The sequence below is a fragment of the Henckelia pumila genome, chromosome 3 (assembly GCF_033568475.1).
Source record: "Henckelia pumila isolate YLH828 chromosome 3, ASM3356847v2, whole genome shotgun sequence".
In the NCBI taxonomy this organism is placed as follows: Eukaryota; Viridiplantae; Streptophyta; class Magnoliopsida; order Lamiales; family Gesneriaceae; genus Henckelia; species Henckelia pumila.
The window spans coordinates 69,940,724-70,012,812 of NC_133122.1; the positions used below are offsets into that span (position 1 = coordinate 69,940,724).

The 72,089-nt window shown below is 35.9% G+C and overlaps 2 protein-coding genes and 1 non-coding gene across 4 annotated transcripts; all 3 read left to right on the forward strand.

Moving 5' to 3' along the window:
• The first annotated feature begins 11,930 nt into the window (after positions 1-11,930).
• LOC140893957 (small nucleolar RNA R71) lies at positions 11,931-12,036 on the forward strand. Its single transcript, XR_012153515.1, has one exon. It is a non-coding gene; the product is annotated as a small nucleolar RNA R71 (small nucleolar RNA).
• An 8,382-nt stretch (positions 12,037-20,418) lies between these two features.
• On the forward strand, positions 20,419-27,117 carry LOC140886083 (alpha-galactosidase 3). 2 transcript variants are annotated; one of them, XM_073292585.1, is made up of 15 exons: positions 20,419-20,721; positions 21,183-21,241; positions 21,596-21,652; positions 21,725-21,759; positions 22,075-22,178; positions 22,320-22,392; positions 23,222-23,280; positions 23,348-23,413; positions 23,537-23,620; positions 24,332-24,396; positions 24,486-24,568; positions 24,902-24,992; positions 25,157-25,215; positions 26,218-26,358; positions 26,709-27,117. In XM_073292585.1, exons 1-15 carry the CDS (start codon positions 20,510-20,512, stop codon positions 26,814-26,816), a joined length of 1,296 nt encoding a protein of 431 aa, XP_073148686.1. In that variant the 5' UTR covers positions 20,419-20,509; the 3' UTR covers positions 26,817-27,117. The 2 variants fall into 2 exon arrangements, with proteins under 2 accessions (XP_073148686.1, XP_073148687.1); XM_073292586.1 differs by having other exon boundaries at positions 20,561-20,721; positions 21,164-21,241.
• A 7,205-nt stretch (positions 27,118-34,322) lies between these two features.
• Positions 34,323-34,676, forward strand: LOC140888979 (uncharacterized). Its single transcript, XM_073296674.1, has one exon. The coding sequence runs from the start codon at positions 34,323-34,325 to the stop codon at positions 34,674-34,676; it is 354 nt and encodes a 117-aa protein (XP_073152775.1).
• The last annotated feature ends 37,413 nt before the right edge of the window (positions 34,677-72,089 follow it).

A 72,089-nucleotide genomic window follows, 5' to 3' on the forward strand; every position in this document is an offset into this window, starting at 1 on the left:
AACTTGTAAAATGAATCAGTTTGAATAAAAGATGTTTATTCAGTATTTTACTGCATTCAGTACTTAAGATTGTTCAAGGACGAAATATCTTAAGTAGGGGGAGAATGTAGTAGCCCGGTTCTATTTTACAAGATTAAGTGATTAAACATGCTAGAAAATGACATATAATTTTAAAAGTGTCAAAACATTTTTAAGGAGTCCTTATTTGGTAAAAATAAATGGAAAATCAGATCCGGAACGTCCGAAAATGGTAGGGTAGGTCCCGGGGGTCCAAAAATGAGTTCAGAAGGACCAAAACAGTTCGGAGCATACGGACCAGTTCGGGCCCTCCGAACCACTTCGGGCCATCCGAACCCAGTTCGGCCATCCAAACTCAGCAGAGCCCAGGTGTCAAAATGGCTCGGACAAGTGGCAGTTCGGACCATCCGAACCCAGTTCGTACCGTCCGAACTCTGCCTATAAATAAGGGTTCGAATTCCTCATTTTGAAGTGCAATTTTTCCTCTTCTCTCCCGGTAATCGCTCTATTTAAGGGCTTCGGGACTCTTTCTTTAAGAGTTGGAGTAGGAAATAGTATATTTTTATAGCGGACAGTGTCTGCAGTAGCAGCCAGGTGGCGGAGCTCTGGCGAGGCGTCCAGGGGTCGTAGCTAGGCTATGCCCAGACTCTGGGGCATGCGTCATCAGCGGGCTGACGACGGACGCAGGTATAGCTCTGACTCCTTATAGTAAATAGGGAGTATGTTATAGTCTAGTTAAAACTTTTAGAATAAAGTGATAATGCATGGATACTTTGCATTGTAGTGTGGACTGTAGGCTTGGACATAGTGCTGGTCTAGCTTGCCTAGTTTATGAGGTACGAAAGTATTATTCGAGATATCCAGATTGAGTATGCATTTATTATGTGTCTGCATGGATTATGTGATTGCATGTTTTATATGCCTTTATATATACAGCATGTCACGACTATATGTTGCATACATGAGCATTTTGAGCCTGTATCCTTGCGATATCCGGTATTTGGATATTTATTCTGTCAGTAGATGGTTGGACACAGAGACATGTGTTAGGTCACCAAAATCAGTTGGAAACGAATCTCGTGTTAGGTCACTGATATTTGGTTGGACACGTGTACTTGTATTAGGTCACCATCAGGGCTTCTGAGTATGTCGGTCACCTCCTGTAGCGACGGCTCAGCGTGGCACATACCAGGACCTAAGTTTGTTCTTGATCAGATATTCTTGACCTCGTGTCTTGGTACACAATTCACTTGCATACATGCACATATAATACCGTATACTCATACTCTCGTACTGAGCTTATCATGCTCACGTCCCGTACTTTGTTGTATCTAGTCACCCTATTCCATAGGGCAGGTTTGCGGCTGAATGAGGCAGATGGTTTCAGAAGAGCTTAGGCAATTGATGACTGATCGGCTAAATCGGTATGATTAAAAATCAACTGTCAAGCGTACCAGGTCAAGTTATAATATAGTGGACAATGGTCCAGATGTCGAACCCACAGGGACTGTATAAATATGAGTACCAAAATATATTTATTCCTACTTAATCTAGACCAATGGAGAATAGCCATTTCAGATTTTTAACTGATAATTAAAAATTTCAATTAAAATAAACTTAATTAAAACGCAACTGGGAATTTTGGATTAAATCAAATATGAGAAAAGTTCGATCAAGGACTCGCGTAGGTACCAGACAATTCATGTAACAAGCAGTTGATCTAAGACATCAGACTTAATCTTAATTCACGGGAATTTCTCTAATTTGTTCGAAGGTCTATTTCTAGAACAATCAAACCTATTCAAATATTGATGAAATATTCGTAATTCTAATAAAATTTGAATGCATGAATAACTGTGTAAATTCAGTAAACACATAAACCGCATAATGAAACCGAATTCTATTTCTAGTCAGTTTTACACTATGTTGAATATCAAAGTGATCAAAACCGAAACCTCCTCTGTCGAATTGGAATCAATTAACATGCAAGCAAATAACTGGCCAGGAAATTCACAAGACCAATATAAATTCAATAAACAATAAAATCAAATCAAGTCTGAAAATCTCGAATAAACAAATCAAGTTTTATACATAAATTGTCTGGTCCAAACACGTGGCCTTGATCAAAAAATAAAACTACTCAATAAATAAATTCATGATCAAACAAGGTTTTTAATCATGAAAAGTAAAAATAAAATAAAAGAAAAGAAGAAGAAATCTTCTCCCAAGACTGGTAGCAGTAACCGCCTTGCGTCTGAAATTCTGAAATCTAGAACCCTTATTTTTCTGATAAAAGATCTATTTATACGTCCAAAATATGTAAAAGATAATATCCTTTCCGAGCAAGAATTTTCCAAAAATAAAACTCTGGTTGCGCGGCTCGCTCAAGAAAGCACACGTCTCGCTCGAGCGAGAAACTCTCTGGCCCGAAGATTTAAATTCCCGTATCGCTCGCTCGAGCAAGCACAATGTCTCGCTCGAGCGAGACATGTTCTGTCTCAAAAAAAAATTAATTCCCACACAGACTTACGCGATTGCTCCTACCTTGCACTAACGCGCATCATCAACTCCCAATAGCACTTGAAAAGCGCTAATCTCACTCTTCCATGCGCGTTTTCACTCTTCCTAGCGCCAAACTCAAGTGCAATCGCGCAAAAAAACTCACCAACAGCGCAACTTTCAACCTGCTCCGAGCGACAAAGTTGAAAAATTCATATCTTGAGTTCTAGCCGTCGGATCGACCTGAAATTTGGACAGCAGCTTTAAACATCTTGAACTTCATTCTGAACGATGAAGATCGGATTTGGATCTATCTAAAATTAAATTTGATTTTTTGACCAAAGCTTCTCCGTAATTCACTCTTCAACAATTCATTTTCCTACAAAATTAACCGGGAGAGTGAAATACACACACATGCACTAAAACACATAAACACACATAAAAACAATATGAATATACACAAAATAAATATAAAAATAACACAAACTAATGCATACAAAATGCACTCATCAATGACCAGCAAGGATATCTATCTAGGCTTTTGTATCTGTTACATTTGGGTTAATTCATTTGGACATTCGATTTGGTTGTATCTTTATTTGGGGATTTTATTTATGCTTTTCCGCTGTTAATTCTGATGATTTATTATTTAAGTTAAATGCATGCTTAAACTTCTGATTAGTAGGTGATCACGGTGCGGGTCACTACATATTCTGTCGGTTCAGTATTTTGGTTAATTTTTGCAGTTACTCTGATTATTGTTATTGCATGCTTAATTAGTCTCTGATTAATGGGCGATCCGGGTAGGGTCACTATATTTATGGTATCAGAGCATGCAATTAGGTTCTTTGGGAAATAGTTCAGGTATTTTTGGGTTAAATTGAGTTATCTTTGTAGAGTGATGGCTGGATTAGATGACGATAGCAACATCAGGCGTTGGGATAACAAGGTGCATAGACTTTTCCAAGATCGTCATCATCAGGATTATCGTCAGAGACTTGAATTATGTGGATTTCGGCAAGATTAGACCGGAAATGATGATCAAGTATGGGACTCGAGGTGTATTAGAGGATTGGTTAGAGCGCTTGGGATGCAGTTGTTCATCCGGCTTTGACTAAGGAGGGCATCTCTGAAGATTCTCCACAAGAAGTTGGAGAGATTGTCATGAAGATTTTGCCTCATCTACCAGATAATGTACCCCACAATATTGGAAGGATTCGGTAGATTGATAAGATCTTTTTAGTTCTTGTGAGGAAGAGGATATGATAGCAGTCTACATGGGCTCTTGACTGAGACAAATGAAAACCTCACGTTCAAGATCAGTAAATACCAAGATGTGTACGACCGTTGAGTTGTATAGGGTATCTTAGACACAATGTAAGATTTCTGAATTTAATCAGACTGTAAGTATTTTATTGAGATTTGTTGTAATAAGTACTTCTGTCATAAGCATTTGAATCATATGTATTAATGATTCCAGACACTTGATGTATCAGTTATTGTTATCGATGTACATCTTTTCGTGTAATTTGATTTGGGTTTAGTTGTTTGTTTTATTACTTGGAAAGGTAATAAGGATTGTTCAGAACCTAGATTAGTGGTTCAAGTATTTTGATCTTTGGGATTCCCCTGATTTAATTCCAGTGTTTGATTGATGGTTATTCATTATGGTGACTTAGAGGTTTGTGCTAGGGATGATGTGTTTCATTAGGGGCATGAATCATACCATTTTATTATATAATTTGACCTGAGAAGTTTCTTTAGATCAGTTAATTTAATTTTTGACTTTGTTGCCAAGTGATGATGGGTTTCATTAGGGCACAGTGATGGATTATACCAAGTACTATGAAATGTAAGGATTTATGACTAGACAGAGAGGAGGCGCGACCCTATGCCAGTATTATTCTGGGAGCCAATCGTGCTTCAGGGTGTGGTGTACAGGGAAGGCTATCTCAGTCTGGTGGTTATGCAACAGTCACAGAAGGGTATAATTATAAAGACAATCGGATACAATTGTAAGGATATTAGTATCGTTATCATCTGACTTCGTCAGAGATACAGACTAAGATTTTCTGTTGTCAGAACAATTTTTGGAAAGGATATTCCTTGACAAGTATAAATTCAGTATTGAGATTTTATTAGATGGATTCTGTCGAATAGATATAGTAGATCCAGTGATAGTTTTCATCTGACTTCGTCAGTGCAACGTCCCAAACTCCTTTGGAACGTTACTGAACATACATTCTTAAAAGCGTTGCGGAAAAATTTGCGGAAAATAAAAATCTCTTTCATAAAATAAAAATATTTAAAGGTGCATCAATAAAAACATGAATAAAATCTTTGCGGTAATGCCAACGTGGCCATCAAAAGAAAATACTGAAACAAGCATCGACATCGTCGTTACCTGCACCATTCAAGTATAGTGAGTCTAAAGACTCAACAAGAACATGCATAAAAAGATCTTATTTAAACTTGAGATGAGAAAATAATAGTACAAAATTCTTCATGCAAATACATGACATGAACATGACTTAACGTAACCATAACATAAAATTTTTGGGGGTGATGAAATATGTGTATCTATGGTAACCGTCATAAGAGCACATCATAAGTTCCCGTGATCACGGTCGTTGTACAACAAGCATATGACTTTTGCCCTTAAACTTTCATTTTTTGGACTGCCGCTCCATAACTCATCCCGAAATGTATACCCTATATAACCATCCTGTGAGCCATAGTTGGATAGCCGCTCCAGAGCTCATCCCGAAGTGCATACCCTGTGTAATCACCACAAAATGCATACAATATCAAAATATTTTCCTGCATCCTTCATATCATCATACCTCTCATACGTTTCATAACTTCATCATTTCATGCTCTTAAACTTCGTGATAAACATCATGCAACAAAAACTGATGCAAGAACTCATTCATGCATAACATACTTCAAAACATTTCATGATAAAATATCTTTCATGAGGAAAATCACATAAACATGCAATACATAGTTTAACCGTTTCACGTGAGTCATTCCGTCCATACCGGGCATTGAAAACTTGAAAATTTTTCATTAAAATTCTTAAAAATACTTAAAATACATTAAAATATCATAAACATAATTTTTAGTACCCAAAATCCAACGTTTAAAAGGGTCAGGACCGACCCAACAGTGCAGGGGCGCCAGTCTGCGCTCCTGCGGCGGAAACCAATCTATAGATATGTATAATAAATGTATACTTTATAATATATATATATATATATACACACACACATATATATATTATATTAAATAAATATACCAATATATAGGCTTTTGATCTCCTAGACAATCACTGTGGGAAAGCACGTGAACACCAGCTGAAGTGACATTCATTTATTGGTTGTATAAGATGTCACGTCAGCCGATGTTCACGTAATTATCCACGATGATTTCCAGTTCGATTGCGAACTGGTCACGGATCTGGTCCGAAATAATATCAAAAACCATTTTTTTGGTCAAACTGCTAAGAATCAGTCAAACCCGATCAAGAATCGATCGGACCGGCTTTGAACCGATGAACCGATTCAAAATCGGTTCGACCGGTTCATCTATTAAATTTTTTAAAAAATAATTTTTTTATTAAAATTTTTTATGTAGTAGCCCGGTTTCATTTTATAAGATTAAGTGATTTTAAACATGTTAAAAAATGACATATAATTTTAAAAGTGTCAAAAAATGTTTATTGAGTCCTTATTTGGTGAAAATAAGTGGAAAATCAGATCCGGAACGTCCGAAAATGGTGGGGTAGGTCCCGGGGGTCCAAAAATAACTTCGGAAGGACCAAAACAGTTCGGAGCTCACGGACCACTTTGGGCCCTCCGAACCAATTTGGGCCCTCCGAACCACTTCGGGCCGTCCGAACCTGAGTTTGGACCGTTCGAACTCCGCAGGGTCCAGGTGTCTAAGTGGCTCGGACAAGTGGCAGTTCGGAGCCTCCGAACCCAGTTCGGGCCGTCCGAACTCCCGCCAGATTGAGGTGCCAAAAATGCACTCTACACGTGGAAATCATGCCCGGTTCGGAGCCTCCGAACCCAGTTCGGACCGTCCGAACCCAGGCCTATAAAAAGGGTTCCGAGGCTCTCATTTTGAATGTCACTTTTCCTCTCCTCTCCCGGTAATTGCTCTATTTTAAGGGCTTCAAGACTCTTTCTTTAAGAGTTGGAGTAGGAAATAGTATATTTTTATAGCGGACAGTGTCCGCAGTAGCAGCCAAGCGGCGGAGCTCTGGCGAGGCGTCCAGGGGTCGTAGCTAGGCTATGCCCAGGCTCTGGGAATGCGTCATCAGCGGGCTGACGACGGACGAAGGTATGGCTTTGGTTCCCTATAATAAATAGGGAGTAGGCTATAGTTTAATTAAGGCTTTTAGAGCCTAGTAGGTGATGTTTGGCATGCTAGATAATGCATGGTTATTTATGTTGTAGTGCTGCATGGTAGGCTTGGACCTAGAGGGGAAGCTTCTAGGATCTTTCTTAGTAAGGTACAGAAGTATTATTCGAGATATCCAGATTGAGTATGCATGTATTATGTGTTTGCATGGATTATGTGATTGCATGTTTTATATGCCTTTATATACAGCATGTCACGACTGTATGTTGCATACATGAGCATATTGAGCCTTTACCTTAGAGGTATCCTGTAGTAGGGCACTCACCCTACGAGTTTGTGGATGGTTGGATACATAAGTCTAGTGTTAGGTCACCTTTATGGTTGGACACATGTACTAGTATCAAGTCACTATTATCCACTGGGTATATGAGCCACCTCCTGATGCGACGGCGCAGCGTGCTATAGACCCTGGGCCTGGTCTATGAGCTTGTTTCTTAACGTGAGTGTCTTGGTACCCAGTTCATTTGCATTCATGCAAATATAATAATGTATACTCATACTCTCGTACTGAGCATGTTATGCTCACATCCGGTTAAGATTATTTTATTGATTAATTGCATGCTTAAGTTTTGATTAGTAGGTGATCACGACGCTGGTCACTACATTTATGGTATCAGAGCATGCAATAAGATTCTTTGGGACATAGTATTGATTTTGGGTTATCCTTTGTAGGATTGCAAGTTGGATTCAATATCGATTGCAGTATCAGGAATTGGAATAACAGGATGTCTAGGTTTTTCCAAGATCGTCATTGTCAAGGTTGGCAACAGATGATCGTATTATGTGGATCCCAGCAGGATCGTTTAATTATCAATTCTTCTAGTTTATTAGCCAAGAATCCCTATTATTTTCTACTACCTCTCTCGAGTGTCAAGCAGAAATTCGTATTCAATAGCAAACTCAATATCTCTATCTAAGTTCAACTATTAAATCCGGTAAATGGCACGAGAATTCTTCTAAAGACTTCTATGGAGTTATATGTCTCTCGAACAATATAAACACCAAAGATGTATTTTCCTATGTTGTATTCAAAATCTCCTCTCTCGAGTGATAGATTCTAAATAAAATATCATTCAATATATGGCCAGTAAATTGAAAGAATAAAAATCAGGAAAACACAAATAAAATGTGCGAAGAAATTTAAATATATAAATCAAAATATCTCAATCATGGTTTCCAGTCAAGCTACGTCTACCTCTAGACTAAGAAATTAGTTCATAATAAATTCAAATATCAAACAAAACATGTTCTTCAAATAATCCATCAAACTAGAAAAATAAAGTTCAAAAGAAAAATAGAACGAAGTAAAATTAAGATTTTTCGTCGCCGGATGTCGTCGTCTTCCGTCTTCGTACAAAGTTCTTGAGCTCTTGTGCACTTCAAAACTCTCAATAGCCGTCTCTATGCTCTGAATCCTCTCTAAACCCTCGTCTCTCCAGAATAAGTCATAAAATCCCTTTTAAAACTCGATTAAAGACTTTCCATATTTTTGGAGACTGCGCAGCGCTGGAGCGCTAATTATTCGACGATGGGGCGCTCAAGTTTCGTATTTTATTTTTCAATGACGGACGTCTAGCGCTGGAGCGCTCAAAAGAAGGCGCTAGGGCACTTAAGACATGAAATTACTGGAGTTGGAGCACTAGGAATATGGCGCTGGGGCGCTACTTGTTCTTCCATTTCACCATCTGCGCAGAATTTTTGTAAAAATCATAACTCGAGTTCTGCCGTCGGATCGAGCTGAAATTTTGACAGCAACTTTAAATTATCCTAATCTTCAATTGGAACAGTGGAGATCGGATTTGGAGGTCTGTAACATTCCCAGTAATTTTCTGAAGTTTGTTGTCCCGTAATTCAGCTTTCTGCGTCTTCTTGCTACTTTTCTTCAAATCCTTGCAACTCACAAAAACAACAACAAATACGTATAAAATCCACTCCATACATAACAAAATCCAAGTCAAATCATATATAAATTAAGTGCATAAAATGAACTTATCACATTCCCCCAAACTTATACTTTTGCTAGTCCCGAGAAAAATAATAATGAGCAATATAGTCGACCTCCGAATTTATATATTCCAAGATTCAATACAGATGTCGGTTAATTTTCTCAAGAGTTCTCGTGTGTGTGTGATTTGCCAATCTCCTCTACCCACCTAACTTTCGGTAAAATCTTGCAATCCGTAAGCTTCATAAAATCATTAAATCCGCCCTCAAGTTTCAAAATACTCTCAACCAAGTTCAACTTTTACTCACACAGATCAACAGGACTTTTTCGGTTAACATTAGTCTCAACTATAATCGGCAGGAGATAAACATCTATATGTATATCAATGTAAACAAGGACTCAGAATTCAAAGCAAAGGAAATTGAATATTTTCAATTTGTGCAGGATTATGAGTAGCTAAAATTTTTTATTTGCATTGCCAGACATTAGTCTTGGCTTTCTTCAACTCCATACATCTCCATCTTTATGCCTTGTATTTGGACTAGAATTTCAATCCATTTTTTTTCAAGGCCTCTCCTCACCTTACTTTCTCCGTCATTACTTTTCTTTGAACTTTTTAGCTACTCAATTTGTTTTGGATTTTTCATGAATATAGAATGGCTAAAAAAAAACTCAATAGATTAAAAAAAAAACGCCTAAATCACTTCTGTGTTCATAAAAATCTATCTCAGTTTCAAGAAAAAATCACAAGAGTTAAGAATCAATTCCTCTAATACACATCACAAATCCACATAATTTTTCTCTAATTGCTAGGAGTATCGAAAATCATGGCATTCGTGCATAAATGTGAGAACTCAACATTAAATATAGCTAACATGAACTATTTCAGCGAAAAAAAAAATTTATTTTCATCATAGGCCAACACAATTACAACATCATGCCTTCAACTCCAACTAACTCATAAAAAATTTCAGATTTTCACAATTTTTAAACATCCCCCCAAACTTAAATTGTGCATTGTCCTCAATGTACAGTATTCATTAAAAATAAGGGACACATACCTTAGGCACCAAGCATCAGTACTCGGCACCATCTTAATCACTCAAAACTCTTTATCAGGGGTGGCTCCTAAACTCTTTCATCTCCATACTTTTTCACCTACACAATTCAAAATCATTATTAATGTCTAGTTTCCTCATGATAAAAATAAAAACAAAAACAACTAAAAGAAAATAAAAAACGCATAAAAACTAGCTTGGGTTGCCTCCCAAGAAGCGCTTAGTTTATAGTCCATATCCCGACTGTATTCCAATTCTAGCCCGGTTCCGCTTTGTTGAGGGTCTTTCCTTTCGCTTTCACTCTCAAAATATATTCAACAACCTTTTTAAACTTTGATTTCTTCTTCGTTTTCTTCTTCTTCTTTGGCACCTTCGGATTATTCTTCTTTGAATCTACCTCATGAACATGTTTGGGATGGCCATCCAGCTTCACAACTCGCTCAATCATGCATAATTCCTCGATGGGTGGATTACTTGATTTCTTGAATATGTTAAAAATAACTCTTTCGCCGTCCACACCCATCGACAACTCACCATTCTTCACCTCAATCTTGGCATCAGCAGTGGCCAAGAAAGGTCTCCACAATATTAGTGGCATATTTGCATCCTCCTCCATATCTAGCACAACAAAATCCGCCGGAAAAATAAATTTATTTATTTTTACCAAAACATCTTCAATGATTCCAAGCGGATATGTGATAGATCTATCAGCTAGCTGCAATGCGATTATTGTGGGCTTCACCTCGCCAAGTCCTAAGCTCCTGAAAATAGAAAAAAACATCAGATTAATGCTAGATCCTAGATCGCAAAGTGCATTATTAAAATAAGAAGAACCAATAGTGCAAGGAATAGTAAAACTCTCTGGATCCTTCAGCTTTTGTGGCATCTTGTTTTTGAGCACAGCACTACATTCTTCAGTTAAGCTCACCACCTCATTCTCTTGCAGCCTCCTTTTCTTGGACATCACGTCTTTAATAAGCTTCGCATAATTCGGCATTTGTGCCAAAGTATCAGCAAAAGAGATGTTGATATGTATCTTCTTGAAAATCTCCAAGAATTTTTAGAACTGCTCGTCCACTGCCTTCTTTTTGAACCTTTGAGGGTATGGAAGAGGAGGTTTGTACATCGGTTTCTGCTCAAGTTCAGGCTCCTTCTCCTCGACTTTCTTCTCTTCAACTGCAACTTTTTCAGACGTCTTGCTCTCAGATTTGCCTTCTTTAGTATCCACCTGCTTCCCATTCCTCAACTCTATGTCCTTACACTGTTCTATGGGATTCACTTCAGTATTGCTTGGGAATTGACCGCTGTTGTTGTCTTTCAGTGTGTTCGCCAACTGCCCAATGCTAGTCTCCATAGACTGCAGTACAACACTCATGTTGACCACATGCGTCTCTAAGCTGTCAAGGCGAGTCTCAGTCCTCGCCATCCTCTTGCTCGATTCCTGCACAAAAGCATTAACAACATCCTCCAAAGGATGCTTACCCTCACCCTTATTTGTATTGTATCCCGGAGGAGGATTCAACACATTATTATTATTTGCATATGAAAAATTCTCATGATTACGCAAACTAGGATGATATTGATTGGGTACAGGATTACCTCGATAGTTGTTGTAATTTCTATTGTTCACATATTGAGCTTGCTCCACACTCTCAAATCTATCAGCAAAATTTACGGTAGTCGCCAGCGATGCTGTCTTAATAGAAACTTGATTGTCTTTGGTCAATGCAGCCAATTGTGTAGAAATAGTAGTCATCTGAGCAGTCAAAGCAGTGAACGCATCAACCTCATGAATTCCAGCAGGCTTCCTTATCGCAGATCTCTCACTTGGCCACTGATAACTGTTAATAGTTATCTGTTCAAGCATTTCATATGCATCCATAGGAAATTTAGAGAATATCGAACCACCACCAGCAACATCCACAGAAATACGAGTTGGCCCATTCAAACCATTGTAGAATAATTCGATCTGTTTTCAATCTGGAAAATTATGGTTCGAACACTTCCTAAGCAATTCCTTGTAACGCTCCCAAGCTTCATACAATAACTCATGATCTTGCTGTTTGAAAGTTGTGATCTCAATTTTCAGCTGGGCAGACTTGGCAGGTGGAAAGTACTTAGCCAGAAATTTAGATGACATGTCTTTCCATGTAGTGATGCTCCCAAGAGATAATGACTGCAACCAACTACGAGCATTGTCCCTAAGAGAGAACGGGAACAATCGTAGTTTGATGGTGTCTTCAGTAACACCATGAATTTTCACTGTGTCAGCAATCTCCATAAAAGTGCGCAGATGCAAGTTCGGATCTTCAGTAGCTGCACCCCTGAACTGATTCTGCTGCACCATATTAATCAGAGCTGGCTTCAACTCAAAATTATTTGCCGTGATGTTCTGCCGAGCTATCCCAGAATAATGATTATTGATCACCGGTCGAAAGTGATCTCTGATAGGCACCGGAGCATTATTGACAGCTATTTCCCTTTCTTCAGTCATTTGTTGCAACTCTTCTCTTCTAGCTTTTCTCAAAGCTTTAGCAGTTTTCTCGATTTTCGGATCAAAGAGCAGTGAGTCGAAACTTTGAATTTTTCGCATAAACTACATAGACAGAAAAATTTTTTAAATTAGAACCAACAAAATAAAATAAAATGATATAAATCAAAATGAAGACTAATTAGCACAATTTAATATAAATCAAATAAAATTCAATCCCCGGCAACGACGCCAAAAACTTGTTGCGTGTTTTTTGCTTGCAAGCGCACGATGTCAAGTTATAATATAGGAATTAAGTCCAAGTCAATCCCATGGAGAATGAATAAATGATATTATATCAAATATTTGTAACTAATAAAATCCTAATCCTATGTAGAGCTACGAAATTGGTTTGATTTTTATAAAACTAAAATTTGCAAGAAATAAAATTAAATAACCACAAATTCACGAGATGAAAGTTCAATATGCGATGAATGCTAGAGGTTCGACTTAACTTGACTGTCCACCATAATTTATTTCTAATGATCGTTTAATTATCAATTCTTCTAGTTTATTATCCAAGAATCCCTATTATTTTCTACTACCTCTCTCGAGTGTCAAGCAAAAATTCGTATTCAATAGCAAACTCAATATCTCTATCTAAGTTCAACTATTAAATCCGGTAAATGACACGAGAATTCTTCTAAAGACTTCTATGGAGTTATATGCCTCTCGAATAATATAAACACCAAAGATGTATTTTCCTATGTCGTATTCAAAATCTCCTCTCTCGAGTGATAGATTCTAAATAAAATATCATTCAATCTATGGCCAGTAAATTGAAAGCATTAAAATCAGGAAAACGCAAATAAAATGTGCGAAGAAATTTAAATATATAAATCAAAATATCTCAATCATAGTTTTCAGTCAAGCTACGTCTACCTCTAGACTAAGAAATTAGTTCATAATAAATTCAAAGATCAAACAAAACATGTTCTTCAAACAATCCATCAAACTAGAAAAATAGAGTTTAAAAGAAAACTATAACGAAGTAAAATTAAGCTTTTCTATCGCCGGATGTCGCCGTCTTCCGTCTTCGTACAGAGTTCTTTAGCTCTTGTGCACTTCAAAACTCTCAATAGCCATCTCTATGCTCTGAATCCTCTCTAAACCCTCGTCTCTCCAGAATAATTCATAAAATCCCTTTTAAAACTCGATTAAAGACTTTCCATATTTTTGGAGACTGCGCAGCGCTGGAGCGCTAATTATTCTGCGTTGGGGCACTCAAGTTTTGTATTTTATTTTTCAATGACGGACGTCTAGCACTGGAGTGCTCAAAAGAAGGCGCTGGGGCGCTTAAGACATGAAATTACTGGAGCTGGAGCGCTAGGAATATGGCACTGGGGCGCTACTTGTTCTTCCATTTCACCATCTGTGCAGCATTTTTGTAAAAATCATAACTGGAGTTCTAGCCGTCGGATCGAGCTGAAATTTTGACAGCAACTTTAAATTATCCTAATCTTCATTTGGAACAGTGGATATTGGATTTGGAGGTCTGTAACATTCCGAGTAATTTTCTGAAGTTTGCTGTCCCGTAATTCGGCTTTCCGTCTCTTCTCGATACTTTTCTTCCAATCCTTGCATTTAACACAAACAACAAAAAATACGCATAAAATCCACTCGATACATCAAAAAATCCAAGTAAAATAATATGCAAATTAAGTGCATAAAATGCACTTATCAATTTCCTCTGGAAGTTTCCATACTTCAGAGATTGTTTGGAGGCCTTGGTGCTCCAGGGACTATATAGGGAAGGTTACTCAGTCTGGAAATTTGGCAACAGTCACAACAGAGTATGACTTTGGATAGGACAGATACCAGGTGTGGTATCAAGGTTTAGTTATCGTCTGTTTGAGATAAAGATGTTCCGTTGTCAAAACAGTCTTGGATTGGATTTTTTCTTGACAAGTAATTGTTCTGAGTAGATAAGTTTTGATCTTGATTTGTGATTTGAGGATATAATCCAGGAGATTATTTGAATTGATATTCAACAGGATTTAATTATCAGATGCTTGCAGACTCGGAATTTGAGTTGTGTCTCTACAGAGAATTTTCCTTGACCAATGATTTTGGTCTAGATAGGAATGTTGCATAATATCAGAGACTCAGGGATGAGTTATGCCAGGGTGCTCTTGACTGTCGGGTTTTGAGATGGTATAGTAAGTGCGACCTTATGCCGGTGTACTCTGGAAGGATTCTTTTGTTCCAGTTTGGCATTATAGGAAGACTTACCTCAGTCTCGTTTTATGTACAATCATAGCAATGGGTATAACTATCAGGAGAATATCCAAGATTTATTTGAGTCTTCTGAAATTATACTTGGTACTGGATTAGTTCCAAGGGATTTGAGTTATCTTCTGACTCATCAGAGATACAGACTTTGGTTTCCGTGGACAGAATAGTCCTGGAAAGGATTCCTAAACAAGTGAATATTCTGAACGGGTAGTTCTCGCATGTGATACTGGGGGAGAACCACGAGGTTTTACCAGTATTTTCTGATTCTATCAGAGGTATAATTAGTGATCATGATTTTTATTACAAGATGAATAGGAAATTCTAAGTGATGAGTTTACTTAGGTAAGTTTCCCTGTAAGAATTGGAATTTTATTGAAGGGTTATCAAGAAAAGATGAGTTTTATCAGGACACTGGGATGACTTATACTGAGAGACGTAAACTATGATCATTGTGACAGTTACGTTAAAGTATAATTTGGTGTCAGTTTGATAACCTTGAGAAGATACTAGATTCCATGACAGATGTCATGAGCCTGTTAAGTTACAGCATGGATACAACAATATAAGAATTCACTTGGATAGTGGAAAGATGAGCACTTAGGTATTCATGTGTGTGTTTTGAAATGGTTAGTTAAACTGGTGCAAGTTTTGTGCCCAGTGATTATTTGCAACTATTTGTCTGAGGTAGGTACAGATGTTATAACCCCGTGATGGGGGAGCTAAAAAATTCTTTTGCATAAAGAACGACTGGAATTGTTCACTTTTTGGTAGACTGATAAGATGATTACAGTACTCAGATATTCAGTTCTCGAGAATGATTTGCAGTAATTCTGGGAATTCAGTGTCAGAAATTGATCTAGCAAGCGTTTGAATTTTAATGAATACTAACAGGATATCATCAAATGTTTAGACATGGAAAAATGATAGCAGCTGAGATCTAAGGTTATCAGATCCAGGATATCATCAAATGTTTAGACATGGAAAAATGATAGCAGCTGAGATCTAAGGTTATCAGATCCAGCGGGATTGTTATCACAAATTTTCCGGGATGTCTATTGGATGCGTTAGGTCATTTATAAGTCTGATTCAATGAGATTGAATCAGGGGTTAGTTAGATTGTTTTGATTTAAGGACTTTGCCAAAGAATGATGAAACAATTTTGTTCATCTAATAGCGTAAGTCATAATTCAACAAGGAATTGTTATCCGTGGCAGGATAATCAGTATTCTCATTTTCAGATGTTATCTCAAGTTATGATATAGATGTCATTATATTAGTACTAGATATTGCACTGATCGAATTTTGAGTCAATAAGAATATTTGTATTGATATTTCCAAGAAGAGAACCTGAGGGGTTCAGGAAATCAAGAATTGTGGACAACGACATTGTCACATGTGTTATGACAAGCATTAGTAATAAAATATGAGAATTCTTTCGGTGTACAAAGATTTGCATACGAGATTCTTTCTGGTGGAAAGGAATGAAGAAAAGCGTGTATCAGTATGTTTCTAGATATTTGGTGTATCATTAGGTCAAGGCAGAACACCAACGACCTGGAAGATTGCTTCACAGTTTATCCATTCCTGAGTAGAAATGGGAGTTAATCACGATGGAATTCGTGACCCATTTATCGGTGAGCTCGAGAAATTGTGATGCTATCTGGGTTGTGGTGGACCGACTCACCAAGTCAGCACATTTCATTCCTTATAATCGGGACTACATTTTTGACAGGATGACACGGTTGTACATCCAGGAGATTGTTCGATTGCATGGAGTGCCTGTGAGCATAGTCAGTGATCGAGATCCAATGTTTACCTCCAGGTTTTGGGGGATTCTTCAGCGCACTATGGGTACTACTCTTAATACAACATATCACCCAGAGACTGACGGACAGTCAGAGCGCACGATCCGTACTCTTGAAGACATGTTGCGAGCATGTTCTATGGATTTTGATCCAGCATGGCAAGATCAGTTGCCAATGATTGAGTTCGCGTACAACAACGGTTACCATCGCAGTATTGGGATGACTCTGTTTGAGGTGTTGTATGGGCGACGGTGTTGTACTCCACTGTTCTGGGAAGAAGTGGGGGAGCGACAGATAGAGGAACCAGAGTTAGTCCAATAGACTGTTGATATTGTTGGGAAAATCAAGAAGAGAATTAAGATTGCGCAGGATCGACAGTCTAGCTATGAGAATGTCAAGCACAGACCTTTGCAGTTTGAAATGGGTGAGGAAGTATTCCTGAAAGTCTCACCATTTCGCAGGATTTTGAGATTCGGTCTCAAGGGTAAGCTATCTCCTAGGTACATTGGTCCATTTAAGATCTGGAAAGTGTTGGAGATCTGGCTTACAGGTTAGCGTTACCGCCGTATTTGTCAAGTATTCACGATGTGTTCCATGTTTCACTGTTATGATGGTATGTGACAGATGAGTCTCATATCTTACAGTCGTCTGAAGTACAGTTGGATACAGATTTGACATATGTAGAGAGACCTTTGCGTGTCATAGGTCATAAGGATAAGGTGTTATGCAACAAAACTATTTCTCTTGTTCTAGTTCAGTGGCAGTGCCGAGGCACTGAGGAGGCCACTGGGGAACTTGAAAGTCGTATGAGTACGGACTATCCAGAGTTGTTTTGAGAATGTTGTATTTTCAGTCATATCTTGTAAAATTTTAAGTTTGAATAAAAGATGTTTATTCAGTATTTTACTGCATTCAGTACTTAAGATTGCTCGAGGACGAAATATCTTAAGTAGGGGGAGAATGTAGTAGCCCGATTCCATTTTACAAGATTAAGTGATTTTAAACATGTTAAAAAAATGACATATAATTTTAAAAGTGTCAAAACATGTTTAAGGAGTCCTTATTTTGTGAAAATAAGTGGAAAATCATATTCGGAACGTCCGAAAATGGTGGGGTAGGTCCCGGGGGTCCAAAAATGACTTCGGAAGGACCAAAACAGTTCGGAGCTCACGGACCACTTCGGGCCCTCCGAACCCGAGTTTGGACCGTCCGAACTCCGCAGGGTCCAGGTGTCTAAGTGGCTCGGACAAGTGGCAGTTCGGAGCCTCCGAACCCAGTTCGGGCCGTCCGAACTCCCGCCAGATTGAGGTGTCAAAAATGCACTCTACACGTGGAAATCATGTCCGGTTCTGACCGTCCGAACCCAGTTCGGACCGTCCGAACCCAGGACTATAAAAAGGGGTCCGAGGCTCTCATTTTGAATGTCACTTTTCCTCTCCTCTCCCGGTAATGGCTCTATTTTAAGGGCTTCGGGTCTCTTTCTTTAAGAGTTGGAGTAGGAAATAGTATATTTTTATAGCGGACAGTGTCCGCAGTAGCAGCCAGGCGGCGGAGCTCTGGCGAGGCGTCCAGGGGTCGTAGCTAGGCTATGCCCAGGCTTTGGGGCATGCGTCATCAGCGGACTGACGACGGACGAAGGTATGGCTTTGGTTCCCTATAATAAATAGGGAGTAGGCTATAGTTTAATTAAGGCTTTTAGAGACTAGTAGGTGATGCTTGGCATGCTAGGTAATGCATGGTTATTTATGTTGTAGTGCTGCATGGTAGGCTTGGACCTAGAGGGGAAGCTTCTAGGATCTGCCTTAGTAAGGTACGGAAGTATTATTCGAGATATCCACATTGAGTATGCATGTATTATGTGTTTGCATGGATTATGTGATTGTATGTTTTATATGTCTTTATATACAATATGTCATGACTGTATGTTGCATGCATAAGCATATTGAGCCTTTACCTTAGAGGTATCATGTAATAGGGCGCTCACCCTACGAGTTTTTCGATGGTTGGATACATAAGTCTAGTGTTAGGTCACCTTTATGGTTGGACACATGTACTAGTATCAGGTTACCATTATCCACTGGGTATATGAGCCACCTCCTGATGCGACGGCGCAGCGTGCTATATACCCTGGGCCCGGTCTATGAGCTTGTTTCTTGACCTGAGTGTCTTGGTACCCAGTTCATTTGCATTCATGCGCATATATTAATGTATATTCATACTCTCGTACTAAGCATGTTAGGCTCACTTCCAGTTATTTTTTGTTGGCTGGATGCCCTATTCCATGGGGGAGTTGCAGATAGTTCTCCCGGGGACAGGGAGGTTAGGTGGTGACCAAGGCTAGATATCAGGGTTGACCACTAGGTTTTTCCTACCTGGTATTATTTTATTTTAAGATTCCGCAGTTACTCTGATTAAGATTATTTTATTGATTAATTGCATGCTTAAGTTCTGATTAGTAGGTGATTACGGCGCTGGTCACTACATTTTATTTTTAAAAAAATTAATTATTTCTCATAACCCGTAAAAAATTATTTCATATATTTATAATTTATAAATTTTTGATAATATATATGATTATTTGATTTTTAACTTTTAAAATTATATTTATAATATTTGAGCTTATTTTGATTTATTTGCTTATAAAATATTTTAAAATTTAAAATAAGGATAATAGTCAAAATGGTCCCGTAAATTTGCTAATTTTGTGTTTTTGTCTTGTAATTTAGATTATGTTAAGGTTTTAGTTATTTTTCCTTTGAGTATTGACGTGATACCGAATACATCATCATTTCTCAGTGTCACGTAAGAATTTTGAGTTGCCACATCAGTATTTTTCCGATATCACGTCAACACTCCATGAAAAAAGACAAAACCAAAAGATAACTTATAGTACCAAAATTCAAAATTGAATACTTACGAGACAAAAAACAAAATGAACAAACTTACATGACCATTTTGGCTATATTCCCTCTAAAATATATCAATTACTATATTATATTATTATTTATACAATATAATAATATTATGATTCGATCGTTCGATTGAATCGTCCGAACGGTTGGACCGTTTTTTAAAGATTTATCGGTTACATTACCGATCTGGTTATGAAAACATTGATATACACACATAATATATAAATATAGGCATATATATTATACATATTTCGTATAATATGTATGTATGCATGTATATATGTATATAGATATATTTATATATTATAATATAAATAATTAATAATTTGTTTAAGTTTTTTTAATTAAATGTATAACGCAATAATTGGTGATGTTCTCATCTTTCAGAAATTTAACAACCCATGTTATTGGACCATGTATCTTCATGAGAGTTGTGGATCATGAAAGATGGAACACACATCTATTACCATTAAGTACTTACTAAATAAATACATGATGACAGAGTAACATGTAAACCACGTTAGTGATATAAATAATATTAAACAAATAATGTGTGACAAACTCATCGAGAAAGTATTGATACAAAAATTGAATCCATGACTCATGTGGGATGGGGTCCTTTTCGGAGTCAACCCTTTTTAAAGAATTGAATTCATGACTATTAATCAAATGTTCACTTACTCTATTAATTCATACATATCAAAGAGTTAAAGTATTTCTCATTAATGATTGCTTTGCATTTATACTATTGAGGATCTCCTCCTATAGATTCCGTAAAAAAAATTTTAAGAATAAAATATCAATTACCATGTATAGTTATTTTTATATATATATATTTGATTAAAAAAAACGGGCTCACGTTTACTCGATTGAATTATATAACTCTCACCGGTATTATAATAAAACACCGTTTCAAAATTTCCAATATAAAAGCATGAAAGGGGTATTTGTGAAAATACAAATAGTGGAAGGGGAATAATCAAATTACTCTCGCTTCTCGGGTAAAGGATAAAGTCGATGGTCTGCTTGTCGACAATATTACACAGAGACGGAAAAAGCTAAGAAATCCACCGTGTTCATCAATGGCGAGAGATGATACGATCAATTTTCTAAGGAGATTTACGCTTACACCAATTATATATGTATATGTTGTTTCATTGGCAGTAGATGCCGGAGTGCGACCTCTTCACCCTTATTTGAATGGTGAAGAAAAACCCATCAGCAATATTTTTGACACTTCAAAATATGGAATATTTCAGCTGAGCAATGGCTTGGGGAAAACTCCTCAGATGGGGTATCAAGATCATCCCTTTACATATTTTTCTTATTTTTTTTGAAGTATGTAGGATTTTTATTTTCATTTAATTCTTTTGATTGTTTGTGAGTTTTTTTTTTTTTTTTCACTTTTTGGTGAAAGGCTTGAAAAGGAAGAAAATTGTTGTGTTTACTTGTAAAACAAGTAGTATGGTTGGGCTTTTCTTTTTGCATTTGGGTTGTTAATTTTTAAATCTTTTATGTATGTTCTTTTCTGGGTTTGAATTTAATATTGGTATTTCGGGTAGTATAGACTTTTACTTGTGAATTTGGATGATTGATTTTTGCTGGCTGCTGCTTATGTGTTTCAGTTGCAGTTGAGAGTTGTAAGACTTCCCTTTGATCGGAACTAGCTTGAGTTTTAGGTTTTTGCTGCTGTGTGTAGTGTTTGATGTTTCGTTTATTGTTGATTTGAATATTAGATTATATCTTTTGGGGCAGATGGAATAGCTGGAATTTCTTTGCATGTGATATCAATGAAAAAGTTATCAAAGAAACAGGTATTCCTATTGCTTTGTTGTAATTGATCTGCTAAATTGCGAAATTTAGGATCCTTGTTTCTTAATGCCACTTATAAATCATCTTTTACATATGCATGGTTTATGAAATTTGAACTCAAAATTTAATGATCTTCGTGTTTTATAATGAATGAATGAGCATTGCAAAGTGACTGCTGTTTGTTTTAAGAAAGCTAAAATTTATCTTATATTGGTGGATTGTTCGTCCATTCTGGGAATTTTTAACATTTGCCTATTCTTTTTCGGAATTTAACTGCTCTTTTTTATTTTCCTATTTATAGTTCAGTCCTCTGGGGTTCCTGAAAGATTTGACTTTTTCATTGTGCTTGTTCACAGCTGATGCTCTTATTTCTACTGGTTTGGCGAAGTTAGGATATATCTATGTCAATATAGGTACAAATGACAGCTCTCTTGATTTATTTCATGAATTGGTATGTTCTTGATGCTCAATATCATGAAATGCAGATGATTGCTGGTCTGTGCTGTCACGGGATTCCAAGGTGAATGAGTATCGCTGCTGCTATCTTTTTGAAGATGATTTCCAGTCTGGAAATATATGCAATTGATTTAGTATACCGCAGGAAACATTTTTCTCTTCTTTTCCCTGCACCAAAGCTCGTCTTATAGATGTCTTCTGTATTCCGGATTCTACATGTGAAAAGTTGTTGAAAGTGTATATATCTTTATGCCCAAAAAAGAAAGACAGAGATAAATTATCCCAAAACTGTTTGATATTTATCTCAAAACCATAAATCTTGTTGTAAATGGTTAGCACGTTAAGCTCAATCACACTGAAATCTGGTTTTACTGTGCAGGGTCATCTTGTTCCTGATCCTGAAACATTTCCATCAGGAATTAAAGCTCTTGCTGATTATGTGCATTCTAAGGGGCTGAAGCTGGGTATCTACTCAGATGCAGGGTAGGAAAAAATCTTTAGCATCTGATCAGGACAACACGATTAAGAAAACACAAATTATACATATTCAAGATAAAGTGATAAATACAAGCGTTTCTGGTATCTTTGGTTTTTCTCAGTGATTCTTGAATTGAATTTCATCAGGGCTTTCACTTGTCAAGTACGACCTGGATCCATTTTTCATGAATCCGATGATGCAAAACTTTTTGCGTCTTGGGTGAGCTGATGTTTCTTTTTCTTTCTTTCTTTTTTTTTTCCCTGTTTTGTTTTTCTTTTTTTAAATCTCTTCTTTCTCACGATTTATCGTTGTGTTATCATTATTAAAATACGCTATGTTTTTTAAGAGAATGTGATTTCCTGTGATTACTTGTGGTTTATTTTGCAATAAACTCGTTATGTCCCCAAATTAAAAAAAAACTACCCAGTCAACACTTCAAGTTCGTGGACCTTGTAGGGTTTTTGGAACTATAATCGTTATCTTTATTAAATTAGCTAAAACTTATTTTATGTCAAGAAACATTTTATTTTTTTCTTTAGCTGATTGAAAATAATTATATATAATTTTATCTCTTGGTTTATAATTTTGGGTTAATCACACACCTCCACTCATGTTTGAATCAATCTTACATTTGCAAGCACTAAATTTTTAAAAATTACATGCATATCCACCTCCCCTCAAGTTTGTATCAATCTTACTTTTGCACCCACTAAATTTAAAAGTTAGATGCATATCCCCTAAGATTTAGGTGCATACTAAATGTCCCCTCATATTTAAGGTGTAAATGTAAGATGGTCATATACCCAAGGGAGGTAGGTCTATGTAATTTTTAAAATTAGTGGGTGCAAATGTAAGATTATTAAAAACCGCAGATAAGGTATATGTAGTTTCCAAAGTTAGCTGGATGTTTTTGTAATTATTGCAAGCTTCAGGGGAGATACATGTAATTAACCCGATAACTTTAATATTGGCGTCCTTGCTTTTCTTTGGTATCGACTATACGTGCTTATTCCATGGCTTATAGATGCCTCATTTTCATTGCATTCAGGGTGTTGATTACTTGAAGTATGACAATTGTTTCAATCTAGGCATTGAACCAAAAAAAAGGTAAGCATCCAAATTTGGTTTTCTGTTTTGCCATTCATATCCTGTTCTAATCATTTAACACTTTCAGGTATCCGCCAATGCGTGATGCCCTGAATGCAACTGGACGTGCAATATTCTATTCACTTTGTGAATGGTATCCTCGATCACCTTCAGTTTCCGATTTAATACACGGACCTTGTTTATCCCCCACCTATTTTTAGAATATAAACGTTATCTAGAATCTCAAAATCATGTTTTGGTTTTTAAAATTATACAGGGGAGTGGATGACCCTGCCTTGTGGGCAGGCAATGTTGGAAACAGTTGGAGGACAACAGATGACATCAATGATTCATGGGCAAGGTATTGAAAATATAACCCTTAGCTTTGGTCGTGGTCGAATATCAGATGTGCCTGTTTTATCAAGTACGGCATTCCTGGTCTTCTTTTACTTGTTTTTCGTTTCTCATTTTCCAACTTCATTTACCAGCTAAGAAAAGTTGATGATTTAGCCCCTTTCATGTCCTTGTCAAAGTCTCTGGAATTTTTTAACTTTTGCGTATAAACTTCAAAATTAGATACCGTTGGAACAGAAAGCGAGCTGAATTGTCCCGTTTGGAGGCATCTGACTTCTAAGACAGAACTTTTTATTTACACCTTAAAACATATCTTGTTGAAAGTTCATCTCCCTCAACATCTCCCTCAAACCTATCAAGTACGACCATTCCTAAAATGTATCGTTCTCAGTTCTCACATTCAAATAAGATAACTTCAAAAGTTCATTACCTTAAAACCTGAGGATAAAGCCCATTAATGAAATAACAGATACAAATGCTGCAGCCAGTACTGTATTAATATATGACCTATAATCTTACCGTAGATCTCTATTAATCCCATGTATCGTGCAAAGAAGTTTATGCGGTGTGGAGTGGCATGGAAGGAGGAGGAGGGGGGGAGGAGGGGGGGGGGGGGGGGGCAGGCGGGTGGAATATGTAAATACATATGTACCAAACAGCTACATTGATATTTGAGAAAGCTGCTGCACTAATGAACTTTTGTTGTGTTTCTCATTAGCATGACAACAATTGCTGATCTCAATGACAAGTGGGCAGCATATGCAGGGCCTGGAGGATGGAATGGTAACATTTCAAATCTTTGTTATGTTGATCCAGCTGGGAACTAAATTTACTGATTCTTTTTGTGACTTCTCATTTGACGATTTGTTCAGACCCAGATATGTTAGAAGTTGGTAATGGTGGCATGACTTACAGTGAGTACCGAGCACATTTCAGCATTTGGGCTTTGATGAAGGTTCTCTTTATAACACTTCAAGGTTTCTTTTCTATTTAGCTCCTTCATGTTAAGGGCCAAGGGAATCCTTAAAGATTTATGCAGCTCTTGGTTGAGATCACCATAACTGCATTTTCTTGGCTAATTTGAAAGTTTCATGGATTCTTTGTTCCTCCAAAATTCCAAACAATACTTTTATGCTCCTTGCATATCTCCACGGTTTTCCTCCAGATTAAATGCGTGGATCTCTCCTTTCTATGAAACGGTCATCCGAAATGTATTCTTGTTGCTAGCAATATGAAATGATGTTGACTTTTCCATCTGTCACAAACTAATGTAAAGTTGATTCTGCAGGCCCCACTTTTAATTGGTTGTGATGTCAGAAACATTACTACAGAGGCATTTGAAATTCTTAGTAACGAGGAGGTTATTGCTGTAAACCAAGGTAAAAATCTAAAATACATCTCTTTGCTTCTGTCCTCTCTAAGACGGAAAGCTTTATGTTGGCAGTTCTGCAGTTTTTATTCGTACTGACTCGTGTATTTATTTGCTAAAGCATCGCAACTTGCTTCTTGTTGCATAACAACTGAAATTTTATTCTTATTACAGATCCACTAGGGGTTCAAGGAAGGAAAGTTTATTCTTATGGACCTGATGGTTGTTATCAAGTACGGCATTCCTGGTCTTCTTTTACTTGTTTTTCGTTTCTCATTTTCCAACTTCATTTACCAGCTAAGAAAAGTTGATGATTTAGCCCCTTGCATGTCCTTGTCAAAGTCTCTGGAATTTTATAACTTTTGCGTATAAACTTCAAAATTAGATACCGTTGGAACAGAAAGCGAGCTGAATTGTCCCGTTTGGAGGCATCTGACTTCTAATTTCTTGGACATCTGTTTCGAAAGTTTTAAAGAAGAACGAAAGCTTTCATGTTCCAGTCATGTAATTAAAACCGATACTAAAATTTGATGGTTCGTATCCAAGATCCGGGTCCAGCCTAAACTCAAGGCTTCATGTCCGTAGGTGAACCTGAAACCAAAAGAGTGTTAGAGGGGGCCAGAAGGGTGTCTGGACGTAACCCTTCCGATGCTTAAGTCAGAGACATGAACGAATAAGAAAAAGAGGAGCTTGGACGCCCCTCGAAATGTAAGTGAATGAATCGCAAATGATGTGAGCAAAACCGTATTTATAGGAGGCAAGGTAGGTAGGGGACCACCAACACTCCGTAGAGAACCATGAGCGTGTAGTTCACACGCTAGGGCTTGCCCTCCTGTGACAACCCAAGACACGAAGCTGAGCTTACCTACCCTAGGCTCGCCCACTCCTTCACTTCTTTCCTCTACACTCCCCACATCCAATTTCAGCTCTCTATTCTATATTGTCATAAGCTTTTAGCTCATCTTAGGGACCCCCGTGGCTAGGGTCCAACTTGATGGAACTCTTCCTCACACCTCGGGAGCCATTCGTGCTTCTTCTTCAACAATTACCTCTATGGGCCAACCCTACCCCTTAGAATGAGACTCGAACCTTAGTTGGGCCTCCATTGGGCTCAAGCATTGTGATCGGTGCACTCGTGGGGTTATCAAAAACCAAAAATAGTTTTAGTATTTTTTTTCATATTACATTTTTGTTGCTTTGATTTTGATACTATGGCAATCATTTTTGTTATCCAGATTTGGGCCGGTCCACTTTCTGACCAACGGTTGGCTGTTGTTCTATGGAATCGATGTTCAAAATCTGCTACAATCACTGCTAAATGGAACAAACTTGGACTTCAATCTTCTATCAGTGTCTCTATCAAAGATTTGTGGAAGGTATTTAGGAATTTAATATTACCCAATGATGATCTACATTGTTCTATTTCACTGTTTTTGATGCATCTCGCTAAACAAACATGGCATTTTGGGCCGCTGTTTGTAGTCTTAAGAAATGAGTCGCTCCATTATCATCAGCTATAACTTTTGGTATAATGGTGGATGGTCTGTCAAAAGAATGGTATAAACCAATTATCTGAGTGGCCATTTTTTATGTGAGTGAGAATGATGTGTTATAATCTCAATATCCCCTTTGATATTCTTATTGTTGCTCTTAGAGGTAATGGCTTCTTGTTGTGCTCTCATTTTGCAAAAAATTCCCTTTGATATTCTTATTTTATCTAATGCAGCACGAGTACGTTTCACAAAACAAGGCCTTGTTCAGTGCTCGAGTTGATGGCCACTCTTGTGAAATGTACGTCTTTGCTCCATCAATTGAGATGCACTCTGCAAGCTAACTCGCCAGCGAAATTGAGTTTTAAATCCGGCCACCATTTTCAATTGTCATTGGTGTCCTCTTCGAGCTTTTTAAAAATGAAAAAATGGGTATGTGGAGAATCAATGTGGTAAGTGCTTCGAATCAATCTCTAGGTATGATTTGTGTGTGATTTTCGTGTATAAATAATGTTTGGCTGTGCTTTGTTTAAGCATTGTCTTGGGTGCAAATTCATGCATTCTTGATGAGTGACTCTTCAGATTTGTGTAAATTTAATTGATAACTTGAGGATCGGAGGAATATAATTACAATCCATTGTTGCATTTTACTTTACTAGAAAGGTGCACGTGCATCGCAGATGCACGTGATGAACCTAGAATTATATATATGTTTATTAATATCTAATAAATATTACATATATTTAATTGACAATAATCATAAACATTGTTTTCAAACTAAACAAATAGATATAAAATCAAAAACTGAAAAATGATAATGTTCATTATAGGTACTATCTTGGACGGAGCCACCCCAAAGACTAGGGGTGAAAATTAAACCCAACTCATCAACCCGACATGAGTTGACCCGAAAAATATCGGGTTTGGGTTGGGGTTTTTTGGGTTTGGTTTGAATCGGGTTAACCCGAAAGCTAACCCGAAAAAATTAATCGGGTTTGGGTTGGGTTCGGGTCAACTCGGGTTGACCCGATGTGACCCGAATTTTTTTTTATTTTTATATTGAATTAAGAAATTTTTGCTACATTTTTATGTGTTGTATGATTGAAATTTTTTTATTGTATATTGATATTATAGGTTTTTGTCATTTAATGTTTATTTTGTACAATTTTGATGTTTTAAAATAATTTTTTATTTTTTGTAGTAAGTATAATTTAAATTTTTTACAACTATGACTTTCAAATTTAAATTATATATAAGATTAAATTTTGATATTATGTGTTTAAATTAAATATATTATTATTGTGTTTTTTAAATTTTAATTTAATTATTTTTTTAAAAAAATTTAAATATAAATCGGGTTAGTTCGGGTTGATCGGGTTAGTCGGGTTCGGGTTGGGAAATTTTAAAAAAATATTTTCTTCAACCTGACCCGAACTCACCTGACCTACTCGAATTGACATCCCTGCCAAAGATTGGGGTGGGGTCTAACTCGGTCTAATTTTTTTTCTTTTTCTAATTAGTATATATATATATATATATGTGTGTGTGTGTGTGTGTGTGTGAACTTTTAGGCTAAAAAATGATCTCAGTCCAGATTAAATTTTTATTTAGTCCAAGATTTGTTCCAACTCATTTTCTTAAATATATTTATACAGATTTGGTCCAGCTTGTTTTTTGAAATATATTTGTGGACTTTGATACATAAAAATATTTTTGAAAGAAAATGAAAGTAAATGATGAGAAGCGCATTCACTTCTTGACATCATTTTCCAATTCAGATTTCTTCTCGTTTGTTCTAAAATTTCAATTTTTATCTAGATTTTTGTGTTTATTTAAATTATATTTACTTGATTTCATTGATGTGTGCACTTGTGGGTTTTTAGAACTAATTGTGAAGTAAATTTCTGATATTTTTTAAAATTATTTCATTTAGTTTCTAAAATTTTCTATACAATTTTTACATTTTTTTCATTGAAAAATGTAAATAATGTGTGTTTTCAAGTGATTCACTGGTAAAATTTTAATCAATTCTTTTTATCATAAATGAAGTATTTTTTTAGTGGTTCATGTCTAAATTTTTTTCTTGCGTTCTTACTTTAAACATCATATTTTTTCTTATGTGTATATTATAAAATATATATTTAAGAAATTTTTTTATATATTATTTATGCGAACATGTTATTTTTTACACCCCTTAGATTTTTTTAGAGTCATCTCACTTGAAACATTATGTCTCAAGTAGTTTATTTTTTTTTAAAATTAAAAGATTTATTTTACATCATTAATTTTTTTACCGGATCAATCAGCTCCTAGATTTTTTCAGAGTCAGCTCACTTGAAACATTATGTCTCAAGTAGTTTGTGTTTTTTTTAATTTAAAATATTTATTTTACATCATTAATTTTTTTACCGGATCAATCAGCCCAGGGTAAATATTTTTTCTGGCTACACCCGTGGACAAGGTTCAAAAAGCGTGAAGCGCGTTAAAGCGTGGAGGTCAAGCTTCAAGCTTTTCAAGTTTAAGCGAGTTTAGAACGAGTTTAAGCGTGAAAAAACGTTTTCAATTTTTACTATAATTTTAATTATTTTAAGACAAACATTAAATAAAATGTTAGATTAACCATAAATATATGATTTAATAGATAATTCAAGTTCAAAACTATAAATATACATATTTATAAAAATGTTTTTATTTTAAAAAATAAATAAAATCTTTCGTTATAAACATAAGAGAGATAAACTCAAAAATTGAAAATACGAAAAATTTACAATTTTAGTTTTGTAAGTTAGTCTATTTTGGCTTTCAGTTATGTGACTTGTCAAAGTTTATTTTTTATACAATAACTTCTAGTTTCTATAGAATATGGTTGAAACCGGTGGACGGTGGTTTCCTGCATAGCACCTGTGTTGAGAATACAGTTTCGATTACACGCATTAAAATTCATCTAGGTAAAAAAAATGAGAAAAATAAAGTAAAATGACCCTCAAAACATAGGAGGGAAAAATTGCATTTTTGATCCCTTAAGTTTGTCACTTTGTGATTTCGGTCTTTTATATTTCAATATTTCAGTTGTAACCCGTTATCTTTTTTATTTTTTGTTTTTTTTGGCAAATTTAGTCATTTTTTTCGAATGTAACGCTGATGTCACCAATATAGCGCTGATGTAGAGCTGACGTTACTGTGTCACATCAACGTTTTCAACAAAAATTGACTAAAATAGAAAAAATCGAAACATGCAGACTAAAACTGAAATGTGAGAACATGGAGGATCAAAATCACAAAGTAACAAAATTAACGGACCCAAATTGCAAATTTCTATTTTTGTTTAGGTAAATTTTTAAATGTGTGATATAAGCTTTATTTTTATCACATTAATTAGCCACGTAAGAGAGCATCAGTATCAAATAAGCATCTTTAGCGTATTTAGTGGTTTCGGATAACAAAAGAGCAAATTAATTAATTAATTAATTAAATCACCTTATAAGATGGAATCCAAAATATTAAAAAATCAAAACAACCCAACTTACAGGAAAAATACACTTTTCCCTAAAATATTATGTATGCTTATATAAGAAATATGTAGGATAAACATTTTTGTTTTTAAATATAATGTACCACTTCAGTCTAAAACTCTTTGTTTTATTTTAATTATATAACATAGATAATGTCTGAATTTCCTATTTGAATCAAAAACGCTTGAAAAAATTAAGTAATTAAAATAAATGTACATAATAATTTCAAAATTATTTGTTCAAGAACGGTTAATAAATTAATAGATTAAAAAACTATTATGATAAAAAAAAAGTAGATAGACATTATTTGAGGGGAGATCGACAAAAAACATATTCAAAATAATTTATAGTTGAAAAACTTCATCAAAATAAGGGTATTTCTTCTTGTAACAAAAATAACTGTGGCACATCATAATCATTAGATGCACATGTTAATACTTCTAAAATTAGTAAAAGGTTACCATTTAGATTTACAATATAAAATAGTAAATGAATGACAAAAGATGCATATACATTTACATAATTCAATAATTAATTAAGAATATATATATATACGCACAAAATACATGTATTATGTATAGTTTTGAAAAAACATATATATTATAACAATAAATGTATAGTTTGTCCTTATATAAGTACTTGATAAAAAAAAAATAGATGAATCCAAATGAAAATTCAAGGGCGGTTAATTAATAGATTAAAAAACTATTATAATAAAAAGAAGTAGATAGACATTATTTGAGAGGAGACAAAAATATTCAAAGTAATTAATAATTGGGAAACTTCAATAAAATAATTGTATTTCTTCTTGTAAAAAAATTACTGTGGCACATCATAATCATCAGATGCACATAATAATATTTTTAAAGTTAATAAAAAGTTATCGTTTAGATTTAAACGGTAAAATTGTAAATAAAAGACAAAAGATGTATATAGATTTGCATAATTCAATAACTAATTAAGAATATATACACACACAAAATACATGTATAGTTTTAAAAAAACATATATATTATAACAATACATGTATAGTTTAAAAATCAAAAAATATATTTTTTCCATTTAGGAGAAAACAATAAAAGAAATTAACATAAAAATAAAAAATTTGACTAATACACAAACCATGACACTACATTCAATTAAAGCACATATAATGACAAATTTTAAACAATAGTAGTGGTTATTATATTAATCCAATATAATTTGATAACAATGGTTTAAACATGTTTAATTTTTTTAGAAATAATAGTAATAGTAAGACCATAGTGAATGCGACAATGAAAAATTAAATTAGCTTTATTAAATTTTTTAGAAATGACTTAATACTCCTTTGACTTTTCACCATTTAAATAAAATGACAACCAAGACAAGGATAATTAAGACTACTAACAAAACAAACTCACACACACACACATATATATACAACTATAGAGAGTATAGAAATAGATAAATTAGAATTTGAGTATCAGATTAGATATTAATTTGATATATATAATAGAAAAATTAAATCAAATAAGAAAAATAGCAAACAATAAAGACTAGATGCACAAAATTTTAGTTTTTTATTTGAAAGAGTGTATGATATACTTTTTTTAAAAAAATAAATTAGCTAATTGAAATGTCTCATAAATAAATAATTTAAAAAAACATTAATTATGTAGTAATGGAGGGTAGCTATGTAAATTAGTTAATTGATTAGTTAAATAAATAAATAATTAAAAAAACCACATTAATCATGTAGTAATGGAGGGTAGTCATGTAAATTCGACGATTGCTAGCTCTTATGATTCAAATAAACATCAATTCTCGAGCCCCGCTGTTATCCGCTACATTTAAAAAAGTCTGAAGTTGAATCATGTCAATTTTTTAGTCTATTATTCCAATTCAAAAGATGAAGAAAATAAAAGAAATATTGTTTGTCCAAAAAAAGAAACCTGTTGGGTCTTTTTTCATGCCTAAAAATTCATTTCTGTAGGTTCTTTTTTTTTATCCCGAAATAATAAATTTTCAAAATACATGTATAGTTTTGAAAAAAAACATATATATTATAACAATACATGTTTAGTTTAAAAATCAGAAAATACATTTTTTCATCTAGGAGAAAACAATAAAAGAAATTAACATAAAAATAAAAAATTTGACCAATACTCAAACCACGATACTACATTCAAATAAAGCACAGATAATGATAAATTTCAAACAATAGTAGTGGTAATTCTTAATCCAATATAATTTGAGAACAATGGTTTAAACATATTTAATTTTTGTAGAAATAATAATAATAGTAAGAGCCCGTCAGAAATTTTGATGCTTCAAGACCAAAAAATCTCTTTCAAAGCGGGCCTTGGAGTCCAGGCCCGTTGGGTATTATGACTACCCTAAGCTGGAACTGTCGTGGGTTGGGAAACCCACGAACAACTCAAGAGTTATTGGACCTTGTGTCCAAAGTCAAGCCCACTTTTGTGTTTTTAATGGAAGTCAAAATAGATAAGCATAGAGTTGTGTGAAATCTAAAATTGATTTTGAAGGCCTCTTTATGGTTCCTGCTCAGAACAACGGGGGTGGTCTTGCGTTATTGTGGAAAGAAAATTCTATGGCGAGGTTACTGGCTTTTTCCTCAAATTTCATAGATGTTGCAGTAACGATCCCCGAAATGGAAGAATGGCTTTTGACCTGCTATTACGGTTACCCGAAAAGAAATCGCAGACAATTGTCATGGAATGTTTTGCGTACACTCTCCAGACGATCATCTCTTCCTTGGTGTTGTCTTGGTGATTTTAATGATATTTTATCACAATCAGAGAAACGAGGGAGATTTTCTCATCCCACTTCACTTATTAATGGTTTTCGTGAAGCAGTGGAGGATTGTGGATTACATGACTTAGGAATGAAGGGGCATTTGTTTACCTGGGAAAAAAGTAGAGGAAGACAGAATTTTGTGGAAGAAAGGTTAGATCGTGCTTTGGCCAATTCCTCTTGGATTAACCTTTTTAGTAACGCTGAAGTTCGAAACTTGGAGGTGGTCAGTTCTGATCACAGTGCCATTTTCTTAAATATCACTGCTGTCGTTTCTTCTCGCAGCAAAAGGTTTCGTTTTGAAAATTCTTGGACTTTTGAACCTGAATGCCGTGATGTTGTTAGACAAGGATGGGACAAATATGTAGGGATGGATATTCTTCGTCGCATTCTTGAGTGTGGGAATGAGTTGCAGGTATGGGGGGATAAGGTGAGGCTCCGTTTTAAGTCTTTAATTCATCAGTGCCGAGAACAAATTCGAAATTTAAAGAGGATGCGTACTACCAGTGTTGATCATCAAATAGCCGAATTAAAACATAAGTTAGAATCTTTTTTGGCTCAAGAGGAAGCATTTTGGAAACAACGTGCAAAAATTTTCTGGATTCAAGGGGGAGATGCTAATATTAAGCTCTTTCATAGTTATGCATCGTCCCGTCGTCGCAAGAATACCATTTTGCAGCTCAAAGATGACATTGGCAAACTCTGTTCTTGGGGAGATGGACTCAGCGAGCTTATTCGAAATTATTTTCAGGATTTATTTACAAGTGGAGGTACTGAACAAAATCTCAATATCCGGAATTCTCCAAAGATCAGTGACGAACAAAACCAGTTTCTCTTGCGCCCTTTTGAGGATGATGAAGTTCGTGCTGCTATTAAATCAATGCATCCTGATAAATCACCTGGCCCATATGGTATGAACCCCGGTTTTTATCAGAAGTTTTGGGATATCACGGGTTCGAATGTTACTGCAGCTTGTCTATACTTCCTTAATAATTGCCATTTTCTAGATCATCTAAATGATACATCAATTGTGTTGATCCCTAAGAAGAAAAGGCCTGAAGTTTTATCGGATCTTTGCCCCATTTCATTGTGTAATGTTTTGTATAATATTATTTCAAAAATGGTAGCCAACAGACTGAAGAAGGTGCTTGACTCTATTATTTCCGAGCAACAAAGTGGGTTTACTTCAGGGAGGAATATTACTGACAATGTTATTGTGGATTTTGAGTTTGGGCATTATCTTAAACGTAAAAGACAAGGAAAGCGAGGCGAGGCAGCGCTTAAAATTGATATGTCCAAAGCCTTTGACAGGGTTGAATGGAGTTTTTTGAAACTCATGATGCTGAAGTTTGGCTTCCATCAAAGATAGGTTGATTTAATCATGCTTTGTATTTCAACAGCTAAATATATGGTTGTCCACAATGGCAATGAGATTGGTCCTATAGGGCCTCAGCGTGGGTTACGCCAAGGAGATCCATTATCGCCTTATCTATTTTTGATTTGCTCTGAAGGCCTTTCTTCACTTTTGGATTTTGAAGAACAATGGCGAGATCAGCCCCCTCAATATCCCACCTTTTCTTTGCAGATGATAGTTTTCTCTTTTTCAGGGCTACTATGGAAGAATGCAATACAGTAAAAGAGTGTCTCCGTATTTATGAAGTAGCTTCCGGCCATAAGGTGAATTTTGATAAATCCTCAATATCTTTCAGTGCTAACGTGCCTTCTCATATGAAAAATAGTATATGTGAAAATTTGGAAGTAGCATACACTACAAATCATGCACACTACTTGGGCCTCCCATCACTCATTGGCAGGAACAAAACTGAAATTTTCACATTTGTTAAAGAGAAAGCATGGAGTAGAATGCAAGGGTGGAGACACAAATTATTATCTTGAGCCGAAAAAGAGATATTGATAAAGTCAGTAGTTCAAGCCCTTCCGACGTACGTTATGAGTGTCTTTGCTCTCCCGGTTTCACTGTGCACTGAGCTATAAATCATGATGAACTCCTTTTGGTGGGGTAAATCGAGTAATAATGGAAGAGGCATTCATTGGAAGAGCTGGAATAAACTTTGTATTCGAAAAGAGGAAGGAGGGTTAGGATTCCAAAAACTTCATGAATATAATATAGATCTTCTTGCTAAACAAAGCTGGAAACTATTGACCAACCCTTCGGCATTAGTTTCCCGAGTGCTCAAAGCCCGCTACTACCCACATGGACATTTTATGGATGCTAATATTGGGAACAATCCTAGTTATGTATGGAGGAGTTTGCAGTCTACAAAAGAGCTGATCAAGAAATGGGCCAGAAAGCATATTGGATCGGGTTGTCAAACAAAAATTTGGGGTGATCCTTGGCTGCCAGATCAGGTAAATCCCTGCATTGAATCAGTGTGTGGTCCGGGCTTAGAATCATCAACAGTGAGTTCATTGAGATCTGCAATGGATGGCTCTTGGGATATAGACATTATCCAAGACCTCTTTTCTGAGAGAGATCAACGTTTAATCCTCTCTATTCCACTTAGTAGACAAGAATGTGATGACAATTGGATGTGGGCGAATGAGAGGTTTGGAGTCTATTCTGTTAAGAGTGGATATAAGCTACAAACAAATGTAAGAGACACAAGTCCTAATTCTCCAAGTATCAACTGGAAATTTGTATGGAGATTGGGGATTCCAGCTAAAGTACGCAATTTCATTTGGAGAGTACTTTCCTCATGTCTACCTACAATGCAAGCTCTGCGAACACGTCAGGTTGAGGTAAATAATTGCTGTCCTATTTGTCATGATCTACCTGAAGATGACTTCCATGCTTTAGTGTCTTGCCCATGGGCTAGAAGTGTTTGGAACATATCTTCGATTGGAAGTTACTTTAATTCTTCTTGCACTTTTGCGGACTGGTGGATCAATATTACTCACAGAAGGAATCAGAATGACGTTGAATTGGCAGCTGCCATCTTGTGGTGCCTATGGCAAAATCGTAATGACGTTGTGTGGAATGGCAAGTGTAAGAGTGCTACCGCAATTTTTGATTCAGCCCAGACTCTTTATTCTCAATGGAAGATGACCAGAAAACTTCATTCTCCTCAGATTAATACAGAACAACAGACCATGCAAGAACGATGGATTAAGCCTCCTGAATATATGTTGAAATGTAACATAGATGCCGCTGTTTTTGACAACATTCTATTCTTTGGTTTTGGCTGTATTATTCGGAATTCAAATGGCATAGTTATTGATGCTATACATGGTATTCTCAATGGTAGATTTTCTCCAACAGAGGCTGAGGCGATGAGAATTCGAGAGGCTCTAAGTTGGGTCAAGAGCAAGAACTTGTCAAATGTCATTTTCGAATCAGATGCTCTTGTGGTGATTGATGCTTTATGTAATACAGAGCGAGATTACTCTTATTTGGGACTCCTTGTAGAAGATTGTAGAACTCTTGCTAGGGATATACAGTCTTGTAACTTTGTTTTTGTTAAACGGTCAGCGAATCATGCCGCTCATGTTCTAGTACGAGAGGCTGTTTCTAAGCCTGGTCCAGTAGGATTGAACACTCCTAGTCCTACTATGATTTTCAGTGTAATTTCGTTTGATTTAGCTTAATGAATTTTTACTTTCTTGTCAAAAAAAAAATAGTAATAGTAAGACCATATTGAATGCAAAATGAAGAATTCAATTAGCTTTATTAAATTTTGTAGAAATGACTTAATACTTCCTTGACTTTTCACCATTCAAATAAAATAACAACCAAGACAAAGACAATTAAGACTATTAAAAAAATAAATTAACATATATATATATATATATATATAAAAATTTTCAGCTGTCCAACCATGTTTTTCTACTCGGTCCGCGATCAGTTTTAGTGGTTTTTGTTTTTTTTTTCGCATCACTAAAACCCACTACCGGGTTTTAGTAGTCGCGGACCAAGTGGAGAAATATGGTTGGGCAGCTGAAAATTTTTCTATATATATATATATATATATATATATAAGTATAGAGAGTATAGAAATAGATAAATTATAATTTGAGTATCAGATTAGATATTAGATATATATAATAGAAAAATTAAATCAAATAAGAAAAATAGAAAATAATAAATATTAGATGCACAAAATTTTATTTTTTTTATTTGAAAGAGTGCATTATATAATTTTTTAAATAAATAAATTAGTTAATTGAATAGTCACATAAATAAATAATTAAAAAAATCACATTAATTATGTAGTAATGGAGGATAACCATGTAAATTCACAAATAAACTCACATATTTATATATGTTAATTAATTAATAATTAATAATTAATTAATTAATTAATAGATATAATAAAAAATATATAGAATGAACAAATAAAACAACAAAGGAAGATACAGAAGTGAACAAAGTTACACAGAAAAGAACAACTCAAAAATTTTATGTATAAAAAATTCTTTATAAAATAAAAATTTACATTTCGTGATATAATCCGCTAAATTTTAGCATATTTAACGTCTGTGTTTAAATATAGTTACATTAGATCTGGCCAAGGCCGGGTCTAACCCGGACCCGGACCGTTGTCAACAGGTCGGTTAATCAAGTCAATGGGTTTGACCCGAAACCATGGCCGAACCGGCCATTAGGGTCTGCCTATGGTTTACGGGTGACAAACCTGTCAAACTGTCGGGTGGGACTGGTAGATCGGCGGGTTAGCCCACTTTTAAAAATATATTAATATATATTGAATATATAATGAAATGTGAGTGGATGTGATTGAATACAATGAAAATGAAATATATATTTTTTATATAAAATGTTAAAAATTGAAATGTATGCTACGAGCCATAGTACTAGATTTTGGCACTAGCTGGCAAGATTCATTGCCTCTTGTTGAATTTTCTTACAGCAACAGCTATCAGACGAGTATCGGGATGACTCCTTTTGAAGCATTATACGAAAAGAAATGAAGATCTCCATTGTATTTGGATTATATTTCTAAGACACCATGATGCGATCATGGATGGCTCGCGTATTGATCACGTTGCTGAGGAAGCTAAGAACCCGTTGGAAATGCCCCGAGGACCAATTACGAGCGGTCGGGCCAAGAAATTTAAGGAGGCACTTCAATCATTGATGATGGATTACCAAGATGGTGTTGGAATGCTTGAAAATCAATTTGGAGGAAACTATAATGTTATTGAAGTCCAAAAGGATCAAGGAAGTGAAGAAAACCTTGAAGAAAATACAAAATAAGTCAACAAGGTCGTAGCCCATGCGTGCCCGCGCCAAACACGTCGCGCGCCCGCGTCCTCATCTGCGAAAGCCATGCGCGCCCGCACCTTGGAGAACGCGCGCCCGTGCTGCACGTGAAGTTTTGAAGATGTGAGATGCGTAGGCCATGCGCGCCCGCGCCATGTCCTAGCGCGCTCGTGCCTGTCCAAAAAAACACACAGTTCGGCATGTTTGTGTGTGTGCGAAACTTTTTGATATTTTGGCATTATTTTCCTATTTTTGAGACTTTTAAGCGTACTAGGAAACTTTTGGAAGATATCTTTGATACCTTTAGGCAATATTTTGCTATATCTTTTATTTTTTTATTGTAAAATATAAATACGTTGATTATTTTTATTAATAATAATTCAGATTCAGTTTATACAAAAATTATTGAAAATTTTCTCTAGATTTTTTTATTCAAAGCTTTGCTTTGTTCTTCAAAAATCAAACTTATCAAAGTTCGTAAACTTTGTGGCGTTTGTCGATTGTTCTTATTCGTGAATTGTCAGAAACAAGTTTTCTGAAGGTTTCGTTGAGATCACATATTTTCTTTGTGATTGTTTGTTGCTAGTTTCAAGTAAACTAGAGGTGAATAATCCAAAATCGTTATTTTTTTCAAGATTGAGAAAATTTAATTGTTTTCTTTTTGTCATTGGATTTTGGGTACGATTCGATATAACCGTGTTTTCTTTCCATACAATGAGAATTCATATGAGTTGGTATCAAAGCCAAGGTTTTGAATCAAGTAAGTTATCATATCTTCTTTTATATCCGTTCGTCGTGTTCTTCGTGTTCATCTTTCGTTCTTCATATGAGTCTATTCATTTTTTTAAAATTTCCAAGTCGTTTCTGCGTCAATCTTGTTACCCAAGTTTTCGTGTCTTGTGCTACAAGTAATCTCAAAAATAAAAAAAAAAGGGTCAAAAAAAATATAGAATGACCAAAAGCTTAAAAAAAAAACCAAAATAGAAGAAGCAAGATAGCTTGTGTCCAATTATTTTGTTCTTGTTCATCCTTGTGTGCACGTCAAAATTTCAAGCGTCCATAAATTTCTTATTTCTGTTTTTGTTCAATCCTCAAGGGTCAATCTTCAAGTGTCTACGAGTTTTGGACCTGTAAGATTGATACACTTCTACACAAAGCAAAAGCCTACATAAATTTGAGTGAAAACAAAAAGGAGTGTTTGAGTGTTTTTCTTAGAGTGACTTGTGAGATTTTTGGGTGAGAAAATTTTATTACTAACCTTTTCTTGTAGGTACAATGAGTTTCAATAGCCAAAAATTTTTCAAGGTCAAATGGATGAATTGACCAAGATGATGATGTCGGAATTGGAGCCAATACATGAGAAGTTGGATATGCTTAAAATCAGTGGAGGTGTTAGTAGGAATAAAAATAAAAGATTTGAAGAAGAGGGTGATGGTGGTGAGGATGATGAGTGTTTGGGTGAAAATTAGGGTAGGAATAGGAGGGCTCAAGAGAGTAAAAAAAATAAAAGGGGAGTAGTGAGAGGAAGATACGTTGATGAGGGTAGAGAAGATGGGAATATTAGTGGGATTAAGATGAAAATTATTTTGTTCCATGGAAAATCTGATCCGGAAGCATATTTAGAGTGAGAGATGAGAGTGGAGTTTGTGTTTGATTGCCACAACTACAATGATTCAAAACAAATAAAGTTGGCAGTGGTAGAGTTAGTGGATTATGCTCTTATTTGGTGGGATCAACTTGTTATCTCTAGGAGAAGGAATCGAGAGAGGCCTATTGATACATGGGATGAGATGAAGAAAATTATGAGAAAAATATTTGTGCCAAATTACTACTATCGTGACATGTTTAGGAGGCTACAGAATTTGAAGCAAGGTTCAAAGAGTATAGAGGACTATTTCAAGGAGTTGGAAGTTACTATGATTCGAGCTAACATTGAGAAGGATCGTGAAGCAACTATGGCTTGTTTCTTATGCGGTTTGAATAGAGAGATTCAAGATCAAGTGGAACTTCGACATTGTATGGATCTTGAAGAGATGGTGAAAATTGCCATGAAAGTGGAGCAACAACTCAAAAGGAAGGGCATGGTCGAAATTCTATGGCTGGAGGTTCCTCAACTTCTTGGCGTCCAAACATTGTAAAACGGGAGAATGTCAAATCATTTTCCAAGCCAAAAATCGACACCAAGCAAGAGACACCGAAGCAAGGAGTGCAAGGTAAATCTAAAACTCTTAATAATCGTTCTAGAGATATTAAATGCTTTAGATGTCAAGGTGTGGGTCATATTTCTAGTCAATGTCCTAATAAAAAGATTATTATTGTGAATTCTTGTGGTGAGTTTGAGTCGAGAGTAAGGAGAAAAATTATGATGATATGTCTACGTTGGAGGATCCTGATGATGAGGGATATGATGCGGTTGTTGGAGAGTTGTTGGTGACTAGGAGAGTTTTGAATGTGCAACAAAAGGAGGAGGAAGAAAACCAAGGAGAAAATTTGTTTCATACAAGATGTTTTGTGAAAAACAAAGTGTGTACTGTCATTATTGATGGTGGTAGTTGCACTAATATGACGAGTTGTGAGCTTGTTGAAAAGTTGAGTTTGCCTACTTTGAAGCATTCTCAACCATATAGATTGCAGTGATTTAATGATAGTTCGGAGGTGAGAGTGAATAAGAAAGTTGTGGTACTTTTTTTCTATTGGTAAGTATGAAGATGAAGTGTTGTGTGATGTAGTGCCTATGCAAGCTTTTCATATTTTGTTGGGGAGGCCGTGACAATTTGATAGGAGAGTGTCACATGATGGGTTTAAAAATCGCTATTCTTATACTATGAAAAAGGAATCCGTTGTATTGTAGCCTATGACTCCAAAGAAAGTTTTGGAGGATCATTTCAGAAAGAAGAGGCAAAAAAAAAAAGAGTGAACAAAAAAGTGAGATGACCTTAGAAAAAAAGATTGAGAAAAAAAAAGTTGAGAAAAAAATTGAGAAGAAAGAGACCGATAAAATAATATGTATGACCCAAAAGAGTGAGTTGTGAGAGATTTTACATGTACATACTCGACTTGTGTTGATTTTCTATAAGGAGATTCTCCTTAACAAAAGTGATATAGTCGGAAATATTCCGACCAATGTCTCTCTTTTGCAGGAATTTGAAGACTTATTTCCGGAGGAGTTGCCTCAAGGATTACCATCTTTGAGGGATATTGAGCATCAAATTGATTTCGTGTCCGGAAGTGCGTTGCCAAATCGTCCAGCTTGTAGGAGCAACCCGGAGAAAACAAAAGATCTACAAAGACAAGTAAGTGAACTTTTAGATAAGGGGTTTGTACGTGAGTCTATGTCTCCTTGTGTTGTGCCTGTTTTGTTAGTTTTTAAGAAAGACGGTTCATGAAGAATGTGTGTGGATTGTAGAGCAATTAATAACATTATCATCAAGTATAGACATCTCATACCTAGACTAGATGATATGTTAGATGAGTTGCATGGTTCTAGCATTTTTAGTAAAATTCATCTTAAGAGTGGTTATCCCAAATTAGAATGAGCAAAGGTAATGAATGGAAAACTGTTTTTAAAACTAAGTATGGTTTGTATGAGTGGTTGACTATGTCTTTTGGATTAAAAAATGCACCTAGTACTTTTATGAGGTTGATGAATCATGTCTTGCGTGCATGTATTGGAAAATTTGTTGTGGTGTATTTTGATGATATTTTAGTTTATAGCAAGAACTTGAATGATCATGTTGAACACTTGAGAATTGTGCTAATCACACTAAAAGCTGAACACTTGTATGCTAACTTGAAAAAGTGTGTGTTTTGTACAAAAGAACTTGTGTTTATTGGTTTTGTTGTGAGTGCTCAAGGTGTGAAAGTTGATGAGGACAAGGTAAGTGCTATTCGAGATTGGCCAACGCCTACTTCTATTGGTCAAGTTCGAAGTTTTCATGGTCTTGAAAGTTTTTGTAGGAGATTTGTAAAAGATTTCAGCACTTTGGCGGCTCCTATGACTGTGGTGATCAAGAAGAACGTTCCATTCCATTGGGGCGAGGAGCAAGAGAAGTATTTTAATACTATTAAACAAAAATTAATTAATGCTCCTTTACTTGTTTTACCGGATTTTGCTAATACTTTTGAAATTGAATATGATGCATCAGGTGTAGGGATTGGAGGTGTTTTAATGCAAGGTGTACGGCCGGTTGCATACTTTATAGAGAATCTTAGTGGAGCGTCTTTGAATTATCCTACCTAAGACAAGGAATTTTATGTCTTGGTTCGAGTGCTTGAAACGTGGCATCATTACTTGAGGCCAAAGGAGTTTATGATTCATACGGATCATGAATCCTTGAAGCATCTTAAGGGGCAGCAAAAGTTGAACAAGAGACATGCTAAGTGGGTAGCATTCGTGGAAACTTTTCCCTATATTATCAAGTACAAGCAAGGGAAGGAAAACGTGGTAGCGGATGTACTATCACGAAGGTACACACTTTTTTCTACTTTAGATTCTAAATTCTTAGGGTTTGAGCATGTGAAAGAATTGTATGCTAGTGATCTTGATTTTGGTGAAATTTATGCGTCATGTTTGCATAGTCCAAAGGATAAATTTTTCATGCATGATGGATATTTGTTCAAGGAAGATAAGTTATGTGTTCCTAAATCGTCAATTCGTGAATTACTTGTTAGGGAATCACATGGAGGTGGTTTAATGAGACATTTTGGTGTGGCTAAAACTTATGAAACTTTGCATGAACACTTTTATTGGCCACATATGAAACATGATGTTGAAAATATTTGTGATAATGTGTGACTTGTAAAAAGGCTAAGTCTAAACAACAATCACATGGACTTTATACTCCACTTCCCGTTCCTAGTGAACCATGGGTAGACATTTCTATGGATTTTGTTTTAAGACTACCAAGGTCTAAGAAGGGGAGAGATTCTGTTTTTGTTGTGGTTGATAGGTTTTCTAAGATGGATCATTTCATTGCGTGTCATAAATCTAATGATGGTTCACATGTTGCGGATTTATTCTTTAATGAAGTTGTTAGATTGCATGGCATGCCTTGGAGTATTGTGTCTGATAGGGATACTCGTTTCTTGAGTTACTTTTGGAAAACTTTATGGTGCAAACTTGATACTAAACTACTGTTTTCGACTACATTTTATCCTCAAACGGATGGTCAAACTGAAGTTGTTAATAGGATGTTAGGGACTTTGTTGCGTGCTATAATAAAAAAGAATTTGAAAAGTTGGGAAGAATGTGTCTTTTGTTGAATTTGCATATAATCGTAGTGTACATTCTACTACAAATTTTTCGCCATTCGAAATTGTGTATGGTTTTAATCCTTTAACGTCATTGGATTTGATGTATTTGCCTATGAGTGAAAGGGTTAACATAGATGGTAAGAAAAAGACGGAGTTTGTGAGAAATCTGCATGAGAAGGTTTAGGCGAATATTGAGAAGAAGAACTTGCAATATACAAAGCAAGCAAACAAAGGTAAAAATAAGGTTGTGTTTAAACCGAGAGATTGGGTGTGGTTGCACTTGAGAAAAGAGCGGTTTCCAAAAAAATGGCATTCATAGTTACTACCTAGAGGCGATGGACCTTTCCAAGTCTTGGAAAGGATTAATGATAACGCCTACAAATTAGACTTGCTAGGTGAGTATAATGTAAGTACTACTTTTAATCTTTCTAACTTGTCTTGTTTGATGTAGGTGATGATCAAGATTTGAGGGCAAATTCTTTTCAAGAAGGGGAGGATGATGCGATCATGGATGACTCGTGTATTGATCACGTTGCTGAGGAAGCTAAAGACCCATTGGAAATGCCATGAGGACCAATTACGAGGGGTCGGGGCAAGAATTTAAGGAGGCACTTCAATCATTGATGTTGGATTACCAAGAGGGTGTTGGAATGCTTGAAAATCAATTTGGAGGAAACTATAATGTTATTGAAGTCCAAAAGGATCAAGAAAGTGAAGAAAACCTTGAAGAAAATACAAAAATAAGTCAACAAGGTCGTAGCCCATGCGCGCCCGCACCAAACAAGTCGCGTGCCCGCGTCCTCATCTGTGAAAGCCATGCTCGCCCATGCCTTGGAGAACGCGCTCCCGCGTTGCACGTGAAGTTTTGAAGACGTGAGATGCGTAGGCCATCCACACCCGCGCCTGTTCGAAAAAACACACAGTTCGGCATGTTTGTGTGTGTGCGAGACTTTTTGATATTTTGGCATTATTTTCTTATTTTTGAGACTTTTAAGCGTACTAAGAAATTTTTGAAAGATATCTTTGATATCTTTAGGAAATATTTTGCTATATATTTTATTTTTTATTATAAACTATAAATACGTTGATTATTTTCATTAATAATAATTAAGATCCAGTTTATACAAAAATTATTGAAAATTCTCTCTAGAATTTTTTTTATTCAAAGCTTTGCTTTGTTCTTCAAAAATCAAACTTATCAAAGTTCGTAAACTTTGTGGTGTTTTTCGATTGTTCTTCTTTGTGGATTGTCAGAAACAAGTTTTCTGAAGATTCCGTTGAGATTAATTTTTTTCTTCGTGATTGTTTGTTGCTAGTTTCAAGTAAACTAGAGGTGAATAATCCAAAATCGTTACTTGTTTCAAGATTGGGCAAATTTAATTGTTTTTTGTCATTGGATTGAGGGTACGATTCGATATAATCGTGTTTGCTTTCCATACAACGAGAATTCATATCACACCAGATGTTGGATCAGATATGCTCAGAGATATGGCAGAGAAAGTGAAGCTAATTCAGATGAGAATTAAAACAGCTCAAGATTTATAGGCCAAGTATGCAAATATCAGACGTATAACTTTGTATTTTGAGAAGGGAGACAAAGTATTTCTGAAGATATCTCCATTCAGAGGAACTGTTATATTTGGAAAGATAGGCAAGTTATCACCGAGATTCATTGAGCCATATGAAATTCTTGATAAAGTCGGTGATCTTGCTTACCGACTCATACTTCCTCCAGCTCTTTCTGGTATTCATGCTGTAATTCATGTGTCTATGATACGAAAGGTTCAGCCAGATCCATATCATGTTCTTTCAACCAGACGAGACAAAACTTGATGAGACATTGAGTTATTTCGAGCAACTGATACAGATTATTGATCATAAAGAGAAACAACTTAGAAATAAGTCCATTCCGTTAGTAAAAGTGCATTGGAGTAGACATGTAGTTGAAGAAGCAAAATGGGAGACACAACAAGATATGAGACAGAGATTTCCAGAATTATTTCACCGAAGTGAGTTCTTATTTCAGTCTTTTATTCAGTCTATTATATTCTGTATTAGAATTGCATGCGGTTTTGGAGACGAAATCATGTCTTAGAGGGGAGGAATTATAAGGTCCTGAGAATATTTAATTTGAGAATTTATGGGATTGAGATTTAAATTCCGAGATTCTTAAATTAAAGGATTGAATTAGAAGTTGCAAACTTGATCAGAGACTGATTTGCAAATATAAAATATTTCAAGAATGAAAGTGCAATTTACCTTGAGATAGTGGATGACACATGTTATAAGTATATATTATATGCATCTTCATCACTTATTCAGCAGCAAGAACTGAGACCCTCTTCCAAAATTCAGATTTCAAGCCATTTTCTTCATTTCTAAAGCTTGATTCTCACAATCCATCCGGTAGAATTCAAAATTGATTGTATATTCGTGATCCTTGCATCGAAGGATCCGTTGTGACGTAAGTTTTATTATGATCTATCATGTTTGAATTTTGAGATTGTGTTATAATCAGATTTTTATTATATATTCGTGTTCTTGAGCTAGTAGAGATTGTATATCCAAGAAGGATCGAGAAAAGATCAGCGTTTGAATTTGTTATGATTTTCTGAACTATTTTTGAAAATGGTCACTTCTGATATGCTGTGTTTTGATGATGTTTATGCTGATATGTTGAGGATATGAGTTAGAGTTGATTGTTAGATTGATATAGTTGAAGGTCGGTTTGCCGATTTGTAACTGTTACGCCGTCGGTTCAAGATTGGTTACAGTTTTGTGTCTAGTTGATTAAATATGTTTTGAGTGAGTTTAAATGCTAATTTTGAACATATTACACCTCATTTTTAGATTTTATTGAAGTTTGTCGAACTTGGGAATTCCAGAAATCGAACCGATAGAAGTTGAGCAAGGTTTGTAGCCATTTCTACCTTAAAGATTGAGATGTGTTTGAAAGAGTTTGATATGAGTTTATTGTTTTAAATTGATCAGATTTGAGCACATTGGAATCAAGATAAAGGTATAAGTTGACATCGATCAAGATAGGAAAGATTACTCGAGAAAGATGTGATTCTTGAGTTTCCTTAACATCACATACTTACATGATTGATTGCTCTTGTTTGATTTATGTGTTTAATTGTATTGCTTGATTAACATTAGATTATACTTGCCTTTTTTATAGATTGATGCATCTTGATTATGTATGCATTCATCTTAAGCCTTGAACCATTAAGTATGGAAGGAGGAACGACCTAGATTGCAAGAGACGTTTGGGGAGCTATAATTGAGTGACATGAGATGTATATATACTCCTAGAGCTAGATTATTCACTATAGTTGCGCCAAAGTCGGAGGATTGAGATACTCAACACCACCCTGAGTGGGAGAGTCGGTGGCTATATTGAGAGGTCTGTTTCCCTGGGATCCCAAGTACCAATAATTCTTTTGAAATCAAATTTTATAGCCCTTTTGTCTACACATGCATCATGAGTTTGATATTCTTCCTTTATTTTGCATGTATATGTTGCTTATACTGAGAATATTATTCTCACTGGAGTTATCCGGCTGTTTCTCTGTTTGTATGTGTGCATGGTAACAGGTGGGCCAGGGTCGAGCATTAGAAGACCTTGAGGAGGGATATGGATCAAGAGTAGAAGTGGAGCTCGGGTTTAGTAGTTGAGTCGTTGTTGAACTCGTTTCGAAATATGTTGAATAATTGTATTTATCGAACATGTTGTACTTTTACTCCTTTGATTGTCGTTTAAACTCTTTTTATTATAATATTTGGTTATTGTATCGATTTAGCATCATTTCGGGATTTAGTACAAGAAACGGAAAAAAAAAAAAAGAGAAAGGCTAGAGGGGGCTGCGCAGCCCATTCGCAGGCGCGCCAATGAGTGACACGGGCGCGCTGCCGCCATGCGCAGCCCATGCGCGGGCACGCTGGCCACGGGCGCGGGCACGGGTGCGGGCGCGCTTCCATATAAAAAAAATTTGTTTTTTGGTTTGGTTGCCTTGTCATGTTAGATCGAACCCGGGGTCTCCACATTATCAAACGAATTTATAACTACACTAATGCAAACTTAGAACAAGTATGTGATTATCCAGTGCACAAGGCTCGCTCGATTGAAGTGAAAATTTGTTGAATATCCTTTGCTTTGATTTGGATGAGATGGTGCAGTGCTATTATATTGTTGAGTAGTGGTGTATATGAATTAAGTTGAAGGGATAAGTCTACTGTGAGACCTCGGTTCTAAAACATCTAATGTCGGATTAAACAATAATTAAGCATACAAGATCCAAGATTAAAAGTAAATAAATTAATTTTTTTTAAAGAACAGTGCCTCGCTCGATCGGTAAAATTCAACCGATCGAGCGAGCAAGTTTTTATACCCTGCTGTTCGCCTTAAGGAGTATCTCCGCTCGATAGGTAAAATTCAACCGATCGAGCGGGCAAGCTTTTACAAAAACAGAAATGTGGCTTCAACTCCCTCGCTCAATCGGTCAAACTCTACCGATCGAGCGATGACAGCTCTGAACAAAAATCCAGAAATAAACATGCCAATTTCAACATCATAAATCCAATCCATACAATACGATGAATATAATACATGCAACGACAACATTCAATCCTCAATATTCGAATATTAGATACTATAAACATCGAACAAGTTCGAGTCATAAACATGCTTCAAAGTATAAACTAGATTGACATGTTGTTCGACTTCTAAACCGAGTCTCACTTCTATTCCTTGATCTCGATGCTAACCAAGCCTCTTCTGACTCGATCCTGCCCCACCTGTTTCCAAGTACGCATACAAAACAAAGCAACAGCCGGATAACTCCGGTGAGAATGATATTCCAATTAAAAGCAACATAACATGCAATAACAAGTAATATGTAAATAGCATGATATAAAGACAACATATTCAATGTTAATACGAATGAAATGGATGTCTTTAAAACAGATATATCAACTCTGATAATCAAGGAATTGCTGCTCTGCTTTTGGGATCCCAATGATGAGATCACGTAACAACTCACCGACTCTCCCGATCAAGGTGGTGCCACATATCTCCATCCTCTAGACTTTGGTGCGACTACAAGGATTATGCTGACACTAGGTGAACTTCTACACCCAGGCTACTCGATTATAGCCACCAAATTGTCTAACAAAAAAGGGCGTACAGCCCGCTGAAAATCAAAGATTTAGGCTCGAGATGAATGCATAAGAAAAACGTAAAGCATTAACCATAAATCAAATAATAACAAGAGTTAAATCAAACAAAATACAAGTCACCCATTCTAGAACAAGTATTGATGCAAGTATGTGGGAAACTCAAGAACCATCTATCTTGAGTGTGCTATCCCGCTAAAACGATGTCTGCTTGTACCTTTCATTTCGAATAGCTCCGAATCTGGATAAGCTACAATAAGAGGTTATATCAAAATCCAAACAACCTGAAACAACAACAAACGCTCAAGGTAAACTTTTTACCGCTCTTCGTCTAACTCTTCGAGAATCGACTTCTGCTAACTCTGGGCTCAACAAACTTAAAACGAATATGTACGGAGGCAAAAGAAAATCAACAACAACGAACAACCCAATAGCCAATAGTTCAATAATTCAAACGGTTCAAAATCCCAAAACTCAAACCGGCAGCATAACGGATATAAACTGATCAAACCGAAAACACAGACAGCAGCACAACATTGCAAACAACTCAAACCAATGCTAAAACATCCAAAACAATTCAAATCCAACACATCTCAAAATCCCCATTTTCGAATTATGCTTCCAAAAAAACATAACAAATTCGAACGACGCTCCATTTCAAAACCGACTGAGAATAAACGATAAGAACTAGCTCAAGAGCAACATAACCGAAACTCAATCAATTATAACAACATCCGAAAATAGAAGTATAACTGATCGGAGAAATACTTACTATAGAACGAAGCTCTCGCTGCTGGGATCGTTAAACTGACTTCGGATTAAATTCTACCGGACGGATCGACCGAAAACCGAAATCTGAAAGCTTGGAGAAAGCTTGGGGCGGCTTCAATGGAGAAAAATGATGGAAGGGAGGTGATGGAGTGAAAGAAAATTCAATCCATGCTATAAATATCTAACAAACTCCATATTTGCGTTTTAGTCCCTGAAATTTCCAAAAATTGCAAAATAGACCCTGATCAAAATCAAGTCGGCTCTTGAATTCTGTAATATCTGACTATCTCAAATAAAATCAATAAAGATAAATTTGGGGCATTACAATTCTCCCCCTCTAAGAACTGATTTCGTCCTCGAAATCGAATACGGTTCAATCTCAAAAGAAAAGGGATAATATCCTAAGCTGGAAAAGAATTCATCTCTCAGAATAAGTCCTGAAACCGCTGTCTCAAATCGGATTCTATTTCCCAAATCTCTTATTAAAAATCGTAACGGCTCAACTGTACTAGCACAAACTGACTTTGTTTGTTCGGAGCTGCTTCTCTGTTCTGTCAAAACTCTAAATTAGTCGTCACTAGCAATTCGGTAACTCGTCAAATTCCGCTCTCATCAAATAAAGAACAAAATAAAATCTGGTTGGGTAATTCAGCAACACAGATATGGTGATAATCCACGACAAAATACGGAATCACCTCGTGAAAACCAGAAAGAGGTGGAACAAAACAAGTCTGTAGGAAAGATCGACTATCATCTCCAGACTCTAGTGAGATTTAATCAAGCTCAGAGACGATTTATCTCTCTTCTGGATACTTCGATCCTATCCCATGGGCATTACCCCATGGGGTAGGTGGAATTCTATCATTGGTCCAAACCATGGGGCCCCATATCAATCATGTGGAGCCCGCATAATTTGACCAATCATGTGCTTTTACCTATCACATGGGGTAGAATGAAATTTTCCCTCTCTTCTCATATCTGACAAATCTTCTGAAGTAGAATCTTCAGAAATATTCTATCTTTCCGATCCAATTATGAAAGTCTGCATCTAAAATTCGTATACTTTGACTGTCTAGTCCATGTCGTCTTCATTCACGCCAGACAATCATCATTTGCTCATAAACTTCAAAAAAACCTCTGGTCCCAAATCAGGTGACTCGGAAAAAGAATTCATCTCAATACAAAAGAGATTTACATTCTTCTCGTACAACTCATCAAAAGAAGACATCCAGATAATCATCAGATAGTTGTTGTTGTACAAAAACTCCATAGGAGTTAGCGACGCTCGATAGCCAGTGCAAAGATCAAGCACCATACTCCAGATCTTCTCCTCCCGGAGTCAGGGAGTTTCATAACTTTCTCTAATACAAACCATGGACCTTCAGGATAGGTACCATGAATTACCAAGTCTGGTAATAATTTGAGCTTAAGTGATGGCATGGACCGCTCACCCTCACCTAGCCCAAATCAAGCTATTCAGATATTGGGTCGGCCTAGCACTACAGCTCGGCAAAGCCTCTAATACAAAACGTATGTTCTGACTGTCCGTCGTTCTGAGGTTAAATAATGTACTCAGCTGCAATCGAATAACAAAAGCCTCTTTGAAGAATATACCAAAGAAAAGTTATATCAAAGATCTCTGACTGAAATGCCCAAATTCGGCAATCAAACAATCTGACAAAATTTTTGACAGAATATCTATCATTTGATTATTTCTGAGAATCATTCTGTATGGAACACAGAAGCAGCTTTCACCAATCGGTCAATCTTAAACTGATAGTACCTCAAACTCAAACTGCTCAAAGAAGTTTCCTGATGAATCCATCAGAAACATGATCTCTATCCAATTCTGAACTAGAATAAATTGTACAACAGACCGTCGGGTCATTCTCTCTCTCTTCTATCAACTGCAGACAGGTCAGAACATCGAAAAAACATACCTCTATATCGTTCTTCATCTGCTTCTATCCTATCTGATTCCTCAAATTAGCAAACATCTTTCGGTCATCGGAAAAAACACGGAATAGACTTCATTGTGCCAATCTCAAGATACGATGTCTCCATCAGAAACACCTGGCACAACAATAAGCTCAATCTCCAAAAAGGGAATCAACACCAACCTGAATCTCAGACTGGTTCAGTTCTGACTTTTCTTCATCGAATTCTGAAAATTCGAATCCAATCCCTGAACGATCTTGATCTTCTTAATCAATTCTGATTCGGCTCGAAAGCAAAAATGCTGATAGAACTCCTATCTGATTTGAATTCTAAACCGGAAGTATCGTATTCATCAATCAAGGAGAAAGCTGATAGTAGATAAAATAAAATAGATATTTCGTCTTAGAGCATCTGCTGCTGCATACAATCTCTCCGATTAGAATGGATTTCCTATCAGAAATTCCTTAGGACCTCTAATCATCTTCTCTTTCTCATACTCAGTCTGTACGGCGAAACCAGTACTACAGCTTCCAAGATCAAGAAGATTACGAAAATCTCCCCATAAGAAAATAAATACCATATCTTCTAATCAATAAGATCTCTACGAGCTCAAAATCCAGAATCAGACATTGAGTCTCGAGCGTCTTCAGCTGTTTCGATGCTCATGCTATAAGTGACTTTTCTGAACAAGAAAATACCTCAAATCTCAATAAGAAGAAGTGCAAAGCACCGTAAGGTCATCAATACAGAGGAAATAAAAGAATAATGAAGCGCTGATCAATATCTTCTTCAATCAATAAGAACTGGTCTCATAAGATTAAATCCAGACAGAAGAACATATTCTGCTGAGTAATCGGCTTGACAACCGATAAGAATCCTTTGAAGAGTCTGCGATAGAACTTGCTAAACCAAGAATCTTCAAATTCCAGGTAAGGACATCGCTCTAGATCAATTCATATCGGCTCCGGTATTGAGGTGATCAACAGAATTTCCACCTTCGGGTAATATGATCGAGGAAGGACAACTCGATCCAATCAAAATTCAGACGTCGATAGAGAAAGCATAACACTGCTTGGCATGCAAATCTGCTAACCACTCTCAAGAATCTGAAAGATCAATACGACTCTTCGAACGGATAAGAATTTAATCGATACGAATAATCACAAATTTCATCCAAATATCTCTGAAGGATCCGGCTCCTAATAATTCAAAAGCATTGCAGGAGCGTCTGCCAAACAACGGCAAGACAAAGTTCAAGCGGCCATACCTCGTTCTGAGTTCGGTCTTAGGAAGATGATATTCTGATCTCAATTCAAGCTGAAGTCAATCTGACGGATCAGAATCAAAACTGGAAGCTCATCCTGCTATATCATTGTATGCAAATTCTATAACCACTAGTATATCAATCAGATCGGGTTAAAAATTCAGGACATCATCTTCAAACATCAAGAATTCCTCCGCACACTTCTGCAATAAACGGTCATTCTACAGAACAAAAATCAATAGAATCTACGAATTAAGAATTCTTACCGGAGGATTTCCACTCATCTAACGAATCAGATCTGAATCTGACAACTTTTTGAACATATTCCTCGGTTTCCCTGTACTTGGTTAAACAGCTCAACGGATAATAAACTCAAAATCCGATAATCGAAGTACCAACTTCCCAGTTCAATCTTATTCCTATCCAAATCAAGAGTTGCTACTAAAGTAACCCAAAAGCTCAACAAAAAAGGAATGCATCAAACTAGATTCCTGAAGTAAAAAGGTAGAGAAATTACCAATATCTAACATTCAACAGGCAAAAAAACCAAATTCGAATGGTTACCTGTCATATCATCTCCAGATGCAGCCCGAGTCTACGGATCCTCATAAAGAGCAAATACTAAAGTCTGTTGTATCGGAGGTTGATTAATACTCAGATAACCTCCTAGTCAATTCTACTGCGGCGGCTGGAAGGAAAGAACCACAAAATCTTTCCGCCCCTGTTGAACCATCGGTCTAAAATAACTCCTGACCGAGATCCAACGGTATCATGCTGAGGACATCTCCTCGCGTAGTGTCCTATCTAATGGCAGATATTGCAACTACCATAAATTCCTAGACAGTGCTCGATGGGGTGTTGAAATCCACAATTGCTGCAAGATAAACCGAAAGATCCAGAACTCTCTCTTGAACCAACTGTTTCGATCCGCTGGAGCTAGAAGAACTGCTTCCAGACTTCTTGAATTGAATACCCTTCGGTTGAAGGTGACCTCTTATGTTATTTCCTCTATGACTGGTCGAATGCTGTAACTGAATCTGCTGCAAAAATTCGAATTAAACAAACTCCAAGAAATAGTCGTACCTTGATTCTCTAATTCTTTCCTCTTCGAGAACCCCCAACTTCTCGCAAAGCCTTGAAGTTGAAACACAACTAATCGAGTTCTACGGTCATACATGTAGTCCAGAGAATCAAATATCTGATTGATATCTACTAACCAGCTTTTCCATCCCGCGGTCTTCTCAGTACTCGTCAGAGTCGGCAGTTAAAACGACTGAAATCTCATCAATCAAGTTTCCATCGGTGACGGATAGATACCCATCTGATCATTCGCAGTATTACTCTATACAATCTGGATTCTAAGTAGTTCGATTCCTGTTTAATAATCATCAAGTACAATTATCTCGTGCTCACGAGAGTTAGGACATGATTACCTCGATCTTCAAACTTTCGGTGTCCAAAAACCTCTATTCTGCTTACTCAAGACATTGACGGAATCCGGATTTGAACAGGAATAAATACAGTTCGTATCGCAATTAATTCATGTTTGATCAATTAAATCACAAAATCATGTAATTCAATTCAATTTGAAATAATAAAGCATGCTCGTATGGTATTTAAATAAGTCACTTTAAATAATTCAACCACATGCGAGAAATCAATTCATGCGGACTCGATCTACCCCGCTCACTTCTAAATTCAGTCCAAGATCTTATCGCTTTGATACCACTTAATGTGAGACCTCAGTTCTAAAACATCTAATCTCTGATTAAAAAATAATTAAGCATACAAGATCCAAGATTAAAAGTAAATAAATTAAATTTTTTTTAAAGAACAGTGCATCGCTCGATCGGTAAAATTCAACCGATCGAGCGGGCAAGTTTTTATGCCCTGCTGTCCACCTCAAGGAGTATCTCCGCTCGATCGGTAAAATTAAACCGATCGAGCGGGCAAGCTTTTACAAAAACAGAAATGCGGCTTCAACTCCCTCGCTCGATCGGTCAAACTCTACCGATCGAGCGATGGCCGCTCTGAACAAAAATACAGAAATAAACATGCCAATTTCGACTTCATAAATCCAATCCATACAATACAATGAATATAATACATGCAACGACATCATTCAATCCTCAATATTCGAATATTAGATACTACAAACATCAAACAAGTTCGAGTCCTAAACATGCTTCAAAGTATAAACTAGATTGACATGTTGTTTGGCTTCTAAACCGAGTCTCACTTTTATTCCTTGATCTCGATGCTAACCAAGCCTCTTCTGACTCGATCCTGCCCCACCTGTTTCCAAATATACATACAAAACAAATCAACAACCGGATAACTCCGGTGAGAATGATATTCCCAGTAAAAGCAACATAACATGAAATAACAAGTAATATGTCAATAGCATGATATAAAGACAACATATTCAATGTTAATACGAATGAAATTCATGTCTTTAAAATAGGGATATCAACTCTGATAATCAAGGAATTGATGCTATGCTTTTGGGATCCCGATGATGAGATCACGTAACAACTCACCGACTCTCCCGATCGAGGTGGTGCCACGTATCTCCATCCTCTAGACTTTGGTGCGACTACAAGGAGTATGCTGACACTAGGTGAACTTCCTACACCCATGCCACTCGATTATAGCCTCCAAATCGTCTAACAAAAAGGGAGTACTACCCGCTGAAAATCAAAGATTTAGGCTCGAGATGAATGCATAAGAAAAACGTAAAGCATTAATCATAAATCAAATAATAACAAGAGTTAAATCAAACAAAATACAAGTCCCCCATTCTAGAACAAGTATTGATGCAAGTATGTGATTTTAAGGGAAACTCAAGAATCATCTTTCTTGAGTGCGCTATCCCGCTAAAACGATGTCTGCTTGTACCTTTCGATTCGAATAAGCTACAATAAGAGGTTATATCAAAATCCAAACAACATGAAACAACAACAAACGCTCAAAGTAAACTCTTTATCGCTCTTCGTCTAACTCTTCGAGAATCGACTTCTGCTAACTCCGAGCTCAACAAACTTCAAACGAATCTGTACGGAGGCAAAAGAAGATCAACAGCGACAAACAACCCAATGGCCAATATTTCAACAATTCAAACGGTTCAAAATCCCAAAACTCAAATCGGCGGCGTAACGGCTATAAACTGATCAAACCGAAAACACAGACAGCAGTACATCATTGCAAACAACTCAAACCAATGCTAAAACATCCAAAACAATTCAAATTCAACACATCTCAAAATCCCCATTTTCGAATTATGCTTCCAAAAAAAACATAACAAATCCGAACGACGCTCTATTTCAAAACCGACTGAGAATAAACGATAAGAACTAGCTCAAGAGAAACATAACCAAAACTCAATAGATTCTAACAACATCCAAAAATAGAAGTATAACTGATCGGAGAAATACTTACTATAGAACAAAGCTCTCGCTGTCAAGATCGTTAAACTGACATTGGATTAAAATTCTACTGGACGGATCGACCGAAAACCAAAATCTGAAAGCTTGGAGAAAGGTTGGGGCGGCTTCAATGGAGGAAACCGATGGAAGGGAGGTGATGGAGTGAAATAAAAGTCAATCCATGCTATAAATATCAAACAAACTTTATATTTGCGTTTTAGTCCCTAAAATTTCCAAAAATTGCAAAATAGACCCTGATCAAAATCAAGTCGGCTCTTGAATTCTGTAATCTCTGATTATCTCAAATAAACTCAATTAAAATAAATTTGGGGCGTTACATATACGAGCATATAATTCTTTATAATCTTTGTTAGCTACTTTGATTCTAAAGTGCACTTAGTCAAATTCCACACCAAAGGCCTATTAGCTAATTCCCTGAAAAATATAATTTGTTGTGATGTGATGAATTTCTATCCATGAGTTGTATAATGTAATTTACACGATACTGGTTTATCAATGAAAGGCATGTGTAGTCACAACTTGTATACTCCAATGGAAGTCTTGAAAACTTCCATTATATAAATTCTCTAAGGCAAGTGGCGTATAATGTTTGCATTCACCCTTATAATTGTGATACTACTAAATAAATATGGTTGAAGTGTGCAGATACTTTTAATCAATATACATCAAGTTATTGAAATTAACTAAATCACTTCTTGTTAGCTCCACAATCCAGATGTTCACCAAATAGTTGTAAGTGAACCGTGCCCTCAATTCAAGATCACATACTAGTGCATAAATTAGATTCAAAAGACTTCTAGTGGTAGGCAACAACCTTATCTCTTTGGTGAATTTAGTTAGGACCAGTGCACATGGAGTTGTTTGTCTCGTAAGCACACGGATTTGGAATCCATGGCTTGGCCACTCCATCCTATTGCGATAAGAGAGAATTTAGCGTATATGCTAGGTACAATCCATTTGAAGTGTACAACACTAGTTGATAGATAATACACACACACACACTACATGCCGAAGTCTGGACACTTACTAATTGCTTTTAGTAAATAAAATAACATGGTTTGAAAATCTGAAATAGACACCAGCTCAAGACAGAGAGTAATTAAATCTCTCAGATTTGTACTTTGATTAGGTAATTTATGATATCATATGTATTGACAATTAGCCAATACTCCTCCGCTTTTTACGAATTGTCGAAATATCGTTTTTGATTTAATATCGTACTGAGGGAGAGTAATCTCAAGTGCTACTTAATAATCAATTGCTATAGATTCAAAGGTAATGAAACGATACTCATAACTCCGCTATGATACCACAATTCAGTTATGAAACACTACACAATTTTTGCATTATTTTGTATACTAAATACCTCACCTTCTTGAATTCTCTTCAGTGCCATTCGAGTTACGATATGTTTATATTTTGAGAATAATGATGTAGACATATAAGCGCAACACCATGCAGTTAAACTATGAGATGTTGCTAAAATTGGAGCACGTGATAATCACCCCACATGCAGACACAAAGTGTTTAGGCGAATCAATACGGTGTTTTTACTTGCCAATTATGGACACACTGACTTGAGGGTATTTGGCCTCAAGTATTTGTCTTGTGAAATTTTTACACTTTTTAGCTTGTGCCGTATTTCAAAATGTTTAAAAACCTCCAGGTAATCAGAGTCATCAAATTTCTGCCATTAGTAATTCCCATCACATCTTGGTATGGTAAATTCTAGTTTGACCATTACAGATCTAGCCCAAACGCTATGAACATCCGTGGAAGTGTTGTTTTAAGAACTATACAACTTGATATTTAACTATAGTAGTAATTTCCCATAGAATTGTTCCTATAGGAATTCGACAAAAGTTGTTAACGAAAAAGGTGAGAACGTTAGGAACTATGTTATTCAAGTATATTGAGGTTTACACTCTTTGAAAAGTGGCAATATATGATATGAATTTTATTAGCCACAAAAAGCAAACACGATTATAATGAATCGCACCTTCAATTCGATAACAAAAAGGATTCAAGTAATTTTCCCGATCTTGAAACAAGTAATAATTTTGGAAAATCCACCTTTAGTTTACAACAAAACTAGCAACAAAAATTCACGAGATAAACAACTGATCTCGACGAAACCTTCAGAAAACTTGTTTTTGACAATCCACGAAGAAAAACAATAAAAAAAACGCCAAAAAGCTATGAACTTTGATAAGTTTGATTTGAAATAAAGCTAAAAGCTTCAATGAAAATTTTAGAGAGAATTTCAATCAATAATATGAATAAAACTGAAAAATTATTATTAATGAATAAGAATAATGTATTTATAGTTACTACTCAAAAATAAAAAGATAATGCAAAATATTACAAAAGATATCATCCAAAAGTTTCCTAGTATGATTAAAACACTCAAAATAGGAAAATAATATCAAAAATAATAATCTGATCTCGCACACACCCTTCACGCCAAACTGTGTGTTTTTCTCAGAATTTTTCTCTCGCTCGAGTGGTAAGAACATGCACTCGAGCGAGCAACCTTCTACCTTTTTTTTCAACCAACACCATGATCGCTCGAGTGGCAACTTGTTGCGCTCGGACGAGAAACGTTTTGTTCAAAAATATTTGATGAGGCTCGCTTGAGCGACAAGATGTCGCGCTCGGGAGAGGAACCCTATATCCGAAATCCTAAGTCCTCATTTTCTTCACTTTTTAATACCTCAATGATGCATAAACATCTTCCAAAATGATCTTCAAGTGCTCCAATCCCAACTTGATAATTTATAATCAACATTTGAAGCGCATCCTTGAACTTTTTGCTACGCACTCTCGTCGTTGGTCCTCGCGGCACTTCTAATGGATCCTTAGCTACTTGATCAACACGCGAGCCATCCATGATCGCATTATCCTCCCCTTCTTGAAAAGGATTTGTCCACAAATCTCAATTATCACCTACATCAAACAACGATAAGTCAGAAACATTAAATATAGTACTCACATTATACTCATCTGGCAAGTCTAATTTGTAAGCATTATCGTTGATTCGCTCCAAAACTTGAAAAGGTTCTTCACCCCTAGGTAGTAACTTAGAACGTTGCTTCTCCGGAAACCGCTCTTTTCTCAAGAGCAACCACATCAAATCACCTAGTTCAAACACAAATTTATTTTTACCTTTATTCACTTGCTTTTTATATTGCAAGTTATACTTTTCAATATTCGCCTTCACCTTCTCATGCAAACTTCTCACAAACTCCGCCTTTTTCTTACTATCCATGTTAACCCTTTCACTTATAGGTAAAGACATCAAATCCAATGGAGTTAAAGGATTAAAACCATACAAAATTTCAAACTGAAAAAAATTCATAGTTGAATTCACACTACGATTATATGCAAATTCAACAAAAGGCAAACATTCTTCCCAATTCTTCAAATTCTTTTTTATTATAGTACACAATAAAGTTCCTAACGTTCTATTAACAACTTCAGTTTGACCATCCATTTGAGGATGACGTGTAGTAGAAAATAGAAATTAAGTACCAAGTTTGCACCATAATGTATTCCAAAAGTAGCTCAAGATTTGAGTATCCCTATTAGACACAATAATTCTAGGCATGCCATGCAATCTAACAATTTCATTAAAAAATAAATCCGCAACATGAGAAGCATCATCAGATTTATGACAAGCAATAAAATGAGCCATCTTGAAAAACCTATCAACCACAACAAAAACAGAATCCCTCCCCTTCTTAGACTTCGGTAGTCCTAGAACAAAATCCATAGAAATATCTACCAACGGTTCACTAGGAACAGGAAGTGGAGTATAAATTCCATATGGTTGTTGTCTAGACTTAGCTTTTCTGCAAGTCACACACTTTTCACAAATTTTCTCAACATCATGCTTCATGTGAGACCAATAAAAATGTTCATGCAATGTTTCATAAGTTTTATCCACACTGAAATGTCCCATTAAACCACTCCCATGTGATTTCCTAACAAGCAATTCACGAATAGAAGATTTAGAAATACACAACTTATCTTTCTTAAACAAATAGTCATCATACAAATAAAACTTATCTTTTGAACCCCACAAACATGACGCATAAATTTCATCAAAATCAATATCATTAGCATACAACTCTTTAACATGCTCAAATCCTAAAAACTTTGAATCTAAAGTACAAAAGAAATTATCTTTGTGATAGAGCATCCGCTACTACATTCTCTTTACCTTGCTTATAACTGATAACGTAGGGAAAAGTCTCCACAAACGCTACCCACTTGGCATGTCTCTTTTTCAACTTCTGATGTCCCTTAAGGTGCTTCAAAGATTCATGATCCATGTGAATCACAAACTCTTTGGACCTCAAGTAGTGTTGTCATGTCTCAAGCACTCTCACCAATGCATAGAACTCCTTGTCATAAGTAGGATAATTCAATGCTGCTCCACTCAATTTTTCGCTGAAGTATGAAATATGCCGTCCATCTTGCATCAAGACGCCTCAAATCCCTACACCTGATGCATCACATTCAATCTAAAAGGTCTTAGAAAAATCAGGTAAAACAAGTAAAGGAGCATTAATTAATTTTTGCTTAATAATATTAGAAAACTTCTCTTGCTCCTCGGCCCAATGGAATGGAGCGTTTTTCTTAATCACCACAGTCATAGGTGCCGCCAAAGAGCAGAAATATTTCACAAATATCCTATAGAAACTTGCAAGACCATGAAAAATTCGAACTTGACCCATAGAAGTAGGCGTTGGCCAATCTCGAATTGCACTTACCTTTTTCTCATCAACTTTCACCCCTTGAGTACTCACAAAAAAACCAAGAAACACAAATTCTTTTGTACAAAACACACACTTTTTCAAGTTAGCATACAAATGTTCAGCTTTTAGTGTGATTAACATAATTCCCAAGTATTCCACATGATCATCCAAATTCTTGCTATACACCAATGTATCATCAAAGTAAACCACAACAAACTTCCCAATATGTGCACCCAAGACATGATTCATCAACCTCATAAAAGTACTAGGTGCATTAGTTAACCCAAATGACATCGCTAACCACTCATACAAATCATATTTAGTTTTAAAAGCAGTTTTCCACTCATCACCCTCTCTCATCCTAATTTGATGATAAACACTCTTAAGATCAATTTTACTAAATATGCTAGAACCATGCAACTCATCTAGCATATCATCCAGCCTAGGTATGAAATGTCTATACTTGATAGTAATGTTATTAATGGCTCTATAATCCACACACATTCTCCATGAACCGTCTTTCTTAGGAACTAACAAAACAGGCATAGCACATGGTGGCATAGACTCACGCACAAATCCTTTATCTAAAAGCTCACTTACCTACCGTTGTAGCTCTTTAGTCTCTTCCGGGTTGCTCCTATAAGCTGGACAATTTGGAAATGCACTTCCGGGTACAAAATCAATTTGATGCTCGATCCCCCTCAAAGGTGATAATCCTTGAGGTAAATCCTCTGGGAATAAGTCCTCAAATTCCTGTAAAAGAGAGACAACATTGATCGAAAGATTTTTGGCTATATCACTTGTGTTTAGGAGAATTTCCTTATAGAAAATCAACACAAGTGGAGTATGTGCATGTAAAATCTCTTGCAACTCACTCTTTTGGGCCATATATATTTTTTTGTCGGCTTCTTTTCTTTCCATCTTTATTTCATCTTTTTTCCTCTCATTCTTTTTTTTAAAACCATCTCACTTATTTTTTCACTCTTTTTTTCGGCCTCTTTCCTCTTTTTTATTTTCAATTGATCCTCCAACACTTGCTTTGGAGTTATTGGTAACAATACAACAGATTATTTCTTCACAGTAAAAGAATAACTATTTTTAAATCCATCATGTACCACTTTCCTATCAAATTTTCATGACCTAACCAACAAGATATGACAGGATTGCATAGGTACTATATCAGACAACACCTCATCTTCATACTTGCCAATAGAAAATGGTACCATCACTCGCTTGGTCACTTTCACCTCCGAACTATCATTAAACCATTGCAATCTATATGGTTGAGGATGCTTTACAGTAGGCAAACTCAACTTCTCATCAAGCTCACAACTTGCCACATTAGTTCAACTCCCACCATCAATAATAAAAATACACACTTTTTTATTCACAAAGCATCTAGTTTGGAATAAATTTTCTCTTTGATTTTCTTCCTCCTCCTTTTGTTGCACATTTAAAATTCTCCTCGTCACCAATAATTCATCAACAACCACATCATATCCCTCATCATCGGTGTGGGGACCTTGTAGTGACCCTCTTCGTGATCACCTACTAATCAAAAGGTTATGCATGCAATTAAACAATAAATAATATTAATCAGAGTAAATTGCGGAACTTAAATAAATCAATACGAGATAAGTAAAACCAAGTGGTCAACCCTTCCATCCAGCCTTAGTCACCACCTAACCTTCCTGTCCTCATGATTACTATCTGCATCTGCCCCAATAAATGGTTCATAAAATGAGTTCAGAGCGTCCGAATGATGATCGAACCGTTCGATATCAGTGTCATGCACGTGGCCAGAATTTTTACACACGTAGACGCATGCAAGGAGATCGGAGCCTCCGAAGTGGGATCGGAGCGCCCGATCTCACCCGATCGAAATGTGGCACCCATGCACGGATCAGAGCGTTCGATCTAGGGTTCGGAGCATCCGATTGATTCCTATAAATATGGGTACGAGGGCTCTTATTTTTAATGTTAAGAAACCTCTCCTCGGCCCATGTTAGCTCGATTTTAAGAGCTTTTGGGTACTCTTATTTTAAGAGTTGGAGTAGGTAGTAGTATTTTTATAGTGGACAGTGTTCGCAGTAATAGCCAGGCGGCGGAGCTCTAGCGAGGTGTCCAGGGGTCATAGCTAGTCTATGCCCAGGATCTGGGGCATGCGACATCAGCAGGCTGACGACAGATGAAGGTATGGTTTTAGTTCCCTATAGTAAATAGGGAGTAGACTATGGTTTAATTAAGGCTTTTAAAGCATGTTAGGTGATGTTTGGCTTGCTAGGTAATGAATGGTATTTATGTGTTGTAGTGCTGCATGGTAGGCTTGGACCTAGAGAGGGAGCTTCTAGGATCTACCTTAGAGAGGTACAGAAGTATTATTCGAGTTATCCAGATTGAGTATGCATGTATTATGTGCTTGCATGTATTATGTGATTGCATGTTTATATGACTTTATATACAGCATGTCATGACTGTATGTTGCATACATGAGCATATTGAGCCTGTTTCCTAGAGTTATCCTGTAGTAGGGTGCTCACCCTACGAGTTGTGGATGGTTGGATACGTAAGTCTTGTGTCAAGTCACCGTTGTGAGACCTCGCTTCTAATCATCCACTCTCGAATGCTTAAAATAAAAGACAAAATAAACAAGAGATAAACTGGATAAAAAAAAGATTTATTTTGCTCCTGCTACAGGCCTCACTCGATCGGTAACTTTTTACCGATCGAGCGAGAAAATCCTTGTCCAAGATCTCCACGCCCTCTTGCTCGATTGGTTAAAAGTTACCGATCGAGCAAGAAAAGTTCTGCCTCGCAGAATTAGGACTCCTCGCTCGATTGGTAATAAACTGCCGATCGAGTGAGCCCAACCCTGAACAAAAACTCAGGATTGCTCTCGACTCATTTCTCCAACTCAAGCAAATCAATACATAACGAGGTGTAAAAATGCATCAACAACATTCAATACTAAATATTTGAATATTTGATACAACATTCATCAAACAAGCTCGAGTTCTAAAAATTCTCTCAAAACATAAACTTGATTGACATGCTTTTCAACTTCTAAACCGAAGTCTCACTTCTATTCCTCGATCTCGATGCTAACCAAGTCTCCTCTAACTCGATCCTGCCCCACCTGTTGCCAATTACACATAAAAAACAAAGCAACAGCCGGATAACTCCGGTGAGAATGTATTCCCAGTAAAAACAACATAACATGCAATAACAAGTAATATATCAATGACATGATATAAAGACAAAATATTCAATGTTAATATGAATGAAATGCATGTCTTTAAAACTAGGATATCAACTCTGATAATCAAGAAATTTCTGCTATTCTTTAGGGATCCCGAGGATGAGATCACTTAACAACTCACCGACTCTCCCGATCGAGGTGGTGTCACATATCTCCATCCTCTAGACTTTGGTGGGACTATAAAGAGTATGCTGACATTAGATGAACTTCTACAACCCAGGCCACTCGAATATATCCCCCAAAATGTCTAAACAAAAAGGGCCATACATCCCGCTAAAATCAAAGATTTAGGTTCGAGATGAATGCATATAGAAACACAAAGAATTAAACAATAATTCAATTAATAACAAGAGTTCAATCGACAAAATACAAGTTCCCAACACTAGAACAAGTATTGATGCAAGTATGTGATTTAGGGAAAACTCAAGAACCATCTATCTTGAGTGTTCTATCCCGCTTAACCGATGTCTGCTTATACCTTTTCGATTCAAAAGCCCCAACTCTGGATAAGATACAATAAAAGATTAATATCAAAATCTATTCAACCTATAATTCAAACGATCAAGGTAAAACTTTTTACCGCTTTTCGACTAACTCTTCAATGATTCGAATCCTGCTAACTCTGGCTCAACAATTTTCAAACCAATCTGTACGGAGGCAATAGAGGATCAACAACGACAATCAAACCCAAACTAACACGGTTCAATCGATTCAAATCAAACGATAACCCAAAACTCAAACCGGCGGCATAACGGCTATATTCTGATCAACCGAAATCACAGACAACAGTATACTATCGAAACCAACTCAATACAATACCCAATCATCAATAAAAATTCAAAACCAACAAATCACAAAAACCACATTTTTTGAAATATGCTACCAAAAATCATAACAATTTCGAACGACGCTCTTTTTCAAATCCGACGGAGAATAAACGATAAGAACTAGTTCAATGACATCATATCCAAAACTCATTCGATTCTAACAACATCCAAAAATTGAAGTATAACTGATCGGATAAATACTTACGATAGAACGAAGCACTCGTTGTCGGGATCGCGAACATGCCTTCGTATTAAATTTCTATCGGACGGATCTAGCAAACCGAGAGATCAGAAGCTTGAAGTTCACGTTTGGAGGCACAACAATGGAGGAGAAGGCATGTTGGAGGAGATGAAGTGAGTCTAGAAGCTTATAAATATCTAATAAAGTCAATATTTGCATTCTAGTCCCTAAAAATTTCAAAAATTGCAAAATAGACCCTGATCAATATCAAATCAGCCCTTGAATTATGTAATCTCCGATTAACTCAAATAAACTCAATTAAGATAAATTCGGGCCATTACAACCATGATGCTTGGACACATTTACTAGTATCAGATCACCATTATCCACTGGGTATAGGAGCCACCTCCTGATGTGACAGCGCAGCATGCTATATATCCTGGGCCCGGTCTATGAGCTTGTTTCTTGACCTGAGTGTCTTGGTACCCAATTCACATTCATACATGCATATATAATAGTGTATACTCATACTTTCGTACTGAGCGTGTTAGGCTCACTTCCGGTTATTTTCTGTTATTTGGATGCCCCATTCAATGGGACAGATACAGGTAGTACTCCTGAGGACAGGAAGGTTAGGTGGTGACAAAGGCTGGATGGTAGGGTTGACCACTAGGTTTACTTATCTGGTATTGATTTATTTAAGTTCTGCAATTTACTCTGATTAAGATTATTTATTGTTTAATTGCATGCCTAAGCTTCTGATTAGTAGGTGATCACGGAGCGGGTCACTACACACCTTAGCTGCTAATCTCATATTCACAATAATTATTCAATCTGAACAATTTAAGCATAATTAATTAGAAATATTCAATCTAAATATTAATCTGTTTAATTAGAAAATCAAGTAATCAATTTTTTTTAAAAAAGTGAACAGTGTCTTTCTCGAGCGGCAAGAAGCTGCGCTCGGGCGAGAATTTATTTGTCCAAAAAATGTAAAATCATTCGCTCGAGCGGCAGAAAGCTGCGCTCAAGCGAGAGATGCTCGGGGCGACAAATATAATCTGCTCTTGTGTTGTCCTATGCAATTCTGATGTGTTTTTCAACATGTAAACATCTCCTATCAATTATGGAGAAATCCATACAGCATAGTTTAAAATAAAAACATGAAACTTAACATGTTCTTTCAACATAAATAATCAAAATATTGTTACACAAGTTCAAGCCTAACTACAACTAGATTTGACATGAACTAACAATCTAAACAAAAGTTTTATAGCAATCTATTTCTTAACCCAAGTCTCCACTCTAAATTTCTCAATCTCGAGCTATCCAAGTCCCTTCTTACCCGCTTCTGCCCCACCTATTTCAATGCACACATACCAAAAAGAGCAACATCCGGATAACTCCGATGAGAATAAAATCCCAGTATGAACGACATAACATGAAATTTCATATAAGCATATCAAAAGCATAATTCTAATGTCATAGAATATCTTCTATGATTAATACATCAATGCAATGCATGATGAAATAAAAAGGCTATCAAATATTGGATTCAAATCTGAATCTCGGTTCTTGGGATCCCGAGGGAAAAAATCTCGCATCATTACCACCAACTCTCTCCTTACCCTAGACTCCGGCGACACTATATCAAGTTATCTGACTATAGGTACTGTTCTGTAACCTATGCCACTCAAATATAGATTGAAAACATCCATTGAAATCTAGAAAGTTCTGCCTTCTATTCTCAAAGGTTCGTGGCTGAAAATGCAATGATGCATCACAATCTATTTAAGTTTTTGCTCAAATAAGAACATCTAAATTCTAGATGCCATCTGATTCAAGTCATATTTAAATCATATAGATAAAATCAATAATCATTGAGCTAAATCAAGTACGCATAATTCAGCCTATTCAATCACATAAGTCACACAAGTTCATAAATTCATGCTCATGCTTTTCAATCAATGTAAAATTCTTAAAGATCAAGTAATAGCAAACAATCATGCAAGTATGTGATTTAATAGGAAACTCAAGAATCTGAATCTTTCACGAGTATTTTTTCCATCTTAATCGATGTCAATTCAAACCTTTCTATCTCGGTTTGAAGTGTTCAAATCTTGCAAAGCTGCAGTAGCACAATCTCTCATAAAAATCTGCTCATTCATCTTCAATCTTTCAAGGTAACAATTCAATGCAAACCTTGATCCAACTTAAGCAATTCTAACTCTTCGACTCGAACTTGATACTTTCCAAATCAAATCTGAAATGAGGTTTATGCATTCTCAATATCAGCTTTCAATCTCATCTCAATCTCATCAAAGCTTAACAACCTAAAGACTTGATCAATTAACCGGAATTCAAACCGGCGGCGTAACGGTTCAAAATCGATAATTCCAAAAGCATAATCATCAACATTCATATCCAACTCAACTAAAATCAATATCATTTCACCTTCTATCACATGACGATAAACATGTTCAAACGACGATCTTTTCCCGATCCGTCTTAGATATGCTATCGTCGTCTATACTAGAACATATCTTTCCAATCAAAATCTGATTCTAACACCATCTCAAAATTAAAACATGGCAGAACTTCGTAATACTTACGTCAAAATGAAGTCTTCGATTCGAGGATCACAAATATACGATCAATTTAAAATTCTACCGGAAGGATCAATTTTAATCGGAGTTTGAAATGATGAAAATGGCGTTGGAATCTTTTCTCTCCCTTTCTCTCGTTCATTCTGGAATTTGGAAGAATGATACACTTGCAAATAAGATATATCTCATATTTATTGACTAGTCAAAGTCAAATTGCATTCTAGTCCCTAAACTTCTCAATATTTGAAATTTGATCCCTAATCAAATTTTAAAATATTCATTCAGTCCCTTCATGTATCAATCTCAGAATTTAATTCTAAATTCCATAAATTCTCAAATGAAATATTTTCGGAGCTTTACAATTCTCCCCCTCTTAGATATGATTTCGTTCTCGAAATCGCATTCAATCTTAATACCTAATCTGATAGACTGAATAAATGACTAAATGAATACTCACTTCAATCATATAGTTCTGGATATCTTATCTAATATCCTGATCTACCTCTTAGGTTGTTTCTTCACTTTTGTGTCTATTCTATTGTATTCTAATTAGCTGCTTTGATGTGTTTATGAACTGCTTCTCTTCCCGATCAAGGATTTGTATTGGATGCTCAAATTAGCTCAAGATCTTATCAAACTCTGCCTCGTCTGAATGCAATATATAGAAAAGAATCTGGCTGATGCTTCTTAGCTTAGACAACTGAAGAACATCTCTTCTACTTCAGAAAGCTGGAGGGAGCTAATCGGTATGCTAGATCGCTAACTGCGTCTAGAACCTCATATGGATCAATTTAACTCGGTGACATCTTGAATCTATTTCCGAATCGGTTTATGCTCTGGGAAGAAAATATCTCAAGTATGCACTATCACTCTGTTTAAAGCTCTAAGATCCGCGTCTATCATTCGCACGCTTAATCTATCTATCTTACGTTATTTTCATTCTAAACAGATCAATCTTCACGTTCTCTGCCCTCTTTTTATCGTATCTGGCCCGATAATTGGTGCCTATGACACATTATCCCCAAAACAAGGGAATTCAATTTATCTTATTGTCTAACGATTCTAGAGGAATCAATGTCTATCTTTATCTGATAGCTGTTGGTAATAAAAGTAATTAAGTGACAACAATTCTTGCCAGCTAGTGCTTAGATCTAGCACTAAAATTCTGAGTGTATCCTAGAAATTTAGATAGTATGCTCTGACTGTCCGTCAATCTGAAAATGGTATGATGTACTCAAATATAAAAGAGTACTCAGAGATTCTGACAATATGTGCCACAGAGCAAAGTAAATCTAGAGTCCTGATCTGAACAATAGATTTTGGCATAACATGCAACCTCACAACTTCTCTGACCTAGATATCAGCCATATGGTCCTATCCGTATGTAATCTAATACAGAATAAAGCAAACAGACTTAGTTAGTCTATCAATAACTACCCAACTTGCATCGCAACTTCTCAATGATCTTGGTAGTTTCTTGACCAAACTTATCACAATGTGGTCCCAATTCTAGTTTGGAATTGTGAAAATGTGCAATAAACCACTTGGTCGCTTGATTTCTTTCTTTTTTTTCTTGCTGACAGTTTAGACATCAGGACACAATTCTGTCACATCTGCTTTTATTTTCTTATACTAGACTGATTCTTCGGATCTTTATACTTCCTTCTGCCATTTGGATGAAATATAAATTTACTATAATGTGCCTCTTCCAGAGTCTGCTGTCTCAATTCTGTAATACCTGCCACAATAATGCTCTCATTCATAAGCAAAATATCCAGGCACACCGATCTCATATTCTGACTCATGTCAAGATCTGAATTCCTATTGGTAACGCTTAGTCGTATCACGCCCAAATTAACCCAACTCAGTTCAACTAAATAAACATGTAGTAGCGAGAGTAAAGATCATTCCCACGAGGAAGGTGCAATTTATTGTGTTCTTAAAAATACTGAAAATAAATAAAAGGGGATTTTTGGATTTTGGAATTAACTAATTAAAATTACAAGAAATTTAAAATAAATTTTATTGACTAGCATGCAAGAATTAAAATTATGGAAAGGCAATTAATTAACGAGTCTTGGTATCGGTCGACTACACCCTTGAAATTATTCACTCGATCATCGATTCTCTAAAAATAATTAATTAACATTTGAATATTCATCATTGAAAACTTAATTCCTATCTCACCTTAATTTTAGCTAATTAGACACAAGAATTCTAAATTAACTCTTACCAATGAATTAACCAAAATACAAGATATTAAGATTTAAATCCAAGGTAACATTCAAACTAGTGAAATTGATGAAGTTAAAAAACACAAGCACAAGCGGTTGTATTTAATTTAGTCAATTGTTGTTCCTACGAATTAACAAATTCACAAGCAAAAATTATTAATCATAGTTTCTTCATAAATTAGATGGATCAAAAAATTACGAATTTGATTTCTAATTTAGCTGTAGTTTGTATGAGAAAATTATAGGGTGATCAAGCCAATAATGAAACATACAAGAATATCAATCAATTTCAAACAACTCTTGATACTCAAATAAAAATCAAACAATGAAAATCCGAATCTCACAAGATAAATAAAACTTCAAAGGGTTTGTCTTCCTATACCAAGAACTAAAATTTAGAAGAATTGAAGAAGAAATTAAATCTAAGAACAAGAAAGATAAAACATAGCCGCCAGATGTCTTCTCACGTCTTCAGCCGTCCAAAGATCATTCCCAGTTCTAAAAATCGAGATAATATATTACAATTAAGGCTAGAGTCCTTCCCACAAAAGTTTTCTTTTTTAAAATATAATTCCCGAAATCCGCATCTCGCTCAATTGGTCAAAATTTTACGATCGAGCGAGCAACTTTCTGTCCCAAATTATAAAATTTTGTGACATGCACGGACCCCGTGACAGGTCCGTTTCTGGGTCCGTGCATTCATCCCTTTCAACGCGCAGTTTTCTTGAAAAATTCATATCTCAAGTTCTAGCCGTCGGATCAAGCCGAAATTTGGACAGCATCTTCAAAACATATTGAATGTAATTTGAACAGTGGAGATTGGATATAGATCTTTATAGCATTAAAATTAATTTTTGACCATTGTTTCTCCGTAATTCATTCTTGCGGCTCTTCTCCTACTCCAAATTCTTCCTTTTTCTGCGCTTTTCTTCCATCCTTTGCTCCATTTACTCTCTTTAACTTCATAAAATCACATACAATGGTTAGGAACTATAAAATGAATTTAATCAATCAAAATGCACCTAATCCTCACAATTTAATCCAAGTAAACATAGGAAAATATCGACATATCACCTATACCATCACTTTGTATTTTCTCATATTCATCTGCGAGTCATAATCTGTTCTCGCAATTATGTGGCAATCATAAATCAATATATTCGGAAATTCTAATCTTATCTTACCACTATCAACTCAAGCAATAAAATATCATTATTCAGATAAGTAAAATGTGATTCTGAATTATTTCATCCGATCATCTATCGAGATCAAAATCGGATCAGTTTTGTAAATTTGAAAACATTCTTCAGACGTAAACATCTATCTGCACTGGAACTTATTTCGGTATCAGTTCCACTAATTCAAGTATCTTCTTCTTTATTTCAATCTTTCTGCTTCTAAGTGTTAGTAATTCAAGCAATCAAAATCAAACTCTTCTAATTAGCTTCAATTATCTCTACCAACACTTGAAACTTCGATTCATTTATGAATTCAGAATTCTACTCTCGGTCTAAACACCGAAATTATATCAAAAGACCTTGAAAGTTCTCTGAAATGTTCTCAAAACTTTTCTAATTCTCTTAACTAATTCAATTCGAATCAAAATACATTTCTTCGAATCAATTTTAAATCTGTTTCGAAATCTAACTCAAAATACCCAAAATCTTTTCTATCATCCAGCTCAAGCTTATATCTGTTATTTATCACACACTAGATTCTGGTAATCTTATCAATATTTATCAGTTACGAGCCACTACTTCAAAATATATTGATGATATGCATAAAATAAGCAATAATTCTCTAATACAGAATCAAATAGTATCGAAGGAGATTTCTCAAATCATGATAATCAAAATAAAATAAATTCTGGACAATAATTTCTGCTAAGTGAAAACAACTCACTTGCATTCAAAACTAGGGGTTAATGAATCAATCAGGCTATATGAACAAGGAATGCGAGCCAATCAATAACAATCATATCTGGTGATCATTCTTTAACAATTCAATATCACATCTATTCGCAAATTATACCCAAATCAAGGTTGAAAGTGTGGCTTTATCATGAAATATCTACACACGCTAATCGATTAGGACAAGGACCGGGTCCGAAAGCATTTTCAAATATTGCAACAAAGAAATCTAGATCACCATAGAATCAAATAATCGAATTCACCCAAATCAATATCAAGGTCCAGAATTAGGATTCAAATGTCAAGAAATATGAATTTCCAAATTCATGCTCAAATATCTATCAAATCTATCAATGCCGAATGGCAGAAATCATCAAATTCAATGTTATGTGAATCAAGAATACATAACCAAAGGAAGGCTCAATTGTAACTGAATTCGATGTCAT

Bases quoted from the DNA above. Each gene is read 5' to 3' on its own strand.
- LOC140888979 (XM_073296674.1), top strand. From the start codon at position 34,323: ATGGCGAGATCAGCCCCCTCAATATCCCACCTTTTCTTTGCAGATGAT.
- LOC140886083 (XM_073292585.1), top strand. From the start codon at position 20,510: ATGGCGAGAGATGATACGATCAATTTTCTAAGGAGATTTACGCTTACA. The intron at 22,179-22,319 runs GTAGGAAAAAAT...GAATTTCATCAG, and splicing joins GGTATCTACTCAGATGCAGG to GGCTTTCACTTGTCAAGTAC. The intron at 24,993-25,156 runs GTAAAAATCTAA...TTCTTATTACAG, and splicing joins GGTTATTGCTGTAAACCAAG to ATCCACTAGGGGTTCAAGGA.